This window comes from Triticum aestivum, chromosome 6A (genome assembly GCF_018294505.1).
Source record: "Triticum aestivum cultivar Chinese Spring chromosome 6A, IWGSC CS RefSeq v2.1, whole genome shotgun sequence".
Taxonomy (NCBI): Eukaryota; Viridiplantae; Streptophyta; class Magnoliopsida; order Poales; family Poaceae; genus Triticum; species Triticum aestivum.
The window spans coordinates 137,436,421-137,508,509 of NC_057809.1; positions in this window are offsets into that span (position 1 = coordinate 137,436,421).

Here is a 72,089-nt window from a genome sequence, read left to right on the forward strand (position 1 = left end):
ACACTTTTCCACCACTGCAACTTTCTGTTCCCTTGAGATCCCATCTTGGGGCCTTTTCCGGCATCCTGCCGGAGGGGGATTCGATCACGGAGGGTATCTACATCAACTCCATTGCCCTTCTGATGAAGCGTGAGTAGTTTATCTCAGACCTACGGGTCCATAGCTAGTAGCTAGATGGCTTCTTCTCTCTCTTTGATTCTCAATACCATATTCTCCTCGATGTTCTTGGAGATCTATCCGATGTAATCTTCTTTTGCGGTGTGTTTGTTGAGATCCGATGAATTGTGGATTTATGATCAGATTATCTATCAATATTATTTGAATCTTCCCTGAATTCATATATGCATGATTTGATATATTTATAATTCTCTTCGAACTATCAGTTTAGTTTGGCCAAGTAGATTGGTTTTTCTTGCAATGTAAGAAGTTCTTAGCTTTGGGTTCAATCTTGGGGTGTCCTCACCCGGTGACAGAGTAGGGTAGCGAGGCACGTATTGTATTGTTGCCATCAAGGATAAAAACATGGGGTTTACATCATATTGCTTGAGTTTATTCCTCTACATCATGTCATCTTACTTAAAGCGTTGCTTTGTTCTTCATGAACTTAATACTCTAGATGCAGGCAGGAGTCGGTCGATGTGTGGAGTAATAGTAGTAGATGCAGGCAGGAGTCGGTCTACTTGACACGGACTTGATGCCTATATTACATAATCATTGCCTTGGATATCGTCATAACTTTGTGCTTTTCTATCAATTGCTCGACAATAATTTGTTCACCCACCGTATTATTTACCTTCAAGAGAGAAGCCTCTAGTGAAACCTATGGCCCCTGGGTCTATTTTCCATCATATTAGTTTTTGATCTACTATTTTGCAATCTTTTATTTTCAGATCTATAAACCAAAAAACCCCAAAATATTTTATCTTTTGTTTAGTTTTATTTATCTATCTCTATCAGATCTCAATTTTGTAAGTGACCGTGAAGGGATTGACAACCCCTTTATCATGCTGGGTGCAAGTGTTTGTTTGTTTGTGCAGGTATTGGTGATTTGTGCATTCGTCATCTACTGGATTGATACCTTGGTTCTTAAGAGCATCTCCAGCCGCCCCCCAACAGGTCCCCCAGGTGCCTTTTTACGTGATGACGAGGAAAAAAAACCCCACTCGTGCCCCCAATGTGCCGAAATCCGCCGGCTCGACCCGTTTTTGGGTCCGGCGAACGCAGGCCGAACCTAGTGCACAGGGGGGCGCTCGGGGGCTCCAGCGCAAGGGGAAAACACGCCTGGGCACATTGTCAGGCAAAAAGTCAAGCCAATCATCTAGATTCGCCTCCCACCCCCACCGCTCGACCACCACCCTGTTCGATCCTGGCGCCGCCCACCGCCCTGCACCGCTAGATTGGTCATTCACTGCCGAAAAAGAGAGAAGGTTTCGCCGCGGCAGCCTCTCCACCACCGTCCGAGCGAGTTTTCCGGTGCTCCGGTCGCGCAGGGCGGTATACCGGTGGGGGTGCGCCCACCACGCCCGCCAGGTGTTCGGTGATTTGTATGCTCGGCGATGGACTTGGACGACAAGGAGGCGCTCATCACGCTGCTGGAGGAGGAAGCCGATGCCGACATCCAGGAAGAGGAACATCTCATGGTCCTCACCGCCCTTGCCGGTCTGCTCACGAGCAATGAAAAGCCGCGGTGATGTGGCTCGGCACTGGGGTGGGTAAAAGCAAAGAACCGACATCATCTGGAAGGTTACTACATGCTCTACTCTGACTACTTCGCCGACGCTCCACTGAACGGCGACAAAGTATTTCGGCGCCATTATCGGATGAGCTGAAAGCTTTTCATCAGGATTGTGAATTCCATTCAGGAGTTCTACAGCTACTTCAAGTGCAAGAAGGATTGCACTGGAAAACTTGGATTCACCTCAATCCAGAAGTGCATGACAGCTATGAGGATGCTTGCATGCGGAGCTCACGATGATTCACTCAACGACTATGGGCACATGGCTGAGTCCACGACCATTGAGTGTTTGTACAAGTTCTGTAGGGCAGTGGTGGCTGTGTTTGGACCGAAATACTTGCGAACACCCAATGCGGGAGACACTGCTCGGATCCTAGCATAGAGTGCAGCAAGAGGATTTTCTAGAATGCTTGGAAGCATCGACTGCTGAAAGTGCAACTATCCCTAGGTGGTTTTGGTAATTCCTAACAACATATAGCTCATTGAGCTAATGCTATTTCAAGATTAATATCTCAGGAAAGCTCACTGATTGGCATGGCATGGATGAGAAAAGTGGACCCCTAAAAATGCTAAGGACAAAAGGATTGGCTCAAGCTCAAAGCTCAAGACTCTACATTTTCTATTTTAGTGATCCAAGATCACATTATGTCTATTGGAAAAGCCAATACTATCAAGGAGGGTGAGGTGTTGCTTAATGAGGCTCTTGCTCAAAATGCTTAGTGATATGCGCCAAAACCCTCAACTACTTTCTCACATCCACATATGACCTAAACCAAAAGTCAAACTCGGCCCCACCGATTCTTTCTATCCGGCGCCACCGGGTTCAGATGTCATAGCCACTGCCACAAACCCTAGGCAAATCGGTCTCACCGATAGGGATCTCGGTCTCATCGAGATGGGATTGTAATCTCTCTGTTTCCCTTTGTAACGTTTCGGTCCCACCGAGATGAGCGACCAGTCCCACCAAGATTGCAATGTAAACTCTATGTTTCCCTTTTGTAACATTTCGGTCTCACCGAAATGAGCGAATCGGTCCCACCGAGTTTACCTGACCAACTCTCAAGTTAACTTATTACCAAAATCGGTCTCACCGAGTTTGTGTAATCAGTCTCACCGAGATTACATTATGCCCTAACCCTAACCATATCGGTCCTACCGAGTTGCATGTCGGTCCCACCGAAAATCCTAACAGTCACTAGCTTTGCTGAATCGGTCCGACCGAGTTTATCAATTTGGTCCCATCGAGATTGGCAAATGTGTGTAATAGTTAGATTTTGTGTGGAGGCTATATATACGCCTCCACCACCTCTTCATTCGTGGTGAGAGCTATCAGAACAAACCTACACTTCCAACTTACTTTTTCTGAGAAAGAACCCCCTACACTTGTGTTGAGGCCAAGATATTCCATTCTTACCATATGAATCTTGATCTCTAGCCTTCCCCAAGTTGCTTTCCAGTCAAATCCTCTTTCCACCAAATTCATATCCTGTGAGAGAGAGTTGAGTGTTGGGGAGACTATCATTTGAAGCACAAGAGCAAGGAGTTCATCATCAACACACCATTTGTTATTTCTTGGAGAGTGGTGTATCCTAGATTGGCTAGGTGTCACTTGGGAGCCTTCGACAAGATTGTGGAGTTGAACCAAGGAGTTTGTAAGGGCAAGGAGATCGCCTACTTCATGAAGATCTACCCCTAGTGAGGCAAGTCCTTCGTGGGCGACGGCCATGGTGGGATAGACAAGGTTGCTTCTTCATGGACCCTTCGTGGGTGGAGCCCTCCGTGGACTCGCGCAGCCGTTACCCTTCGTGGGTTGAAGTCTCCATCGATGTGGATGTACGGTAGCACCACCTATCGAAACCACGACAAAAACATCTGTGTCTCCTATTGCGTTTGAATCCTCCAAACCCCTCCCTTTACATTCTTGCAAGTTGCATGCTTTACTTTCCGCTGCTCATATACTCTTTGCATGCTTGCTTGAATTGTGTTAAGATTGCTTGACTTGTCCAAAGTTGCTAAAATCTGCCAAGAACTAAAATTGGGAAAATGATAAGTTTTATTTGATAAAGTAGTCTAATCACCCCCCTCTAGACATACTTTCGATCCTACAAGTGATATCAGAGCTTTGATCTCCATTTGCTTTGATTTCCATAGCTTTTGATAGTCATAGCCTTGGTTTCACAACCTAGGAGAGTATGGCGTCTAGCAAGGGAAACTACCACCGTAGAGGTCCTTACTTTGATGGTACTAATTTTGCTAGTTGGAAGCATAAGATGAAAATGCATATTCTTGGACATAACCCCGCCATATGGGCTATTGTGTGTATTGGATTGCAAGGTGAATTCTTTGATGGGAGAGTACCGAACCGTGAAGCAACCGCGCAAGAGTTGAAGATGCTGAAATACAATGCTCAAGCTTGCGATATCCTCTTCAACGGATTGTGCCCCGAAGAATTCAACAAAATCAACCGTCTTGAGAATGCAAAGGAAATTTGGGATACTTTGATTGATATGCACGAAGGTATCGACTCCATCAAGGAATCCAAGTTGGATGTGCATCAAAGTCAGCTTGACAAGTTCAAAATGAAGGATGGTGAAGGTGTCGCTGAAATGCACTCTAGGCTTGCTCTTATCACAAATGAGATCGCCGGATTAGGAAGTGAAGAGATGACCGACAAATTCATCATCAAGAAGATCCTAAGAGCTTTGCACGGAAAATATGATACCGTATGCACATTGATCCAAATGATGCCCAATTACAAAGATGTAACATCCCAAATTTTCAATTTGGAATGTTATACATAGATCATTCTTGCATAGCATATTTGATTGCATTTCGTTCACGATCCTCGAAATCCTAAGCAACTCAAGGACCCTCGGGGAGAGTTGGGGATTTCCCCGGTTTTCAAATTTGATTTTTATCAAATTTTGGAACGAGGATTTCTGGTTTTAATTATTTTTCCCTCCGAAAATATTTCATATTAAAATATATGAGAGGAGATAATATGACTTCTCCAAAATAATTGAAATATTGGAGGAAAGATATTAAAATCAAATATTTGTTCTATTGGATTTTATTTGCAATTTCGTTTGCACTAGAAAAATTGCATGTTTTCAAAATTTCATTTTAGGGCCAAGAAAATGTTCATCTCGTTCTAAATATTCTATTTAGACGGTGAACATTTGTTTTGGAATTTTTAGATTTTTTATTTTATTTTTCTAGGATTTTTTTCTGTTCGGCGGAATTGTTTAAAAGAAAGTCTTCGGGCACCGACTGGGCCGAAACCCCAACCGGGCCGGCCCACTCCCTCCCGCGCGCCGTCTCCCTCCTGGAGACCGGCCGCCGCGCCGCCGCCGCCGACTCGGACAAAGTCCGAGCCGGACTCCGCCTCCGGCCGCCCTTGCCCCCTCCCCAAGCCACCTCCCCCCTCTCTTAAATACCCAGCCCCGCCACCGCGACCACCACCCACCCCGCCGCCGCAGCCCCGCCCGCAGCCGCGCCGCGCCTCGCTGCCGCCGCTGCGCCTCTCCCCGCCACCGCTCCCGCGTCTCGCCGGACCGACGAGGTAGCCATTCGCCGCTGTTGTTTTTAAGAAAACCGATTCGTTTTTTTAGAAAACCCTAGTTCATTTTTTTAGTTCGGTTCGCCGGTTTTTTCTGGTTCTTCTCTTTAGCGGACGTTTGTCCGTACGTTCGTTTTAACGAACGGTTTTTGCTCGTTAGTTACAGACAACGAACGCTCATTCGTATGCATGTTCGTCAGTTTTCTTTTATCGGATTTTTCCGTGATTATTTTTTATCGCGATTTCTGATCCGATTTTCGTTCTAGTTTATCTTTTCGCTCGTTTGTCGGAATCAGGGAATTCAAGTGCCTAGATCTTCGTCTCGAGACCCTCTTTCTGTTTAATCAACTTGAACAAGCTTTTCCTACTGTAAAATTTAACCTAGGTCCAGATTATTAAACGGATCTTGTTTCTTTCGCCGTTGGAGTTTTGTTGCTCCGTTTGATTTGATTCTTTTTGCTAACCGGAGTTCTTAAGTTGAACTTTATGGTAGATCTTCTTATTTGAGATTTACCCATGTTTCTTTGATTGATTGCTTATGTATGCTATTGTTTGTTTGCGATAGAATTCCCGGAGTGCGAAGTGTGTTATTTGGAGTCCCTAGGTTTCGCGGATCGTCGGCAAGGCAAGTAACACTTTGATCATATTCCTTTATCACCTAGTTTTTATGCATTAGTTCCAATCCTCAAACATTGCATGGTTAGGATGTGATTAACATGTGGGTTGGGAAGTAGTTGATGAGGTAGAACCTATTGCCTTGTTATATTCAAACCTTGGGAGTTACTTATACGAATTGCTTATATTGCTATGCTATGCTCGTAGACGTGGTTTGGATGAGTGAAAGCCATGACAGATGTGAGATTGTTAATTAATGGTTTAACTTAAGGTGGCAACTTGAATACACATCTGGGTGGATTGAGGCACCTGGAGAACCCAGTGTTGCCTGTATTTTTGGAAATCCCGGGGTTCCGTGTGATTTTCCTATGGACCGCCACCCAGGCTCAAAGGGAACTGAGACGATTCATGCTAGAAACTTCAGTGTGCAGACACAAGCTATTATGGGCTCTAGCATAGTTGAGTAAGTTACGTGAAGCTCTTGAAGAGGTGGATCAGCAGGTAGTGGGTTGTAGGTTTGGTATGGTCTGCCCGGAGTAGAGAGTTAATGTTTCTGAAAGACTGTGTCTCGGTCATCCGTTTCTCAAACACCATGTAGTGCAAGAAATTCAACGGAGGCGATCGAGTCTTGTGGGGAAATGTGTGCAAACCTCTGCAGAGTGTACAAACTAATCATGGTTAGCCATGTCCCCGGTTATGGACATCTTGAGTATCTAGTACTTGGAGTATCTTAAGTATCTCATCACTTTTAACTTAATATTGTTGGGTTGTTAATTACTTTAATTGGGATTGAGTTTGAGGAACCTTCTCAATGATGTTTCAACTACCATGATAGTCAAATTAAAATCTATTCCTTTGTTGTAGGAAAAAATTGCCTTTTCGCAGAACTATAACCATACAGCTTTCCACCAGCCAAATATGCATGTAGTGATAGCATTTTTCTGTTCTTGCTCTACTGTGTCACTTTGCCAGCATATTCCATGTGCTGACCCGTTTTCGGGCTGCAACGTTTTATGTTGCAGACTTTTCAGACGAGGAGTAAGGTTCGTTAGGTCGTTGCCGTACAGCTCAGCTATGCCATTGGAGTTGATGGACTCACTTTATCTTCCAAGCCTTCCGCTGTTATCGTATTACATGGCATTAAGCCATATTGATTGTAATAAGTTCTCTTTGGAGACATTTGATGTAATAAGTGTGTGATTGCTACTCTGTTATAAATCCTCGAGTACTGTGTGTGTCAGCATTACCGATCCAGGGATGACACTGAAGCACAGAGGCTTGACCGTTTGAGGTCGGGTCGCTACCAGATGGTATCAGAGCACACGTTGAGTGTAGGACATGACCACTAAGCTAAAACCATAGATCACTATTCTCTTCTCATTTCTGACTCCTCTCCATTTTCCACTCTTTAGGATGGCGGATGCAAGGAACAAGTTTGCACAACCGGATGAAGAAGCACCTTTTGGACAACACTTGAAGGAAGTCACTAGGTACCTGAACATAGGAATACCAAGCTTCACCGGGACTTACAACACCACTTTACCAGAAGAGGAGCGATGGATGATTCAAGTTCAAGTTCCAGGAAGGACCTTCATGCCAGTCACTAAGCCCATAGAGTTTTCCTTTGATGCACCAACCTGGAGTCTAGGAAAGAGTATGGCAGCTCACATCACCATGGGACGCATTGGAGAAGTTTATCACAAGGAGCTTAAGGATACTATCTATCAGATTTGTGGGCGCCGAGACAAGCAATGGGAGATGATCAGCACCAGGAAGGATAGATCAATTGCAGCTTTCATCCAGGAACTAAACCAGGACATTCGACGCCAGGAGAATCAGATGTGCGCAGGCATGATAGATCTGAAGAAGGCAATGACTAGGATCACAGAACTGGAGGAAGAACTCAAGGCTACACGTGAAGATTATGAGGAAGAAATCATCGTACTAGTGGAGAAGAATGACGATCTGGAAAGGAAGCTAGGAGTATTCCTGGGAGACCCTGCACCAGGAGGAGAAGACAAAGAACCCAAGGAGATTCGCCCGGAGGACTACATCATCATCGACGACACCGACTCCGACCTTAGCGATGATGACTTTGAAGACGAAGCTGGATCAGACATCATGGAGTCTTCAACCGAGAAATATTTTTAGTAGACCACCACATCAGTAGTAGTATTCCACCATGTAAATACTATAGTCCGAGCACTTTTGCGATAGTTCTAGACCAATTGTATGCCTTGCTTGATTGATTGGGTGAAATGTTTGTGTTTGTCTCATGTGCATATGGGTAATGCTTTCTCATTAGACCTCATCCTATTCTAATCTCTTCCCTCTAAACCGATCAGATGCCTCCGAGACGTGACCCCGGATTTGCTTTCCCACCCGAGCTCACTTAGTTGATCCAGCAACAGAATACCCTGATGCAGTTGTTAGTCCAGAACCAAGGCAATAACAACAACAACAATCCACCACCACCACCAGTTGACAACTTAGCCCTCTTTCTGAGGTTGCAACCGCCGGTGTTTTCCAGTAGCACCAAGCCTATAGTAGAAGATGATTGGCTCCGCAGGATTGGAAGGGAGTTAACCACTATAGGATGTACCGATGCTGAGAAGGTGCGTTTTTCCGCACATCAGTTGGATGGACCAGCAGCCTCATGGTGGGAAAATTACACTGTCACCTACCCTATAGCCACGGTGACATGGGACTAGTTTCAGCAAGCCTTCCGTACAGTCCATGTTTCAACGGGAGCAATGAGTATGAAGAAGCGTGAGTTTCATAACTTACGCCAGGGGAACCGTACTATGGCTGAGTATGCGGATGAGTTTAGCAAGTAATCTCGCTATGCCCCTAATGATGTGGCCACAGATGCCGCAAAGCAGGAGAAGTTTATGGAAGGGCTGAATGATGAGATGAGCATGCAGTTGATGGTGGCAACATTCAACAACTACCAGGAGTTGGTAGATAAGGCTCTTATGATTGAAGGGAAGCAGCAACAGATTGAGAACCGTAAGAGGAAGTATGGACAAGGGAGGTATAACTCAGGAGCTCAGCAGAAGCCTCGCCTAACCCCGAACTCGGGAGGACTTGTTCATAGCCATGGAGGACACACCCATAATGGAGGAAGTAACCATAACCACACTGGCCCAAGGAATGGGAATGGGAATGGAGCAAGCAACAATCAAAACCGCTCCAATCCAGCCACACCCACCAAGAGAGACCTAAGCCACGTTACTTGTTTCAAGTGCGGGAAGACTGGACACTATGCCACAGAGTGCCCTGAAGGGAAGAATGGAAACGAAAATGGGAGCACTGGGAAGAATCCCAATCCATTCAACAAAGGACAAGTGAACCACGTTAACGTGGAGGAGGTGGAAGAGCAGCCAGACGCGGTTATAGGTAAGTTTTTGGTTAAGTCATATTATCGCTCTTGTTCTTTTTGATACTGGTGCATCGCATTCATACATATCAAGGGAATTCGTGGCTAAGTTTAAACTACCGACCCAAACCCTTAGAACCCCTCTGTTAGTTAGTTCACCTGGAGCAGAGTATATGGCTAGTCGATGGTGCGACCAGATACCCTTAACCATTGGCAACCATGTTTTTCCGTCCGACCTAATTATCTTGGAGTCACAAGGATTGGATGTGATATTAGGAATGGACTGGATGTCAAGGTACGGAGGAAGCATTGACTGTGTTAGTAGGTCAATTTGTCTCACCACCCCTGAGGGAAAAAGGATCAAGTATGTATCTAGGCATGCGCCAAGAAGTAGCTAAGTAAATACCCTCACGGGAGTTGTTCAGGAGGAAGTGCCTGTAGTAAAGGATTACCCGGATGTTTTCCCCGAGGAGTTACCAGGCATGCCACCGGATCGAGATATCGAGTTTTTGATAGAGCTATTGCCAGGCATAGGGCCCATATCCAAGAGACCCTATCGGATGCCCGCGAATGATCTGGAGGTGATTAAGAAATAGATCAACGAGTTATTGGAGAAAGGTTACATACGACGGAGTTCATCACCATGGGGAGCCCCAGTGCTTTTGGTTGGGAAGAAGGATAAGTCCCTAAGAATGGTTGTTGATTATCGGGCCTTGAATGAAGTGACGATCAAGAACAAGTACCCATTGCCGATGATCAATGATCTGTTTGATCGGCTACAAGGAGCTAAGGTGTTTTCGAAGATCGACCTGCGATCAGGATACCATCAGTTGAAGATACGAGAGAAAGATATACCAAAGACAGCATTCACCACACGGTACGGGTTATACGAATATACGGTCATGTCGTTTGGACTGACTAACGCCCCTGCCTACTTCATGAGCATGATGAACAAAGTATTCATGGAATATTTGGATAAGTTTGTTGTGGTGTTCATTGATGATATAATGGTATATTCGAAGAACGAGGAGGAGCACAAGGAGCATTTGCGTTTAGTTCTCGAGAAACTCAGGGAACATCAGTTGTATGCCAAGTTCAGCAAATGTGAGTTTTGGTTGAAGGAAGTCGGATTCCTTGGACATGTTATATCAGGAGAAGGTATAGCAATAGACCCCACCAAGATTCATTCAGTCACTGAATGGTTGGCACCCACTTCAGTTAGCGAGATCCGTAGTTTTCTTGGACTCGCAGGATACTATCGGAGATTCATTGAGAATTTTTCCAAAATTGCGAAGCCAATGACGGAGTTATTGAAGAAGGATACCAAGTTTAAATGGACGTAAGATTGCGAGGCAAGTTTCCAGGAGCTGAAGAAACGTTTGACTACAACCCCAGTGCTGACACTGCCAGATATACGTAAGGATTTCCAATTGTATTGTGACTCCTCTCGCCTAGGACTTGGAAGTGTGCTTATGCAGGACGGAATAGTTATTTTGTATGCCTCACGACAACTAAAACCACATGAGCTGAATTATGCTACGCATGATTTGGAGCTAGAATCCGTAGTGCATGCGTTGAAGACTTGGAGACATTACCTTATTGGAAACCATTGTGATGTGTACACGGATCATAAGAGTTTGAAGTACATTTTCACACAGAAGGAACTGAACCTTAGGCAGAGGAGATGGTTGGAGCTCATAAAGTATTATGACATGAAGCTTCACTATCATCTAGGAAAGGCCAATGTCGTAGCAGATGCTTTGAGCCGGAAGAGTTATGCTAATACCCTAGAGAGCACGGGATTGCCGAAGGAGTTAGCAGAGGATCTCCGGGAACTTCGATTGGAGATTGTTCCTAGAGGTTTTGTTACAACAATGGAGGTTCAGTCTACATTGTTGGGAAAGATTCGAGAAGCTCAGAAGGATGACAAAGAGATTGCCGAGATAAAAGAGAGAATGAGCGAAGGAAAGGCCAAAGGTTTTCATGAGGATGAGCACGACACCTTATGGTTTGAGGACCGTGTTTACGTGCCCAATAACACAGAGATCAGGAAATTAATACTTCAGGAGGCTCATGACTCACCATACTCGATACACCCCAGAAACACCAAGATGTATTTGGATTTGAAGGAACATTTCTGGTGGACAGGGATGAAGAAGGATATCGCCGAGTATGTAGTTGTATGTGATGTATGTCAGAGAGTGAAGGCAGAGCATCAAAAGCCAGCAGGATTGCTACAGCCTATGCCGATACCCGAATGGAAGTGGGATAAACTTGGCATGGATTTTATCACCGGATTGCCCAGGACCAAATCAGGATATGATTCTATATGGGTAGTAGTTGACCGCTTGACCAAAGTGGCACACTTTATCCCAGTAAAAACAACTTATACCGGTGCAAAGTTGGCCAAGATATATATGACCAGGATCGTATGTCTGCATGGAGTTCTGAGGACCATCGTATCAGATAGAGGAATACAGTTTACCTCAAAGTTTTGGCATCAGCTGCACCAGACTTTGGGAATGAGATTGGAGTTCAGTACAGCATTTCACCCGCAGACCGATGGACAGACCGAGAGAGTTAACTAGATTCTGGAGGATATGTTGAGAGCCTGTGCGCTAGACTATGGATCTAGTTGGGATGGCAATTTGCCTTACGCAGAGTTCTCATACAACAATAGTTACCAAGCCAATTTGAAGATGGCACCGTTCGAAGCCCTATATGGACGAAGGTGTAGAACACCGTTGATGTGCGATGAAGTTGGAGACCGACAGTTGTTTGGACCAGACTTAATCAAAGAGTCTGAGGAGAAAGTTAAACTGATTCGAGATAGACTGAAGATAGCTTAGTCCAGACGGTAGAGTTATGCAGATTCGAAGCGCAAGGAGGTAACCTATGAAATTGGAGAAAGAGCATATCTGTGAGTATCACCTTTGTGAGGAGTGAAACATTTTGGAGTTAAGGGAAAGTTAGCCCCGAGATTTATAGGACCGTATCGTGTTTTGGAACGGATGGGAGAAGTTGCCTACAAGTTGGAGTTACCTGAAAGACTGTCAGGAGTTCATGATGTGTTTCACGTTTCCCAGTTGAAGAAGTGCCATGCTGAGATGGCCAATATACCTCTAAGAGATACCGTACCCTTCGAGGCGATTCAGTTGGACAATGGTTTGACTTATGAGGAGAAGCCAGTCAAGATTTTGGAGTTTGCCAGTCGAGTCACCCGCAGCAAGGTTATTAAGTTTTGCAAAGTTCAGAGGAGCACCATGCCGAGGATGAAGCCATCTGAGAACGAGAGGATGATCTTCGCAAAGACCACCCACACCTATTTTCTAGCCAACCCGAATCTCGAGGGCGAGATTCATCTTAAGGGGGGTAGGTTTGTAACATCCCAAATTTTCAATTTGGAATGTTATACATAGATCATTCTTGCATATCATATTTTATTGCATTTCGTCTCGCGATCCTCGAAATCCTAAGCAACTCAAGGACCCTCAGGGAGAGTTGGGGATTTCCCCGGTTTTCAAATTTGATTTTTATCAAATTTTGGAACGAGGATTTTTGGTTTTAATTATTTTTCCCTCCGAAAATATTTCATATTAAAATATATGAGAGGAGATAATATGACTTCTCCAAAATAAATGAAATATTGGGAGGAAAATATTAAAATCAAATATTTGTTTTTATTTGGATTTTATTGCAATTTTGTTTGCACTAGAAAAATTGCACGTTTTCAAAATTTCATTTTAGGGCCAAGAAAATGTTCATCTCGCTCTAAATATTCTATTTAGACGGTGAAAATTTGTTTTGACATTTTTAGATTTTTTATTTTATTTTTCTAGGATTTTTTTTCTATTCGGCAGAATTGTTTAAAAAAAGTCTCGGGCACCGACTGGGCCGAAACCCCAGCCGGGCCGGCCCACTCCCTCCCGCGCGCCGTCTCCCTTCTGGAGACCTGCCGCCGCGCCGCCACCGCCGACTCGGACAGAATCTGAGCCGGACTCCGCCTCCCGCCTCCTGTCGCCCTTGCCCCCTCCCCAAGCCACCTCCCCCTCTCTTAAATACCCAGCCCCGCCACCGCCACCACCACCCACCTTGCCGTCGCAGCCCCGCCCGCAGCCACGCCCCGCCTCTGCCGCGCCTCGCCGCCGCTCCCGTGCCGCGCCTCGCCGCCGCTGCTGCGCCTCGCCCCGCCGCCACTCCCGCGTCTGGCCGGACTGACGAGGTAGCCGTTCGCCGCCGTTTTTTTAAGAAAACCGATTTGGTTTTTTTAGAAAAACCCTAGTTCATTTTTTTAGTTCGGTTCGCCGTTTTTTTCCGGTTCTTCTCTTTAGCGGACGTTCGTCCGTACGTTCGTTTTAATGAACGGTTTTCGCTCATTAGTTATAGACAACGAACGCTCGTTCGTTAGCCTGTTCGTTAATTTTCTTTTATCGGATTTTTCCGCGATTATTTGTGATCGCGATTTCTGATCCGATTTTCGTTCTAGTTTATCTTTTCGCTCGTTTGTCAGAATCAGGCGATTCAATTGCCTAGATCTTCGTCTCGAGACCCTCTTTCTGTTTAATCAACTTGAACAAGCTTTTGCTACTGTAATATTTGACCTAGGTCCCGATTAGTAAACGGATCTTGTTTCTTTCGCCGTTGGAGTTTCGTTGCTCCGTTTGATTTGATTCTTTTTGCTAACCGGAGTTCTTAAGTTTAACTTTCTGGTAGATCTTCTTATTTGAGATTTACCCGTGTTTATTTGCTTGATTGCTTATGTATGCTATTGTTTGTTTGCGATAGAATTCCCGGAGTGCGAAGCGTGTTATTTGGAGTCCCTAGGTTTCGTGGATCGTCAGCAAGGCACGTAACACTTTGATCATATCCCTTTATCACCCAGTTTTTATGCATTAGTTCCAATCCTCAAACATTGCATGGTTAGGATGTGATTAACATGTGGGTTGGGAAGTAGTTGATGAGGTAGAACCTATTGCCCTGTTATATTCAAACCTTGGGAGTTACTTATACGAATTGCTTATATTGCTATGCTATGCTCGTAGATGTGGTTTGGGTGAGTGAAATCCATGACAGATGTGAGATTGTTAATTAATGGTTTAACTTAAGGTGGCAACTTGAATACACATCTGGGTGGATTGAGGCACCTGGAGAACCCAGTGTTGCCTGTATTATTGGAAATCCCGGGGTTCCGTGTGATTTTCCTATGGACCGCCACCCAGGCTCAAAGGGAACTGAGATGATTCATGCTAGAAACTTCCGTGTGCAGCCACAAGCTATTATGGGCTCTAGCATAGTTGAGTAAGTTACGTGAAGCTCTTGAAGAGGTGGATCAGCAGGTAGTGGGTTGTAGGTTTGGTATGGTCTGCCCGGAGTAGAGAGTTAATGTTTCTGAAAGACTGTGTCTCGGTCATCCGTTTCTCAAACACCATGTAGTGTGGGAAATTCAACGGAGGTGATCGAGTCTTGTGGGGAAAAGTGCGCAAACCTCTGCAGCGTGTACAAACTAATCATGGTTAGCCGTGTCCCCGGTTATGGACATCTTGAGTATCTAGTACTTGGAGTATCTTAAGTATCTCATCACTTTTAACTTAATATTGTTGGGTTGATAATTACTTTAATTGGGATTGAGTTGGAGGAACCTTCTCAATGATGTTTCAACTACCATGATAGTTAAATTAAAATCTATTCCTTTGTTGTAGAAAAAAATTGGCTTTTCGCAAAACTGTAACCATAGAGCTTTCCACCAGCCAAATATGCATGTAGTGATAGCATTTTTCTGTTCTTTCTCTACTGTGTTACTTTGCCAGCATATTCCATGTGCTGACCCATTTTCGGGCTGCAACGTTTTATGTTGCAGACTTTTCAGACGAGGAGTAAGGTTCGTTAGGTCGTTGCCGTATAGCTCAGCTATGCCGTTGGAGTTGATGGACTCAGTTTATCTTCCAAGCCTTCCGCTGTTATCGTATTAGATGGCCTTAAGCCATATTTATTGTAATAAGTTCTCTTGGAAGACATTCGATGTAATAAGTGTGTGATTGCTACTCTGTTATAAATCCTCGAGTACTGTGTGTGTCAGCATTACCGATTCAGGGATGACACTGAAGCACAGAGACTTGACCGCTTTAGGTCGGGTCGCTACAAAAGATCTCAAGCCAATGGAAGTCATTGGAAGAATTGTTGCTCATGAGATGTCACTCAAGGATAAGGAGGAGCTACATAACAAGTCAAGTGGTGCTTATAAAGCCTCGTGTGAAGCTCCCACATCATCAAGTGAGAAACAAACCTTCAATGAAGAAATGAGCCTAATGGTGAAGAACTTCAACAAGTTCTACAAGAGTAGAAGCAAAGAGAGAAGTTCCAAGTCAAGGTCCTACAATGACAAAAGATCTTTAGTTGAGAATGAAATTGCTGAAATTGTGGAAGACCCAGACACTATTCTAATGAGTGTACGACACCCTACAAAAGAAGAGAAAAATTCTCCAAAAAGAAGAAGTAGAAGAGAAGAATCACCATCAAGAGAGAGAAGGAGTAGAGATGATCGTTATGAACGAAGAACATCCCGGGGAAGCAAAGAATCGGAAAGGAAGGACAAGTCATCAAGGAGCTACCCAAAACGAAGACATCAAGCCCTTGTTGGTGAATGGGTATCCGGCTCCGACTCCGACAATCACTCCGAGAGAAGCTATCACTCCGACTCCGAATATACTCAAGATGAAGGTGTTGCCGCTCTAGCACTTGTGTCAACCAACTCCTACGACATATTTGATTCACCAAATGAAGGACTTGGAAGATGCTTCATGGCTAAAGGGCCAAAGGAATAACACCCCGAGTATGTTGATTTCAATAGTGATGAAGATGACTTGTTAGGTGATGATGATTTACTTGTTGACAACTCTAGTGATGAATACTATGATGAAACGTCAATTAATCATGCTAATCAAGATAAAACGAATGATAAGGAGAAGGAGAAGATTGAGTTTCTAACTAAAGAACTAAACACTCTTAAGTTAGCTCATGAAACTATCTTAGGAGATCATCGAGAACTTTTAAGGACTCATGAGAAATTACGTTTTGAAAAGCTCAACCTTGAGCAAGATCCTGAGTTCTTAAAGGCAATCAATGATGATCTTCGCAAGAAAAGTTCTTCTTACATTGCCAAGCATTTACTCTTATCCACTTACATGCCTCAAGTCAAGACTAGTAACAAGAACAAGAAAGATTCTTCCTCTAGTAGTAACAATAATCATGCTAAATCTAATGTTGTTGCTTTAGTAGTTCTCTTGATTCCACTAATGATTCTCTTAGCCAAGTTACACTTGAGCGAGAAAATAGCTTATTGAAGGGAATTATAGAGAAAGGTGTTTACAAGAGCCTTGCCGGGAGTAAGCAATTCGAGGAAATTGTACGCAAGCAAGGAATGCACCGGAAGAACCAATGTGTTGGTTTTGAACGAAAGTTCAATGCCAATGGAGTTGAGTGGGAAGAAGATCAATACCCCAGGACGAAGTTTGTTCCTCAACAAGAGAAGTATGATCCTACTTCCTTCAAGGGGACACAAGATCAAGATGATCTTCCACCACAAGACCACAAGTAAAAAGGCAAGGATAAGCTTCAAGAGGAAATTGATGCATTTGAAGAAGCACCCAAGGCCTTGGTCAAGTGGGTTCCCAAGACTACATCAGGTTCTACTTCATCAAGTATGACTATAACTCCAAGGATTCCCATCAAGATGATGTGGATCCCGAAGAAGAAGAACTAGAGAGTTCTTGAGGGTGACTCCGCCAACATACTTCACTCTTATCATTTTGGCAAAAACAAGTGCAATCAACTTCCACATCTTGCACTAGTTCAAGGAGTCACAAACCCTCTTGTTGGTAAGACAAGGGACAAGGTAACCTAATGCTTTCATAGACATCATCTTGTGTGTGCATCACTCTATGTGTAGGGGATATACCCCGCGGTGTAAACCGACCGGAAGTTAACCCGGCCGAACTTGGCGGTTTATCTGAAGACCCCGCTAACACTTGGCGAGTTACTAGCGACCCGCCCTGACCTGGCGGTTTACAAGCAACCCACCTTGGTCATTATGACTCACTGGTGATCCGGCGTGCGGGATCGATGGATGACAAGGCCCAAAGCCCAGAAGGTCGGTTCACGTTTAACGGTGGGCCGGTTTAAGAGGAAAGACATGAGGAACATTATCTTACAAGGAGCTAAGACCTGGACTTGTATCCGGTTTGTATTAGAGATAGACTAGTCCTAATCCTAATAGGACTCCACATGTAAACCGCCCCTTCAACATATATAAGGAGGGGTAGGGTTCCCCAAAAGGGGACAAGATTCACAAGTTCCACAAGTCGGACAAGTTAGGTTTAGACAATAGCTCTCAAGTTAGAGCACTCTTGTAACCGTGATCATCATCATCAATATCAATGAAGCAGGATGTAGACTTTTACCTCCACCGTGAGGGGCTGAACCTGGGTAAAACATCGCGTCTCTCGTCCCCCTCAACCCCTCTCAAGTTACCACATAGATGCGTTGGCCTCGCGACTAAGTCCTGACACTAAGGACATTTGCCGTGACAATTTCACGACAGTTGGCGCCCACTGTGGGGCCTGCGCACAGTGGTGTTGAATTCTTGAAGGGATTTCTAAAGGGATTGAGAAGCTTGCAATTTTTTGGAAAAAGAATCATTGCAGAAGGATTACAATCAGATTTGATACTCATCTGAGATTCAAGAGAGATTAAAGTTATGACCCGTTTGTAGCCACAAGTCGCCGAGATCAACAGAGCCACCGCAAATCGCCAAGGAAACAATCACGGGCATGTTATCATGGTTTCCACATGAAGACTATGGTCAAATCAAACTTGACCCAGGGAAGGACTTGGACGCAGCCACAACCCGGATCTGAGCCGACTCGACGCACTGCATCCCGCCTGATCGATTTACTGCCTTGCGGTGCGCACAGTGGGAACGTGTCGAACCGCCCCGCAGTGGAGCTGGTTGTGGACATTGACCCAGATCTCTGCCTCTTGTGCTGTGGCCCGTCGCGATCGAGCCACCCGGCCTCCGTCGCCTCAGCTTTTCCTGCTGCCGTCCCAAACACGGCCTCGCCGTTTTCCTTCAGTCGTGAGCCATCTCAAAACGGCCATCGTCAGGTTAGGTTCAGAAAGGAGAAAGAATAAGAGGAAAGAACACTACTTGGAGGAAGACACGGATTTGAGTCAGCATAGCCGTCTACAACCCGGAAAAGCGAACGTGGGCACGGCCTCCACTGGTGCGCCGCCGCGGCCGCGGCCACGGCGATGGCCTCGCAGCCAGCCACCTGTCTCCGATGCCTCGCCGGTCCACCCTAGCAATCGCGGCCTCACTCCGCCTCTGCCTCGGCCGAGTCACTGTTACACCAGTGCGTCACAGCCGCCCCATAAACCGGCCACGGACCAGCTTCGCTCTCGAGTTGCCGTCACAATGCTCGCTTCTGCCGAGGCTGAGTCCCTGTCCGATCTGAATCGGTTTCCAAAACCGCTGCGGTCTTGCCTCGTTTCGCCCGCGCGGCCTTCGAGCCGCCCTCGTCTTCATCGCCAGTAAACCGCCACGGGTTCAGCCATCGCTCTGTGCTGTGGCTTCACCCCTATCGACCCGACCAGCCATGACCCGCTGCCGCACCTTTAGGCCACAACCTTGCCTTCACCGCGGCCGGTTCCACACCTTGCACCGTCTCACGCTGCCGCCACAGCGTCCCGCCGGGCCTCCTACCCGCTGCCGACTGCTTCTACTCGAGTCGCTGAGCCAATGCCTCTGGGGCTGGCCTCGCCTCCGCTGTCGCTTGCCGCCAAACCGCCCGGCCGCCTCACGCTGCTGATGATGAATCGCCACTTCTGACGCTGGGCATGCAGCATGTGCTAGTGCTACTTGGTTCAGTAAATGGCCAAGACTATCGTGACAATGGAGCTCGCACCTGTAGCGGTGATGTATGTCGCAGGGTCCGCATAGCCGGGGGAGTGTAAAGGATTTCGTCCATGGGACCTGAGTTTCGGAGTTATAACGTACCAGGACCAAAAAGGAGTTTACGATGCAAGTCAAACTTCCGTGGACCTTTGGAAAAAGTTATTAAGCACGCCATGCCAATTGCCATGTGCTACTTTGGACTTACTAAGAAAAAAGAAAAGGGGCGGATTGTTTCCCCATGTGGAGATCTCAATCATGCTGGGCAATCAAAGACAAGAGAGCTAGTACTGCTACTCATTTTCAACGGTATACATCAGATCAATTCCTTTGAGAAAAGTCAAAGCACTAAGGTGCATTATCCGGCATCAATATCCGCCTTATCCGGCAAAAAATCAGGTGCTATTTTGTCAATGTTTTTCATCACATATATTAATTTATTCGAAAAACAATTATTTTGTCCTGCAATATTTTGATGCAGGATAATTATTTATGACAAGGGTATTGTTATACCGCGGACATGAAGCGCGTGCCAGCATAATTTTGTACTAGCATTCCCCCGGGCCATACTGCTTGATGATACACGTGCGTGTACAATGCCACGGCCGACTTATCTGTCTGAGCCGCCTCTGATGCTGCGGTCGTCTTTGTCGTCCGTCTCTCGCGGCCTGGTCTACATCAACATACCGGGCCGCACTTGTCTGGACGAACTGTTTATGGACTATGAGAAAGTCACTACTTGGGAAGCCCGCCTTTCTTCCCACAAATTGGAGGCAAATTATTATCAACCGTCGTCTGCACTGGATGGTTCAATGGACATGCACACAAGTCTCCGCTACTACAGTTTGGTTAAACTTCAAGGATCCAGTTGGAAGGAACCATTGGCCGAGTTGCTGACACGGCTCATACGGGATCATTTGTAACCCGTCGCAGTCACCTCAACCTTCTGTGGGTTCACATCATGCTGTCAACACCAATGATATACAAGTTATGCCGGTTTATATCACGGTCAAATATGGAGAATCTCAAGCCAACTCCTCGAGTCACCTTGAGACTTGGGGGCTACAATGATATGACTTAGCAAACGTTGCCGGTTTTCAGTGAAGTCAAGAACCCCAATACGTTGGAGGGAAAGATAACCCGGTCCCGGATTCACATCGTGCTGTCAGAAGATTTCTGGATTAGAAAGTATATGACAGTTACAAAATCTCGGCTGAATGAAGAAGTTTTGGGTCATCAGAAAATGATTCCGGTTTACAATCCGGTATAAGGGAAATTTGTTCTCCGACAAAGCTCCGAAGCTCTCAAATCCGGTTTAAGAATTTCCGGTTCAAAAAGGAATTAACTTCTCGCAAGTTCGAGTTTAAGGGCCGTCAGAAAATTTCCGGCTGAAAATGAAGATTCCGGTTTAAAATTCGGTTCAAGGGAAAGATATCTCCCACAAAGCTTTGAAGCTCTCAATATCCGGTTCAAGATCCCGGTTCAAGAAGAATTTATCTGATGCAAAAGTAAAAAATTGCGGAAGAGGACCTGCTGCCATGATGCGCGGTTCAAACATGGGTATCCCGCCTTACTGGCCTGACATATTATTGATCACATGGGGGCTTCTGCTTCATAAAGCGGGGTCTCTGTTCTTTTACATCATGTGTGGTTACACGGAGTTGTTCTAAAGCGGCTTCCAGTTTACCCCTTGAGTTCGCTTTGCTAAAAGCATTGTGTTATATCACTTGGAGGATTGGTCGTGTCCGAACCAATACCATACCTCCTGATAGGTGAGAGCCACCAGATCACTTGGGGACTTGGTCATGTCTGAACCACTCATGCCTCTTGATCGGCCTAAGGCCACATAATCACTTGGGGGCTTGGTCGAACCCAAACCATCGCCATGCCACTTGGTCGGCATAAATGCCACGGTTTCATTTGGGGACCTGGCTGACTAAAACCATAGTTACACTTAACGGGAGCTTGGTCATGTTCGGCCATGGTAACGCCATTTGATCAGCTCAAATAAACCTTTTTTGCAAACAGTTTTCTCATTGCTTTTGCTTCGCACTTTTCTTTGCAAGATACTTTTTTCTTTTCTATTGCATTTTTTTAAACCGACAAAGTTTTCAACCAATCAATTGACGGAACACAGTTCATGTCAATCCGGAGACTATTTGCCCGGTTTGATCCTTGTTGTTAACATCCTCTTATGGAGTAAACTGGTGTTTATCACAGCCCGACACGGTTTTATCATAAACCGGCACAATATGGAAGGAGTTATCAGTACTCAAGATTTGGGTTATCACCCTTACTAAAAAAAGCTGGTAAAACCAATAATGTGATTCAATGTCACAGGTATGACATATTTCATATTTGATTATTCTTAAGTGCAGCCTTGGTTATAAACCCGGGTTATATGTTGGGCATTATGACCCGTCCGGCGGTAAACCGCCAGGACACTTTAAACTTGTTGTATGCAGAAACAGGTTTGTTAAACCGGCCTGGCTTTAAGACAATAAGTCGCCAGTGTATAATGAGAAATTATCCGGTGTTCGTTAAACCGGCCTGGCTTTTGACTAGAAGTCACCAGTATATATTTGGATTGCGTCATTGGAATCATGCGCTCATAAATCATTGGATTATATTATTCAAATCTTCAAATAGCCAAACTGGCTGGATTTTATTATGGTTATCAATAACCAGTATTATGATTAAGGTTTTCAAAGTCACTTTAGCGCAATGGCTATTATATTATCAATGGATATGGTTTATTCTACAATGAAAGGAATAATCCCGAGTCGTTGCAGGCTTACAACCCGGCACTTGGGGGCTACATTATTCAAATTGAGATTACAGGCAAGTCTCATGTCGCTGCAAGCATGCACCATGACACTTGGGGGCTAATGCAAAGTCATTTTTACTAGTCTTATTGAAGACCCGACACATCATATTATAATGAGCCGGCCCTTGGCGGCTACCAATTGCTCATGTCAACAATTCAAGGTACACAAGTTTTCGTCCATAATATTGAAGGATTCATTGTTCAGTTGGTAAAGCACAAAACTCTTAACCTTGTGGACGTGGGTTCAAGCCCTACGATGGAAGCTACATTATAAGATGTTATTTTCATTGAAGTATATATCAAGTCCCGGTTCAGTATTATCTTACTAAGCCGGCCCTTGGGGGCTACACATCACTACTCAAGTCTACATGATTATATTTATAAAGTCCCTGCTAATTATTACATAATGACCCGGCCCTTGGGGGCTACACTGATTGAAGTTTTTATAAGAAATTGCAAGTCCCAGCTTGCTGCAAGCATGACAACCCGACACTTGGGGGCTACATATATGGAATATTCAGTTTTGAGATGAACAAACCGAATTTCTTCAAGGTTGAAACACTTATCGGAGCAAGTCTTAAGTTATCACCATGTTCTCCTCTTAAGACTTGGGGGCTACAGGTATTATGCATATAAAGGAGGAACATGTTCATTTTATTAGTTTTGAGCAAATCAGGAAGATCAATTACATGACCCGGTGTCGACAACAATTATGACCCAGTGCCATCAATATTTATAAACCAGCCATTTTGGTAATATTAAACCGGCAAGTTTTACATCTTCAAACCGGCTGAATATCAGATAAGTATTTTCAGACCCATATTTCTTAAACCGGTGCTTTGGAAGCTGAGTCAAAGGAGTTATTCTTCACAATATTTCTCGGTGACAAACCAATGTCGGCAAATTGATTATGAAGCTGGTCTGTTGACCCGAATTTCTCAGAAGGAGGAAATAACAAGGACTTAAGGATGATCAGGTACCGGTTTATAAAAATTCTTAACCCGGAGCATAACCTGTCAAATTTGTTCTTGTGTTTATTTTGCAGCATAAGTTACCATGAATAAATCCAAGCTAAACTTGGGGGCTAATGTTGGGGATATACCCCGCGGTGTAAACCGGCCGGAAGTTAACCCGGCCGAACTTGGCGGTTTATTTGAAGACCCCGCTGACACTTGGCGAGTTACTAGTGACCCGCCCTGACCTGGCGGTTTACAAGCAACCCACCTTGGTCATTATGACTCACTGGTGATCCGGCGTGCGGGATCGACGGATGACAAGGCTCAAAGCCCAGAAGGTCGGTTCACGTTTAACGATGGGCCGGTTTAAGAGGATAGGCATGAGGAACATTATCTTACAAGGAGCTAAGACTTGGACTTGTATCCGGTTTGTATTAGAGATACACTAGTCCTAATCCTAATAGGACTCCACATGTAAATCGCCCCTTCAACATATATAAGGAGGGGCAGGGCTCCCCAAAAGGGGACAAGATTCACAAGTTCCACAAGTCGGACAAGGTAGGTTTAGACAATAGCTCTCAAGTTAGAGCACTCTTGTAACCGTGATCATCATCATCAATATCAATGAATCAGGATGTAGGCTTTTACCTCCACCGTGAGGGGCCGAACCTGGGTAAAACATCGCGTCTCTCGTCCCGCTCAACCCCTCTCAAGCTACCACATAGATGCGTTGGCCTCGTGACTAAGTCCTGACACTAAGGACATCTGCCGTGACAATTCCACGACACTATGTCTATGGATATCCTTGTTTGTTCCTTGTGGGACTAACCCGTGTAGGTATTGGAAGTGCAACTCACTCCAAAGGACTGCTCCAAATGATCTACATCAACATTGAGCATCCACATCTTCAACACCTACATGAAGTCATCATCGACAAAACCCAAGTTTAGTTCATCCCTCTTAGGGGGGATCTCACATCTAGGGGGAGCTTTACTCTAAGAATTGAGCTAAAGCAACTCTAATGGTGTGAACACAACAACGCTTTATGTAAAAGTGGTAACCCCACTTGTGCTTAAATGACGAGTATGACCTATGATCAAATGTTCTCATTTGACTCCTAAGTCAATATACTCATATATAGATGACCTAGTCATCGCCAATTGCTTGATAGATGCTAGGATTGGTTGTGCATGCTTTGCCACATATTGCATTTGCCATTTTATTGTGTGAGCATGTTGGTTGCATAGTTTACTCATTCGAGGACATCCACTTGTTGTTTTGATTGTTTGGTTCCTTTTTCTTTTGCCAAGTGGATGGACAAGAATGCCTAAGAACCTTCTCTAGCTATCTATGCTTTTCTTGTCTCAAACTCTATTCATGCTACATCACAAAGTTTGATCAAGTCAGATTCGAACCACTCTGTGTGAGGAGCACTCGGAGTCCCCGATTCGTCATAGACTTAAACTTCCAAAACTTCTTTGTGCGTTTCGGTCTGACCGATTCATCCATTTCGGTCATACCGAGATCACTATGTCGATCTAGCTTTTCAATCTCGGTGCAACCGATTTGAACTTTTCGGTCACACCGAGTTGCAGTAACTGCTTGCAGTTATGCATCTCGGTGCCACCGAGTTGTTCCACTCGGTCACACCGACAGGGTCAGGCTATATATATCCCCGGGGCCAAAATTTGGAAAATTGTACGAACCCCTTCGCCCGTGCTCAGCCTGCTCTGCCTCCTTGGGTCTCCAGATCATCCTCCTCATCGCCAGTTGCCTCCCGCCGCTGGTCTCCGCCTCCGTCAATGGGAATCGTCTCCACCGTTGCCGCCGTAGCAGGTCCATCGCTGCACTTAGGGTATGGACTTGATCCTTGTGCTAATCCCCCTCCGATTCCTAGTACATTGTTTTGCCATGTATCTTGTCACGATTGAGATCACTCAATCCAGCGAAATCACTCTGTAGTTTAGTCGTGGATTGAAAATTTAGTGTTAGGTTTCCGCCGAAATCATCTCAAACCAACCGAGTTGTTGAAATCGGTTCCACCAATTTGGCTAAGGCCATTGCACATGTGATTCTCGGTCTGACCGAGAATTGCAAATCGGTGTGACTGAGTTCAATACTTTGTGAAACCCTAGCAGTCTCGGTGCCACCGAACTATGACTCGGTCTGACCGAGTTCACTAGTTTAGGTTCCAAAAGCTGCTTCAGTATCACTGACTTTTCAAATCGGTAGATCCGAAATGCTTTCTATGGAAAACTAAAACTAAGTTTTTGACTCATTCTTTTGCAAAAACCTCTGTACTTTGTGATGCTCATCCAATCTACCTCATCTATAATCTATTCACAGGGTCTGCTGTCAGTGTTTGCATCATATCAGATTAGAGTGACAGTCAGAACAAGTCTGAGGAGCAAGTTAACATGAGTGAGGGCACTAGTCCCTCTAGCAGCTTTGATGAGGGAAGCGGGAGTACACCCAGCAACTTGCCTAAGGCAGCCACCAGGACCAGAAAGAAGAGAACCTCAGATTCTGAGGATGAGGACTATGTGGTTGTTGAGGAAGAGGCCACCTCAAAGAGGAAAGTCCTGAAAAAGGAATATGGCACAACTGCTGCCACTAAGCCAGGAATGAAGCAAAAGGTTCCTGCCAAGAGAGTTCCCATGTCAAAGGCCAGAACATCCACTCAAGAGACTTTGGGATCTGCACCCAAAGAACAGGTTGTGGCAGAGAAGAAAAGGAAGAAAAGGGTCAAGAAGACCACTGCCAGAGTGCTTGGCAGATCATCAACTGAAGAAGAGGAAGAGGAAGAGGATGCAGCACCAGCACCCAAAGCTCGAAAGCTTATGGGAGATGCTATAAGGGCAGGGGTTGCTCCATCTAAGCCCAAAACTGCTCCTAAGACTGCTGCTCTAGCTCCAAAGCCAAAACCCAAGAGGAGCACCAGGAACATCCCTGCTGAGGAGAAGAACAAGGCCCTAGTGCCTCAAGCTGCTGAAGAAGAAGATGATTCTGCTGTTCTGAGAAAGTTGAAGCCCAAAATTCCAGATCAGAATGATGCACACCCAGTTGTAGAGAATATGAAAATCAGGAAGGATTCAGGATTAAGGCTATGGAGAGAGTCTGATCCGTATGCCACCAGGAGAAGGACTGCTGTGGACTACAGGTTCCATACAAAGGAACAACAGGACTTCTATGAGACTATTTTACTTGAAAAGAAGCCCATAGTGTGTGACATGAGATGGGTTGATTGGAAATTCATTAAGGAAAATGAGGATCACTTCCCTGGTGTATATGACAACTTCAAGGCATGTGGAGTTGATGAGTTTGTGGCTCAGAAGCTCACAAAGTGGAATGATGAGTTTATTATGCAGTTCTACTCCACAGCTCATTTCTACCCAGATGGAAGGATTGTCTGGATGTCTGAAGGTACTAGCTACCAGTCAACGGTTGAAGAATGGGCAAAATTGATCAATACTCCCGAGGAGAATGAAGATGACTTGGATGTCTATGCCAAGAAGAAGAAGGATCACAACACCATGGCACATATGTACAAAGAGATCCCAGATGCTGCTCTTGAGACACACAAGTTTGGATTAGTACATTACCTTCTGTCAGGTTTGCCAACAATCAACTGGATCCTCAGGCACACTCTCTTGCCAAAGTCAGGTGATCACAAGATGATCAGAGGCCATGCAATTAACCTGCTTCACATATTTGATGTGACTCAAAAGTTCAAAGTCGTGAGCCTAATTGTGGAAACCATAAAGAGAACGGCTGCAGATCAGAATAGAAGTTGTGGGTATGCCCCACAGATCCAGGAGCTAATCAACTCCAAGATGGGCACTGGCACATATCTCTTGGACAAGGAACACATGCCCATCTACCCAGACTTTGAGGACAACACTATGGTGATGGATGAGAATTAACCATCTTCTGTGCAAGCACAAGCAAAGAGGGAGAAGGCAAGGACTGAAAAGGCTGCAAAGATGCCAACCATTGATGAGGCATCTCAGTATCTTCTGAAGAGCAAGCAAGATCATCTTGGATACTTGATTGCCTTCGCTCTGAGGATTGAGAAGGGATTGGTCACCCTGACTCAAAACCAGGAGAGCTTGGACAGGATCATGGAGCAAAAGTTCTATGATTTAGATGTGAAGGTCACTGAGATCCAGTTAGTCGTTGAGCAACTTCAGGATGAAGTGCAGGAGAAGAAGGGCAAGTCTACCACTAATGCTTTTGCTAGAGTGCCCAGAGGACAGAGATCTGCTGCAGTGTCTCTTACAGACACCAGAGCAACTTCATCTGCACCAGCTACAGCTTCAGTGCCACCAGCTCCAGCACCCACTCCACCAGCTCCATCTACATCAACTGATGTGTTCGTCCTTGGAGTTTTATCTGCACCACCACCTGAAGATCAAGCCTGAGAGTTGATCTAGCACTATGCATTTTTATGAACTTTTTGGTAACTTGTTGCCAAAGGGGGAGAAAATGTATAGATCATAGGCTTCGAGAGAGAGTGTTGCTCTTTGTTCTCTCTTATTGTTTGGTGGTTGAACTTTGTTATTTTCTTGTTTGAGATACTTTATGCTTTTGCGTGATACTTGGATGATCATGTGTTTGATCATATGTTACCTTAATGCTTGTTGGATGACATTATCTTTTTATATCCCCATATGATCATTCACTTTGCTTGGTGATGAGTGCATGTATTTAATTATTATCATTTTGAGCGCTCCACCAAGATGTATGTGACATGGAAGAGTAACCCATGATCCTAACTCATTGTGCATTTGCAGTTCAAAGCAAATCTTAAACTATGCACAAATTTAGGGGGAGCTCTTGCTTTTCACATACTTCTCAAAGCGACAGTGTTTTCACTCTTATTATCATTTGTCGAAGCTTTGATCTATATGTTTTCATCAATTACCAAAAAGGGGGAGATTGAAAGTGCAACTATCCATAGGTGGTTTTGGTAATTCCTAACAACATATAGCTCATTGAGCTAATGCTATTTCAAGATTAATATCTCAGGAAAGCTCAATGATTGGCATGGCATGGATGAGAAAAGTGGACCCCTCAAAATGCTAAGGACAAAAGGATTGGCTCAAGCTCAAAGATCAAGACTCTATGTCGGTGTCAAAACTGGCAGATCTCGGGTAGGGGTCCCGAACTGTGCATCTAGGCGGATGGTAACAGGAGACAAGGGACATGATGTTTTTACCCAGGTTCGGGCCCTCTCGATGGAGGTAAAACCCTACTCCTGCTTGATTAATATTGATGATATGGGTAGTACAAGAGTAGATCTACCACAAGATCAAGGAGGCTAAACCCTAGAAGCTAGCCTATGGTATGATTGTTGTTCGTCCTACGGACTAAAACCCTCCGGTTTATATAGACACCGGAGAGGGCTAGGGTTACACAGAGTCGGTTACAATGGTAGGAGATCTACATATCCGTATCGCCAAGCTTGCCTTCCACGCCAAGGAAAGTCCCTTCCGGACACGGGACGAAGTCTTCAATCTTGTATCTTCATAGTCCAGGAGTCCGGCCGAAGGTATAGTCCGGCTATCCGGACACCCCCTAATCCAGGACTCCCTCAGTAGCCCCTGAACCAGCCTTCAATGACGACGAGTCCGGCGCGCAGATTGTCTTTGACATTGTAAGGCGGGTTCCTCCTCCAAGTACTTCATAGAAGATTTTGAACACAAAGGTAGTGTCCGACTCTGCAAAATAAGTTTCCACATATTGCCATAGAGAGAATAATATTTACACAAATCTAATCTGCTGACGTATTCCGTAGAATGACATCACACCACGGCCAAGTCTTTATTCGAATTGTTTTACTATCCCACCTCAGCGCATTTAGCGAGGCGGTTTCCTTGGCACGTCTTGTCAAAGCAGAGATCGTGTCCCCTTATTCCGGGATTCTCATCAATATGGGCGTGGGTAACCCAACCGCGCCATTGATTACAGCGCTTGGGAGATAAGCGAGTTTTACCAGGCTGGTGGGGACGTATAGTCGCGTCCGCCCATATAAGGGGATAAGGATCCACCTTTTCATCCACGCCTTCTTCCTCCTTTACCTATCCATTTCTGCGCACTCGAGCTCTAGCGCCCAATTCTGCACACCCCACCTCAACCTTCTCCAGCCATGTCCGGAGCGGGAGGCAAGTGGATGGTCTCCTTCGTCATGGAGGGACACATCAAAAAACTAAGGAAGGCCGGATACTTGTCTAACAACATTGCGCACCGGCTTCCCGAAGAGGGGCAGCTCATCCCCACCCCTAGGCCCCATGAGAGGGTGGTGTTCCTCCTCCATTTCCTCCGCGGACTGGGCTTCCCTCTCCACCCATTTGTCCGGGGGCTCATATTCGACTATGGCCTGGATTTCCACGATCTGGCCCCGAACTTTGTCCTCAACATCTTGGCTTTTATCGTCGTGTGCGAGGCTTTCCTCTGCATCTGTCCCCATTTCGGCCTATGGCTCAAGACTTTCAATGTCAAGCCAAAGGTGGTGCGTGGCAACTAGGCGGAATGCGGAGGCGCCATGGTGGGTAAGATGCCCAACCTCCTATGGTTCGAGGGCTCCTTCGTGGAGACCCTAAAGGGGTGGCAATCGGGGTGGTTTTACATCACCGAGCCGCGCGACCCTGAATGGGTCACAGCCCCCGAGTTCCGATCTGGACCCCCTACGCGGCTCGCCTCCTGGAAAGAGACGAGCCTGTCATGGGGTAAAAAAGGAGAGCTGACCGGACTCCAAACATGTGTCCAAACCCTGGTGGACAAGAAGCTCAAACTTGTCAACGTAGTCCAGGTTATGCTCATCCGCTGGATCCTCCCGTGTCAACAATGGGCTTTCAACCTGTGGGAGTTTGACCCGGCGTAGCACCGTACTCTGAGCAGGCTCTTCGACACGACGTACGAAGATGCCTGGAAGGTGCTTTTCAAGGGCGCCGAGGCCCCCGCATCCGCTACCGAGGATCGCGGATTCAGCACGCAGCGTCACGCTAGTGCGGTAAGCTGTTTTTACCTTTTACAGGGTATTAGTTTTTCATAGTTTGACTCCATGCAGGATCTAAGCTCCCTTACCTTTAACAGGATTGGCAGGAGACGTCCGGACAGATCAACTATCCGTCTCCTTTGCCCAAAGGCCCAGCGGACGCTCGCTTGGCGAAGCTGCTGGTTCCGGCACCCTATGTGGTGCCGGAGAAGAAGGCCAAGAAGACGGCCACGGGGACTCGAAAGAGTGTCCGGCGCCTGGAGGTGTCGGATTCATCATCCGACGACTCCAAGACGCACTCCTCCCGTGAAGACGAGGAGGAGGAAGAAGAGACCTCTCCCCCTCCAGCAGGGGGAGGGAAGAAAAGGAAGTCCGCCCCAACTGGGGAGGCCGAAGGGTCCAAGAAGGGGAAGACCCTTCCTCCGGACTACTCCACCAACGCTGACGACGGCGAAGAGGAGTGGCTGCACAGGGCCAAGCCCCTGGCGAGATCGTAAGTATTCGGACACCAGAGCAACTCATAGTGTTCCTTTCTTGCACAACTCCTTACGCCGAATATGACTATGCAGTCCGCCCAAGGCCGGGCTCGACGAGTCATCGAGCGGCTCCCTGGATTCTTCGGACGTGAATTCACTTCCGCCCGCTACCTCCCCCCACCCTATGGACGACGCCGAGGTGCTGTCCCAACAGGTTCCAAGCCAGGAGGAGGTGGTCCTGGAGGCACCGCAAGGCGACCTCCCAGACTCCAGGCGCAAAGGGGATAAAACCCCAAGGGCTCCGAGTCCGGCCTTGAGCCGGACACCGCGCCGGAACCTTCAACGGTTCCAGACTCCGGTAGGCAGGCTCCTTCCAAGAGGAGCAAGCCTACCGAGCCGGTGACCTCCGTCCAACCGGAGGCACCGGACAATTTGCTGGAGGTGCTTAACGGCGCCTCCATCGACGAGGAGCACCGCACTATTATGAGTGCGGTGATCCAGAAGGTTCAGTCCGCCAAGAGCGGACTGACTAAAGCCTATGCCAGCCTTCTAACAGGCTTTGAGGTAAGTAAAGAATATGTAAAAATATTACCACATAGACAGTAGCCCCTGATGCTCTGTTCGGCATTCGGAAAGAAAAGCCGAATAGAGGATCTAATAACATTCGCAGGAGTCTAACATAATCAAGTCAATATGTGTATGCAGGCTTCGCTGCTGGCCTCCGCCGCACTGACTGCGGAGGTGGATACGCTGAAGCAAAACCTCGCGCGGTCCGAGAATGAGCTTGGCCATACCAAGAGGCAACTCGAGGAGAAGGAAGGTAAGTAATACCTTGCGCAAGTATATAGAGAAGATGTGGTTGCAAAAAATGACAGGATCAACGTGCTATTATAGGGGCCACGACCGAGGTGGCAACCCTTAAGAAAGCGCTGTCCGAGGCCGAAAACAGAGCGGCCATAGAGCGCACAGAGAGAGGGAAGCAGGAGGCGCGGGTGGAGGAGGTGCAGAAAGAGCTCCAGGCTCTCGTGAAAAAACACGAGAGTTTGGAGCTTGACTCAAAGACGCAAGCGTCCGAGCTTGCGGCAGCCCTCGAAAGCATGAAGTCTGCCGAGGCCGAAGCCCAGAAAGCCCTCCAAGAAATTGAAGCGATGAAGAAGATAGCGGCGGGTAAGGCATTCATTATGCAAAGCAAGCACATGAAAGTGAATTACTTGTTACTTACCCGAGTCCAGAGCTCTCCAGGAGCATTCGCAGATTTGCCCCGCAGTGCGTCTGATGCCGCCGCCTACTACCGAGCCGAGGAGGGGAGCTCGACGGAGAAGGTGTTCTGGTCTCAGTATGCTGAGGCCAGACACCTAGTGCCTTTGAGCGACCAGCTGAAGCAAATGGTCGAGCTCCACAAGGTGGCCGAACAGGCCATAAAGGGCCTCATAGTTCGGCTTTGGCCTGGAGAGGCTCTTCCTGGGAGCTACTTCGGGCTGGTGAGGCGGCTGGTTTATGCCTGTCCACGGCTTGAAGTAATCAAGCACTCCGTCTGCATCGAAGGTGCCCGTAGGGCGCTTGCCCGTGCTAAAGTGCACTGGGGCAAGATGGATGCGGAGAAGCTGGTGAAGGACGGGCCGCCGCCGGGCAAGGAGCATCGCGTCCTGGAAGCATATTTTGAGGGCGTCCTGAAGGGTTCCCGCCTTATAGCGTATGAATGCTCCAAAGATGTAATTTTTGAGTAAACTCGCATTTGTGATCCTGTACGCTGAAAACTTGTTCATATTCGCTAAGCAACGCTTTTGAATTTAAAATATTACCTTCTGTGCGGCCGTTTATCAAATTTGAGATATGGCGAGTCGTCGGCTTCTGCCCCCATGCCACTAGTGCTGGGGTGTTCGGGATAAACATGAGCGCTCTTTTTCCCATTCTTGGGTCCTTCGAGGGAGGCGCTCAACACAACGAACAAGGCAATCGGACTATAATGCTTGAACACTCTCACTTAGCCATAGAATTCTATAATTTTAAATTTCGGCGAAGCCCCTAGTGTTCGGAAGACCGAGTTCGGGGCGCTATCCACGCCTAGGCCGGACAAAGCCGACTCCTCGCTCTAAGCGGCATAAGTCTTTAGGGACTCGAAAACCTCTCGAATAGCGACCAGCTCTCGCCTCATCATGACGGTCAGTTTTAGCTCTCTCTACTGAGGTGCTTAGCCCAGCTCAACTGGGGCACAATCGCAGTAGTTCTCCATAGTGCTACCTTAGCCGATATAACGGAACATAAGGTACCAAAACATAGGAGCCGGGCAAACCCAACTATTGACCCAAGACATGATTCAGAGCCGATGCATATAATGCTATAAGTTCGGGGTGCCGCACTTGTGAAAGTGTTTGGACTTCTCACACCGTATTGTGGGGTACTTAAGCCCCTGGCGTATTGGCCGTACCAAAGTGTACGGGTGCAACATGTCATTAATGAACATATATTCGTAAAAAAGAGTAATGCAACAATAGACGGAAGCTATGCATTGTTTATTTAAAAAAACTGCGATCAAAGCAGAACGATACAAATAGTGCAATAAGCAAAAGATGGCACTATTTAACATGTCCTTTCTAGGGGCGAGCTGCGGAATGGTATGTGAAACAGGTATACTGCTCGTTATAGAGACCACCTTAGAGTTCCATAGTGCGGCGTAGCTTTCTGCTTCCCTGGTTGTATCATTTGTGCGGCAATTGTACTGCCGGACAAGCCTTCCAAAGAATGGAGTCCTGAAAATAAGAGAAAATGAAGAAGTCGGCAGCCCCTAGTGCGGTTTAAGCCATGTTTCGGGCGTGCCGTGATGGTGCCCCTCCCCCTTTGCCCATGGTATTTGCAAAGCGTAGTTATGTACGCGCAACACTGGTTTCGCAAGTTCGCGAGGGCTGGGGTTGGGGCCGCATTGCTACGCTTGCTCGGAACGTGCCAGGTGGTCTTGTTGTAGGTTACTCCAGGCGCGCTTGACGGTGTCCAGACGTTTAATGGCCGGACTGGAGAATTGCCTTGAGAGGCTGTTTTGTACTTCCGCTGCGATAGCCACCGTATGCTCCTCCGTTCAGAGAGAGATTTCGGTGTTTCCATTGACCGTGATGACTCCTCGAGGGCCTGGCATCTTGAGCTTGAGGTATGCGTAGTGTGGTACCGCATTGAACTGGGCAAATGCGGTTCGCCCGAGCAGTGCGTGATAGCCACTGCGGAACGAGACTATGTCGAAGATTAACTCCTCGCTTCGGAAATTATCCGGAGATCCGAAGACCACTTCAAGTGTAACTGAGCCTGTACAGTTGGCCTCTACACCTGGTATGACGCCTTTAAAGGTGATTTTAGTGGGTTTAATCCTCGAGGGATCGATGCCCATTTTCCGCACTGTATCCTGGTAAAGCAGGTTCAGGCTGCTGCCGCCGTCCATAAGGACTCTAGTGAGGTGAAATCCGTCAATAATTGGGTCTAGAACCAATGCGGCGAATCCGCCATGACGGATTCTAGTGGGGTGGTCCCTTCGATCAAAAGTGACCGGGCAGGAAGACCATGGGTTGAACTTTGGGGCGACTGGCTCCATCGCGTATACGTCCCTTAGCGCACGCTTCCGCTCCCTCTTGGGGACGTGGGTTGCGTATATCATGTTCACCATCCGCACTTGTGAGGGAAAACCTTTCTGTACACTGTTGTTTGGCGGCCGTGGCTCCTCCTCGTCATCGCTATGCAGCCCCTTGTCTCTGCTTTCGGCATTTAACTTGCCTGCCTGCTTGAACACCCAACAATCCCTGTTGGTGTGATTGGCTTGTTTTTCGGGGGTGCCATGTATCTGGCATGAGCGGTCGAGTATTCGGTCCAAACTGGACGGGCCTGGAGTATTTCTTTTGAATGGCTTTTTCCGCTGACCGGGTTTAGAGCCTCTGAATCCGGCATTAACTGTCGTATCCTCAGCATTGTCGCTGTTAATGTGGCGCTTTTGCTTGTTGCGACGTGACCTGCCACTGCTGTCCTTGGTATCCGAATTACCAGGGCTCTTGGTCATGTTATTGCTGCAAGCTAGCCAGCTGTCTTCTCCCGCGCAAAAGTGGGTCATAAGTGTCATGAGGGCTGCCATAGATTTCGGCTTTTCTTGTCCTAGGTGCCGTGCAAGCCACTCGTCACGGATGTTATGCTTGAAGGCTGCTAGGGCCTCTACGTCTGGACAGTCGACGATTTGATTTTTCTTGGTTAGGAACCGTGTCCAGAATTGTCTGGACGATTCCTGTGGCTGCTGAATTATGTGGCTAAGGTCGTCGGCGTCTGGTGGTCGCACATAAGTGCCCTGGAAATTGTCGAGGAATGCGGTTTCTAGGTCCTCCCAACAACCAATTGATTCTGCTGGCAAGCTGTTAAGCCAATGCCGAGCTGGTCCTTTAAGCTTGAGTGGGAGGTATTTGATGGCGTGTAGGTCATCACCGCATGCCATGTGGATATGAAGGAGATAGTCCTCGATCCATACCGCAGGATCTGTTGTGCCATCGTATGATTCGATGTTCACGGGTTTGAAACCCTTGGGGATTTGATGATCCATTACTTCATCTGTGAAGCATAGTGGGTGTGCGGCGCCTCTATATTGGGCTATATCACGACGCAACTCAAACGAGCTTTGTCTACTGTGTTCGGCCCGGCCGGATTTACTGTATCCGGAGTGACGATTACCGTCTCGTGCCGTGGGGTGCCCACGTGATCCGTAGATCGATCTTGTTTGCCTTGCCCTGTCCTCCAATATATCTCGCAGGTCTGGCGCATTTTCCCGTGCCTTGGTATTTTTTGAGCAGCGCCGGGGTGCGGCTTGAGCGGAGGGCCGAGAGGCCTCTCTATCGCGGCCACGGGGTGGCCGGTCGGCCGCATCATGCGCTGGTGATCTAGGTTTAGGTGCTTCCTCCTCTAACTGGGGTATAAACCAGCGCTTTGGGTAGCTCTTGGAGGGGCGTTCGAGTTCATACTCTTCGGCCGCAAGGACTTCAGTCCATCTGTCAGCTAGCAAATCTTGATCAGCTCTAAGTTGTTGCTGTTTTTTCTTAAGGCTGCTCGCCGTGGCCATAAGCCTGCGTTTGAAACGCTCTTGTTCGATGGGATCCTCCGGCACGACAAATTCGTCATCGTCGAGGCTTGCCTCGTCTTCGGAGGGAGGCATATAATTATCGTCCTCGACCTCTTTGTCTGCCGCTCTCTCATGAGGGCTGGCTTCTCCATCCTCCTGTGCTGAATCTTGCTGGAGGTGGTTGTCTTCGGCACTGTCCGAGGTGTTATTATCTCCCGTGCCAGAATCACCGTTTTTGCTTTGGCGGGATTTAGAGCGGCGCCGCTGACGCTGGCGCTTAGGCTGCTTCTTGGAGGGGTCATCCTCCGCTGTTCCATCGCCATTGCCTTTTTTTGGGGTGTCTACCATGTATATATCATACGACGAGGTGGCTTTCTAGTGCCCTATAGGCGCTGGTTCTTGATCGTCTCCTGCATCGGCGCCCATACCGTCGACGTCTTCGGAGTCGAAGTCGAGCATGTCGGTTAAATCATCGACAGTGGCTACGAAGTGGGTGGTGGGTGGGCTTTGAATTTCTTCATCATCCGCATCCCAACCTTGCTGACCATAGTCCGGCCAGGGCTCTCCTGATAAAGAGAGAGACTTTAGTAAATTTAGAATATCGCCAAAGGGCGAGTGCTGAAAGATGTCTGCGGTGGTGAACTCCATGATTGGCGCCCAATTGGGTTCGATCAGTAGGGGCGCGGAGGGCTCGGAGTCTGGAGAGGAGTCCGGCTCCTTGGAGTCACGGGCTTCGCAGAGAATAGGGCTGGTGTTCGGCTTGATCGCCATAGAGATTGCAGCCCCTGAGGCAGTGTCCAACCACCCATCCTCGATTGGCGCAGTTGGCTCCGAATTAAGGGTCGGAGCTGATGCGGGTGCGGCCTCCAGGGCATTGTTCGGCGGCAGAGCTAGATCATGCCCATCGTGACAGTGCGGCACGCTCGGCTGTGGCTCGAATCCGTCGAAGATCAAGTCTCCGTGGAGGTCGACCGTGTAGCTCAAACTTCCAAATCTGACCTGATGGCCAGGAGCGTAGCTTTCGATCTGCTCCAGATGACCAAGCGAATTGGCCCATAGTGCAAAGCTGCCGAATACGAAGATCTGTCCGGGGAGAAAGGTCTCACCCTGGATTGCATCGCTGTAGATGATCGGAGAAGCCATCGGGCCTAAAAGTGACAACATAGAGGAACTCTCAATGAAAGCACCAATGTCGGTGTCAAAACCGGCGGATCTCGGGTAGGGGGTCCCGAACTGTGCGTCTAGGCGGATGGTAACAGGAGACAAGGGACACGATGTTTTTACCCAGGTTCGGGCCCTCTCGATGGAGGTAAAACCCTACTCCTGCTTGATTAATATTGATGATATGGGTAGTACAAGAGTACATCTACCACGAGATCAAGGAGGCTAAACCCTAGAAGCTAGCCTATGGTATGATTGTTGTTCGTCCTACAGACTAAAACCCTCCGGTTTATATAGACACCGAAGAGGGCTAGGGTTACACAGAGTCGGTTACAATGGTAGGAGATCTACATATCCGTATCGCCAAGCTTGCCTTCCACGCCAAGGAAAGTCCCTTCCGGACACGGGACGAAGTCTTCAATCTTGTATCTTCATAGTCCAGGAGTCCGATCGAAGGTATAGTCCAGCTATCCGGACACCCCCTAATCCAGGACTCCCTCACTCTACATTTTCTATTTTAGTGATCCAAGATCACATTGAGTCTATAGGAAAATCCAATACTATCAAGGAGGGATGAGGTGTTGCTTAATGAGGCTCTTGCTCGAAATGCTTAGTGATATGCTCCAAAACCCTCAACTACTTTCTCACATCCACATATGACCTAAACCAAAAGTCAAACTCGTCCCCACCAATTCTTTCTATCCGGCGCCACCGAGTTCAGATGTTATAGCCAATGCCACAAACCCTAGGCAAATCGGTCTCACCGATAGGGATCTCGGTCTCACCGAGATGGGATTGTAATCTCTCTGTTTCCCTTAGTAACGTTTCGGTCCCACCGATATGAGCGATCGGTCCCACCAAGATTGCAATGTAAACTCTCTGTTTCCCTTTTGTAACATTTTTGTCTCACTGAAATGAGCGAATCGGTCCCACCAAGTTTACCTGACCAACTCTCTGGTTAACTTATTACCAAAATCGGTCTCACCGAGTTTGTGTAATCGGTCTCACCGAGATTACGTTATGCCCTGACCCTAACCAACTCGGTCCTACCGAGTTGCATGTCGGTCCCACCGAAAATCCTAACAGTCACTAGCTTTGCTGAATCGGTCCGACCGAGTTTATCAATTCAGTCCCACCGAGATTGGAAAGTTGTGTGTAACGGTTAGATTTTGTGTGGAGGCTATATATACCCCTCCGCCACCTCTTCATTCGTGGTGAGATCTATCAAAACAAACCTACACTTCCAACTTACTTTTTCTGAGAAAGAACCAAGAACCACCTACACTTGTGTTGAGGCCAAGATATTCCATTCTTACCATATGAAACTTGATCTCTAGCCTTCCCCAAGTTGCTTTCCACTCAAATCCTCTTTCCACCAAATTCATATCCTGTGAGAGAGAGTTGAGTGTTGGGGAGACTATCATTTGAAGCACAAGAGCAAGGAGTTCATCATCAACACACCATTTGTTACTTCTTGGAGAGTGGTGTCTCCTAGATTGGCTAGGTGTCACTTGGGAGCCTCCGACAAGATTGTGGAGTTGAACCAAGGAGTTTGTAAGGGCAAGGAGATTGCCTACTTCATGAAGATCTACCGCTAGTGAGGCAAGTCCTTCGTGGGTGATGGCCATGGTGGGATAGACAAGGTTGCTTCTTCGTGGACCCTTCGTGGGTGGAGCCCTCCGTGGACTCGCGCAGTCGTTACCCTTCGTGGGTTGAAGTCTCCATCAACGTGGATGTACGATAGCACCACCTATCGAAACCACGACAAAAACATCCATGTCTCCTATTGCGTTTGAATCCTCCAAACCCCTCCCTTTACATTCTTGCAAGTTGCATGCTTTACTTTCCGCTGCTCATATACTCTTTGCATGCTTGCTTGAATTATGTTAAGATTGCTTGACTTGTCCAAAGTTGCTAAAATCTTCCAAGAACTAAAGTTGGGAAAAGGATAAGTTTTATTTGGTCAAGTAGTCTAATCACCCCCCCTCTAGACATACTTTCGATCCTACAACTACATGCATTGGAAATGGAAGAACTGCCCATTTGCTTGGCAGGGGATGTACAAAGGCGCCAAAGGCGGTTGCAGTGTGGTATGATACATCTCCAACGTATCTATAATTTATGAAGTCATGCCATGTTTACAACAATTTTACATGGTTTTGGTATGATTTGCATGGAACTAACCCGGACTGATGATGTTTTCAGCAGAACTACCGTGGTGTTGTTTTTTGTGGAGAATTGAAAGTTCTCCAAATGAGCTGAAACTTTTTGACGACTTTTTTTGAAACAAAAGAGAACCCCAAAGCTTCGTGGGAGGGCCAGGAGAGCAACGAGGAGGGCACAACCCACCAGGACGCGCCTGGTGGGCCTGGATTGCCTCGGTGGGTTGTGCTCACCTCGAGGCCCATCTTTGCGTGAAACCGGCACCAAAAAATCCTATAAATATAGAAACCATCAGAAATAACCCTAGATCAAAAGTTGCGCCGCCGCAGGCCTCTGTAGCCATCAAAAACCAATCTAGACCCCGTTCCGACACCCTGCTGGAGGGGGGAATCATCTCCGATGGCCATCTTCATCATCCCGGCAGCCACCACGATGAGGAGGGAGTAGTCCACCCTCGGGGCTGAGGGTTTGTACCAGTAGCTATGTGTTTAATCTCTCTCCCCCCCCTCTCTCTCTTGTTCTTGAGATGTCACGATCTTGATGTATAGCGGGCTTTGTTAATATAGTCGGATCATATGGTGTTTTCCCCTCTCTATCTTGTTGTGATGAATTGAGTTTTTCCCTGTGAGATTTTGTTGTTATCAGATTGAATACTTTTATGGATTTGAGAGCACTTGATATATGTCTTGCATATGAATACTCGTGGTGACAATGGGGTATCATATTGATTCACTTGATATGTGTTTTGGCATTCAACTCGCGGATTCCCGCGGTGCATTGGGGTAATCTATGCATAGGGGTTGATGCACGTTCTCTTCTTTTGTTTCTCTGGTAGAAATCTTGGGACACTCTTTGAGGTTCTTTGTGTTGGATTGAATATTATGAATCTGAAATTATTTGGTGTTATTTTAGGACGATCTCTTGGATAGATCGATCAGAATGAATAGCTTCGAGGTGGTTTCGTACCCTAGAAAAAATTTCTTCTTATGTTCTCCGCTAGATAGGAACTTTGGAGTGATTCTTCATCAAACTTTGAGGGGTGGTTATATGATCCAATTATATTAGCACTGTTGAGAGATTGCACTAGCGAAAGTATGGACCCTAGGCCTCATTTTCAAGCATTGCAATACCGTTTTTATGCCCATTTACTATTTGCTACCTTGCTATTTTTAATTATTTAGATTATAAAAATATATTTCTACCATCCATATTACACTTGTATCACCATATCTTCGCCAAACTAGTGCACCTATAGAAATTACCATTGTATTTGGTGTGTTGAGGGCACAAGAGACTTTTTATTATTTGGTTGCAGGGTTGTTTGAGAGAGACCATCTTCATCCTACGCCTCCCACGGATTGATAAACCTTAGGTCATCCACTTGAGGGAAAATTTCTACTGTCCTACAAAACTCTGCGCTTGGAGGCCCAACACGTGTCTACAAGAATAAAGTTGAGTAGTAGACATCATGGTACTTGAGGCGGTGGCCACACATGACCTATGGATTTGGCACTCCTTCTCTGGTATGTTAGGAACTCACAATGACATCAACGTGCTGCAGTGCTCCCCTGTGTTTGCCAAGCTTGTTGAAGGTCATTCTCCTCTGGTGAACTTCGAGGTCAATGGGCGGCACTACAATGAGGGGTACTACCTAGATGATGGCATCTATCCGAGATGGTCTACATTTATGAAGACTATCTCAAACGATGTGCTAGGAGGCAAGAAGTCCCACTTTGCGAAGGTTCAGGAGGATTGCAGGACGGATGCCAATCGGGTATTTGGTGTGCTCCAATCTCGATTTGCTGTTGTCCGGTACCCTGCTCAGACCTGGTCGAAAGATCAAATGTGGGAGATCGTGACTTACTGTGTCATCTTGCACAATATGATCATTGAGAGCGAGCAGGAAGAGCTAGTGTTTGACATTGAACCATACTACAGGCAGGGTCCTCTTGTCCAAGTTGATCACCAGCTACCGGCAACCTAGACTGCCTACCTCAATATGCATCAAGAGACCCGAGACCCACAGGTGCATCAACAACTGCAGCAGGATCTGGTGGAGCACCTATGGAGGCTCGAGGGCAACGCCTAGCTCGATGTGTGATGAAATATGAGTTTTTATTTGTTGAACTATATAATTTGTATTGAACTATTTGTTGTTGAACTATTTGATTTCTATTGATTACCTGTGATGAACTATGTGATAAAAAATACTTCTGCTGAATTCACACCGAACCACGGCAAATATGGGCTGCTTGGCACCGATATCGAGCCATTTTTCACCAAAAGTGAGCCAAAAAGCGGGCACATTTGCGCCAAAAATGGGCCGATATCGGCGCCTGGGGGCGACCTAGGGGCGACGGCTGGGTGCCCAACCGCCCCCAGAGCCGGTTATACCGCCGGCTCGCCCCCAGGCGGCGATTTTTGTGCCTCCTGGGGGGGCCAACGGCTGAAGATGCTCTAACTAAGGGAAATACTTATCTCTACTTTGCTGCATCACCCTTTCTCTTCAAGGGAAAAACCAATGCAAGGTCAAGAAGTAGCAGGAAGAATTTCTGGCGCCATTGCTGGGGAGATCTAGCCAAGTCAAGCCCGCCAAGTACCCATCATAAACTCTCATCTCTTGCATTACATTATTCTCCATTTGCCTCTCATTTTCCTCTCCCCCACTTATAAAATGATTTTCAAAAAGATTTTCCCTTTTCTTCGCCCTTCTTCCGTTCGTCTTTTTGCTTATTTTTCGTTCGCTCATTCGCTAGATTGGTTTGTTGCCACCATGTCTGAATCTGGGGAGATTATTGTTGAAAAGGATAGTAGTAATAATGAGGGGAACCTGGATAATTTTTCTAATTTTGATCCTCATGAAGAATCTACTATCTTGCACACTAAAAAACTTCGCATAGATAGCGATAATATTATTGGAAAAGGAGTTATTCAAGATTTCTTTACTTGTTTCGGTGCGCTACCCACGTTAGGTGGATTTATTCTCCATAAAACTAATAATCTCGCGGATGTAATAACTTTGCTTGTAATTAAACTTGAAAGACAATTTGTTCATATGCACCCTAGCATACAAAGGATTTTCCTAGAGTTCTCTAATATTGAGCATTCTTCCGTTAAACCGCCGCTACCATATTTCTAGCTCATGAGTTTATCATTATGAAAGAGGCTAGTGAAATTTTTGTGCATCATAAAATATATGATGGTCGTCCTTCCATAGAGGGGATTCTCTTTTATCAAGAAGAAATAATGCGTTTACGATCTCTCGATCATGTTGCTTATAACGAAAATTTAAGAAAAAGGTCCCTACCGATGTTTTAGTTGAGAGAATTTATGAACTTAATAACAATTTTGCTATATAAAACAATGGATGAAGTTTCTCTCTAGAAAATAAGCTCATGACTTTTTGCCAAAAGAACACTTACAATGATGAATTGATCATACCATACGAGGGGCCGAATGAGGAGCCAATTCCTCCTGAACTTGATCTTAGGGATCCTTACCCTATTAAATTTACCCCTTTTGATTACTTTTTCTTACCAGAAAGAAAACTTGCTGCTGAACGAAGGGAGTATGTTATGAGCATACGTGATATGCCTTATTTTTATTACGACAATACCTAGATCTATGTTTTTATGCCTAGCTAAGGGCGTTAAACAATAGCGCTTGTTGGGAGGCAACCCAATTTTATTTTTGTTCTTGCTTTTTTGGTCCTGTTTAGCAATAAATAATTCATCTAGCCTCTGGTTAGATGTGTTTTTGTGTTTTAATTAGTGTTTTTGCCACGTAAGACCTTTGGGACACCTTACGGTGATACTTGATTTGATCTTGATGAAAAATAGAAACTTTTACGCTCAGGAAAACAATTCTCATTTTCAGCAGAAGCGTGATAAAATACTGATTCCTTTTGCATAAGATTAACATACAAATTTCCCAGGTTTTCCTAATTTTTCAGAATTTTTGGGTTACAGAAGTATTCGAGAGTTACAGATTTCTACAGACTATTCTGTTTTTGACAGATTCTATTTTCTTTGTGTTGTTAGCTTATTTTGATGAATCTATGGGTAGTATCGGGGAGTATGAACCATGGAGAAGTTCAAATAAAATAGATATTACACCAATATAAATAAAGAATGAGTTCACAACAATACCATAAGTGGTGATTTATTTTCTTATACTAACGGATCTCATGAGTTTTCTGTTGAGTTTTGTGTTGTGAAGTTTTCATGTTTTGGGTAAGGATTTGATGGACTATGGAATAAGGAGTGGTAAGAGCCTAAGCTTGGGGATGTCCAAGGCACCCCAAGGTAATATTCAAGGACAACCAAGAGCCTAAGCTTGGGGATGCCCCGGAAGGCATCCCCCTTTCGTCTTTGTCTATCGGTAAATTTACTTGAGGCTATATTTTTATTCACCACATGATATGTGTTTTTCTTGCAGCGTCTTGTATGATATGAGTCTTTACTTTTTAGTTTGCCACAATCATCCTTGCTGTACACACCTTTTGAGAGGGACACTCATGAATCGTGATTTATTAGAATACTCTATTGTAGGATCAAAAGTATGTCTAGAGGGGGGTGATTAAACTACTTGACCAAATAAAAATCTAGCCTTTTCCCAATTTTAAGTCTTGGCAGATTTTAGCAACTACGCACTAGTGAAGCAATCAACCTACACATGCAAGTCTAAGAGTATAGCAGCGGAATGTAAAACATTGCACATGAAGGTAAAGGGAGGAGTTTGGAGGGAGCAAACGCAATGTAGACATGAAGATTTTTGGCGTGGTTCCGATAGGTGGTGCTATTGTACATCCACGTTGGTGGAGACTTCAACCCACGAAGGGTAACAGTTGCGCGAGTCCATGGAGGGCTCCACCCATGAAGGGTCCATGAAGAAGCAACCTTGTATATCCCACCATGGCCATCGCCCACGAAGGACTTGCCTCATTAGGGCAGATCTTCATGAAGTAGGTGATCTCCTTGCCCGTACAAACTCTTGGTTCAACTCCACAATCTTGACGGAGGCTCCCAAGTGACACCTAACAAATCTAGGAGACACCACTCTCCAAAAGGTAATAGACGGTGTGTTGATGATGAAATCCTTGCTCTTGTGCTTCAAATGATAGTCTCCCCAACACTCAACTCTCTCTCACTGATTTGGATTTGGTGGAAAGAGGATTTGAGTGGAAAGCAACTTGGAGAAGGCTAGAGATCAAGATTCATATGGTTGGAATGGAATATCTTGGTCTCAACACATGAGTAGGTGGTTCTTTCTCAGAAAATGAATGTTGGGAGTGTAGGAATGTTCTGATGGCTCTCTCCTCGAAAGAAGAGTGGGTGGAGGGGTATATATAGCCTCCACACAAAATCTAACTGTCGGTGTCAAAACCGGCGGATCTCGGGTAGGGGGTCCCGAACTGTGCGTCTAGGCCGGATGGTAACAGGAGGCAGGGGACACGATGTTTTACCCAGGTTCGGGCCCTCTTGATGGAGGTAAAACCCTACGTCCTGCTTGATTAATATTGATGATATGGGTAGTACAAGAGTAGATCTTCCACGAGATCAGGGAGGCTAAACCCTAGAAGCTAGCCTATGGTATGATTGTATGTTGTGATTGTTGTCCTATGGACAAAAACCCTTCGGTTTATATAGACACTGGAGAGGTTTAGGGTTACACAAGGTCGGTTACAAAGGACGAGATATCCATATCCATATTTCCTAGCTTGCCTTCCACGCTAAGTAGAGTCCCATCCGGACACGAGACGAAGTCTTCAATCTTGTATCTTCTTAGTCTAACATTCTGGCCAATGGAGATAGTCCGGCTGTCCGGAGACCCCCTAATCCAGGACTCCCTCAGTAGCCCTAGAACCAGGCTTCAATGACGATGAGTCCAGCATGCAGTATTGTCTTCGGCATTGCAAGGCGGGTTCCTTCTCCGAATACATCACAGAAGAATTTGAATACGAGGATAGTGTCTGACCCTGCAAAATAAGTTCCACATACCGCCGTAGAGAGAATAATATTTTCGCAAATCCAATTTGCTGACTTGTTTTGGCAGCATGACGTTATGTCATGGCCCGGTGATTATTCGAACTGTTTTTCTTCAACCAGCTCCACACATAACGCAAGGCGGTTTCTTGACACGTCTTGTCAAAGCAGAGATCGTGTTCCCCCAATTACGGGATTCTCATTAATGCGGTCGTGGGTAACCCAACCGTGTCTAGGACTCCTAGATTATAGGCAAGTCCTAAACGGCTACAGAGAGGATGCTTGATATTCACCCTCTTTATAAAGGGGCAAGGTTTTCGCTTTTTCCCTCTCGTGCTCAATCGAACCCTTCCCCCGCCTCGAGTTCCAACACCCAAAGCCCAGGTTAGGTGCTCCGGATCTTCAATCATGTCCGGATCCAGCCTTCAAGGCCGATGGATGCCCTCCTCCGTGACGGAAGAGGACATCAAGAAGTTGAGGGAGGCCAGATACCTGACCGCCGAGGTTTCGCATCGGCTTCCTGCTCGAGGGCAGGTCGTCCCTACTCCCGAACCCAACGAGAATGTCGTGTTCGTCTCCCACTTCCTCTGAGGCCTAGGCCTCACTCTGGATCCCTTCGTCAGGGGTTTGATGTTCTATTACGGGCTAGATTTCCACGATCTAGCTCCGGACTCCTTTCTCCACATCTCGACATTTATTGTCGTGTGTGAGGCCTTCCTCCGCATTACCCCTCACTTTGGCCTATGGCTCAAGACCTTTGAAGTGAAGCCGAAGATGATCGAGGGGCAACATGCAGCGTGCGGAGGTGCATCAATAGGCAAGATGGCAGGAGCTCCATGGCTGAAAGGTTCCTTTCCAGAGGTGTCCGAATTATGGCAACGGGAGTGGTTTTACGTCACAGCTCCCAGAAGTGCCAAGTGGGCGGCTGCCCCCGCTTTCCGCTCGGGCCCCCCACCATGACTAATGTCATGGATTAGCAGAGGTCTGAGCTGGGGTCCAGCCAAGGACGTGCCTATACTGCAAAGCCGCATTCAAGATCCCTTCGAGGGAGATTTTAATTTGGTCGTGGTAATACAAGTTATGCTGGTTCGTCAAGTCTAGCCTTGCAAATGCTGAACCCTTCGCTTGTGGGAGTTCAACCCAGAAGGACTGCGTGCCATTCAAAGTTTCCTCGGCCTGACGCATGAGGAGATGTACAAGTCATTCTTCGGACCTCAAATAGAGTGCCCGGATGCTACTGAGGACGTGGGCCTGAGCAGTAACCGCGCCGCCAAACAAGTAAGAAATCCTCTAGCCGAACACACTGTCCTTTATTCATCATGAAGTTATTTCTGAGAGTTTGCTCTTTGACCAGGACTGGCTAACAAAGGCGAAGATGATTTGGTGTTTGGCCCCCCTCCCTGAGGGTTTGGAAAATCTGGTATTGGAAAAGATGCTTGAGCTCGCACCTTGCCCAGAGCCCTCGAAGGAAGATACGGGGGGATAATACGGGCGGATGCGGGCCCCCATCGCTGCCAGTTCCCACCGAGGGAATGAGTGTCTCCATGAAGGAGGATAACCGGGGGAGGAAAAGGACTGCTTCCGAGGATCCGGAAGTCGAGGCCTCCAAACGGGAGAAGAAGTCTCCCGCAGAGGGTCTCGCCTCGGGGGGTGCTTTTGCCGCACAAAGTCCGCGGGGGGATCAGCCCTCCAACGAGTCGTAAGTGATCCAAAAAATACTTTAATAGTGAAGGTATACTATCTTTCTTCTGAGAAAATAACCGCCGCATATATCTTGCAGTTCGGGCCTTAGCCCCTCTCAGCTGAGCTCGTCTTCGGGGGATCTTCTTCCAGAGATGATGGAGAGCGCAACGCCTCCCCCAGACTCCTCTGCTCAAGAAGCGAGCGACCCCAAAGTGTCGTCCCGGAGGGCCTCTCCAGATATGGTGAGGCCAGAAGATAATCCCATAGACCCCCGAAGTCCCCAGCGTCCGGCTCCCGAAGAGGGCAAACAAAAGAGTCCGACACCGTTTGGTATGCGGTCGGACGTTCTGAGGGAGCTGGTGGGGCAAGAGGCCATCTTAGAAGAAGACCGTACGCTGATGGGTACGGTGATGGAGAGAATTTCGTCCGCCGTAAGCGGATTACATGAAGCCTTTATAAGTCTACTGACAGGCTTTGAGGTACGTGAGATAATATGTGATAGTACCGCACATGTTAGGTGTGCTCTGTGTAGATAGTAGCCCCTGAGACTCTGGTTGTCGTCGGGAACGGCAGTGAACAGAGGATCATAGTCCCAGGCAATAACCAGACTGCCCTTATGTGCAGGTGGTGGAAGCTCCGATGGCTGGCCGGACTAGTGAGTTTGCCAAATTAAAACGGCAACTAGATGCGGCAGATGCTGACATCGAGCTTCTTAACAAGAGGCTTGACGAGGCACAAGGTAAGTGTTATCATCTGGTGAACGCCACATAGTAAGAGCAGCGTGATGCCGGCATCTTTAATATGTTGTGACTGCAGATGGAGCTGCCACCATGGAAACCTTGCGGGCAAAACTTGCCCGAGCCAAGGAACAAGCGAGGATTAGTAATGCGGCTGCTTTGAAGGCGGCCTAAGAGTTGAAAGCCGAGAAGGCCGCACATTGCGGGAGTCAAGAGAAGATGGCCAAGATGGCCGTAGAATTAAAAGACACTGCCGACCGTTGCCGGCTCCTTGAAAAAGAAAACCGAGCGAAGGCAACGGACCTTGATAAGGCCACGATGGCGGACAAAGACACCCGCTCTGCTATGAGAGCGAAGAAGGAGGAGCTGTGGGAAGCCGGGGATATTGTGGCTGGGAATCCCTTCATGCTAAGGAGGAAGTTCGGAGATCCACGGTATGCCCCTCTGGATCGGCTGGGAGTTCAGCAGATGCGTATATGGACTTGGCGGCGAGCACTGCCGATGCGGCAAAATACTTCCAAGGTCAAACGGATCGTGAAGTGGACAAGCTGTTCTGGTCGCAATTCAACGTTCCAGAGCGCCCGCTTCCATTGACTGACCAGCTAGCCGAATGGGCCGAACTAAATAGGTTGTCCGGACTCGCCATGAGGTCTGCCATGGATCAGCTATGGCCGGAAAAGCCAAAGCCGAACAGCTATTTCAGTTTAGTGCAGCGGTTCCTTGGTGCGGTGCCGCGCATTAATGCGATGAAGAGGTCGGCATGCATAGAAGGCTCGCGGATAGCCCTTGCCCGTGTTAAAGCATACTGGGTGGAGATGGACGCTACCACTGTTGCGGCGCAGGGTTCGGCCATAGGCCGAGTGGCTGCCGAGCACTATTTCGAGGAGGTTCTCGAGGGTGCTCGTTTGATAGAGGCCCAGTGCTCGAAGAATATTATGTTTGAGTGATATGTATTCTCATTGTAAACACAATGCTTTTATGAAATTTATAAGGCTATGTTTATACTTTTGCCTGAAAGTAGTATGATGCCTCCTGTGCGGCCGTTTATGTATACATGTGTATAACCTGAAAGATTGCAGCCGTCGGCTTCAACCCCCACGCATATAATGCGGAGGTGCTCGCGAAAAACGCGTGTTCACACTTAACCCAACGTCTTGGTCCTATTAAGGAGGTGATAGCGTAGCGAACGAGGCAACCGGACTATAATGCTTTAACACTTTCACTTAGCCATAGGAGTTTGACAGTGGGGCTACTAGATAGCCCCTGGTGGCTCCGCACTCTCCCGATCTCGGGGTGCGTACATGCCTGGCCGGAAAACGGCCCTTCGTTAAGGCGGAGGAATTCTAACATTCCGATAGGTCATCGAGTGGTTGACCAGTCTCACGCTATATCATGACAGTCAGTTTTCGGCTTTCTCTACTGAGGTGCTCGTCCGGATGAACCAGGGCACAATCGCAGTAGTTCTCCTGGTGCTGCCTTAGCCGATAAAGCGGAACGTAAGGCACCAAAACACAGGAGCCGGGCAAACCCAACATTTGACCAAAGACAATGATTCGGAGCTGATGCATATAAGGCCAAACTCGCGACGCCGAACACTCCCTAAGGTATTCGGTCTTTATGGTATAAACCGGGCCTAAATAGTGCCCTTTGTAAGAAGCCCCTTGTGTCCAGGTACGTGCATTATTCTGACGTGGCCACATGCCAAGACGTCAGCATCCTTCCCAATTGTGCTGAGAATTCGGTGGATGTGTATCAACAAGAGACAGTAAAAAAGGTTTACGCAGGGTCTTAATCTAAAAAGAATCCTTGGAACGGGTCCCTGCTGCACGTCTGCGCCTGTGTCTCCGTTGTGCCGTATCCTGGACGGGTGTAGCACGATGGTCATCTATAAAAGAGAGGAATTTAGGTGAAAAAGTTGTCGTGCAGAGAGATAGTTTTTAAAGAAACCATGTATAACTAGAAACGAGTATAAATTGCTACTTGTGTGCGCGCGTTGGGCCCCTTGTATTTGTAATAGGGGTGTGGCCATCAATCCAGTATGAATTACATATAGCAGCACCGGACTCGTCTAACCGCGTCCGTGGTCTTGACGACCTATCAAATACTTTAGTTGGCGAGGCCGTTTTTAGTGTGCGGCTGCCAAGGCAGTCGCATTCTCTTCGGCGCGCAAGGATCGCTTAATACTTCCGTTCACTGTAATGATGTCGCGTGGACCGGGCATCTTGAGCGTCAGGGAAGCGTAATGTGCTATTGCATTAAAGCGAGCAAAAGCTTTGCGTCCAAGTAGTGCTTGATAGCCACTTTGGAACGGAGCGAAGTGGAAGGTTAAATGTTTGCTACGGAAGTTATCGGGGAAGCTGAATATAACCTTTAGTAGCAGGGAGCCCATGCAATGAGCCCCTGGGCCTGGCGTTACTCCTTTAAAGGTAGTATTGCTATGGCAAATTTTCGTTGGGTCTATCCCCATTTCGCGGATTGTATCCTGGTATATCAGGTTGAGACTGCTGCCACCGTCCATCAGGACTCATGTGAAGTGGTATCCGTCGATTATTGGGTCTAATACCAGGGCAGCCCATCCTACACGCCGGATACTTTCTGAGTAATCACGATGGTCGAAAGTGATCGGTTGAGACGACCAGTGGCAGGACTCCGCGGTGATAGGCCCTTGGGCATATTTTTCTGGGAGTGCCGTTTTGTTTCTCCCCTTGATCACGTGTAACACGTTTACTGTTTTGACTTCTGGTGGAAATTTCTTTTGTTCCCCAGTGTCTTGCTTGAGAGGCTCATCCTCGTCTTCGCTTGGTGTATCCTCCCCCTTGTGTACGGCGTTGAGCTTGCCGGACTACTTGAAGACCCAACATTCTCTGTGGGTATGATTACCGGGTTTACCAGGGGTGCTATGGATCTGACATATTTGGTCCAGAATTTTGTTTAGGCTGGACAGTTCGTCTCTGGCGCCTTTAGAGGGCGGCTTTTGCTGACCTGGCCGAGAGCTTTTGAATCCAGCGTTTACTGCCGTGCTCTTCGTGCTGTCTTCTTTATTCCGGCGTTTGTTATTGCTGTTGTGCCATGATTTCCTGTTTCCATCTCTAACTTCGGATGTACTGGGGTTGCTGGTGCTGCATCTGGCTAGGCAGCTGTCCTCACCCGCGCAAAAGCGGGTCATGAGGCTTGTTAATGCTGCCATTGTTCTCGGCTTTTCTTGGCCGATGTGTCTGGCAAGCCATTCGTCACGGACGCTATGCTTAAAAGCTACCAAGGCTTCAGCGTCCGGACAGTCGACAATTTGGTTCTTTTTAGTAAGAAACCTGTTCCAAAGCTTTCGGGCTGACTCTCCGGTCTGTTGAGTTATATGACTCAAATCCTCTATGTCCGGAGGTCGGACATAAGTCCCTTGAAAATTTGCCCGAAAGACATCTTCGAGCTCTTCCCAACTTCCAATGGAGCTTTCGGCGAGGCTCTTAAGCCAGTGCCGAGCTGGCCCTTTGAGTTTGAGGGGTAAATACTTAATGGCGTGGAGATCATCTCCCCGAGCCATGTGGATATGGAGGATATAGTCCTCAATCCAGACCCCAGGGTCTGTTGTTCCATCGTATGCCTCTATGTTTACGGGTTTGAATCCCTCTGGAAATTCATGGTCCAGCACCTCATCGGTGAAACATAGGGGGTGTGTGGCACCCCTATATCTGGGTGTACCGCGTTGTTCGGATGTTTGTTGTGTTGCATCGTATGCTGGAGCACGCTTGCGTGGTCCATAGATGGATCTGGTTTCGCCCTCCTTTTGATGCGAGCCCTCGCGTAGACCGCGTATTGGCTTATGTGCGGCGTTGCTTGCCGCTTTATGTTGGCCGTGAGGTCGTCTATCCGGCCAGATGGCTGTTTTAATTTTTGGTTGTGGGGGGTCTAAGGCCTCCTCATCGAATTCAGGTAGCAACTTCCGCTTTGGGTAGCTCTTGGTGGGGCGATTGCCGCCGTACTTCGCTGCTGTGTTGAGTACTTTACTCCATCTGATTTGGAGTGTGTCCTGCGCAGCCTTCAGCCTTTGCTTCTGCTTTTTCAGACTCCTCGCAGTGGCAACAAGCCTTTGACGGGCATTCTGCTGCTCCGGGTGCCTGTCCGGCGTTATGTCGTCCGGACTATTATCTTTGACAGAATTGGTTTGTTCGGTTTGATTCTCCGTATTGCCGTGGTCCGGCGGTGGTTCGCCCTGCTCCAACGCTGGGTCTGTATGATCGTTATTTCTGCCGAGGCGGGATTTGGGGCGGCGCTTGCGCCGCCGCTTTGACTGCTTCTCGAGGGAACAAGCCTTCGTGCGTCCTTCCATTCCTCGTCGTCGTCTTCTTTTGGTGTGTCCACCATGTATACGTCATATGATGAGGTGGACGTCCAGCGCCCTGTGGGCGGTGGTTCCTCTTCGCCTCCCGCATCGTCGTCCATACCGTCGATGTCTTCGGAGTCGAAGTCGAGCATGTCGGTTGAGTCATCGACAGTGGCTATTAAGTGGGTGGTGGGTGGGCGTCGAATTTCTTCGTCGTCCGCATCCCAATCCTATTGGCCATAATCCAGCCAGGGCTCTCTTGACAAAGAGAGAGACCTTAGTGAATTCAGAATTTCGCCGAAGGGCGAGTGCTGAAAGATATCCGCGGCGGTGAATTCCATGATCGGCGCCCAATCGGATTCGATTGGCAGGGGCGCGGGCGGTTCGGAGTCAGAAAAAGAGTCCGGCACCTTGGGGTCACGGGCTGCGCAGAGGATTAGGCTGGTGTTCGGCTCGATCGCCGTTGAGACTGCAGCCCCTGAGGCGGTGTCTAACCACCCGTCCTCGATTGGCGCAGTTGGCTCCGAGCTAAGGGTCGGAGCTGATGCGGGCGCGGCCTCTGGGGTACTGTTCGGCGGCAGAGCTAGGTCATACCCATCGTGACAGTGCGGCGCGCCCGGCTGTGGCTCGAATCCGTCGAAGATCAAGTCTCCGCGGATGTCGGCCGTGTAGTTCAAACTTCCAAATCTGACCTGACGGCCAGGGGCGTAGCTTTCAATCTGCTCCAGATGGCCAAGCGAATTAGCCCGCAGTGCAAAGCCGCCGAATACGAAGATCTGTCCGGGGAGAAAAGTCTCACCCTGGACCGCATCGCTATCGATGATAGTAGGAGCCATCAAGCCTAACGGCGACGACACAGAGGAACTCTCAATGAAAGCACCAATGTCGGTGTCAAAACCGGCGGATCTCGGGTAGGGGGTCCCGAACTGTGCGTCTAGGCCGGATGGTAACAGGAGGCAGGGGACACAATGTTTTACCCAGGTTCGGGCCCTCTTGATGGAGGTAAAACCCTACGTCCTGCTTGATTAATATTGATGATATGGGTAGTACAAGAGTAGATCTACCACGAGATCAGAGAGGCTAAACCCTAGAAGCTAGCCTATGGTATGATTGTATGTTGTGATTGTTGTCCTATGGACTAAAACCCTTCGGTTTATATAGACACCGGAGAGGGTTAGAGTTACACAAGGTCGGTTACAAAGGAGGAGATATCAATATCCGTATTGCCTAGCTTGCCTTCCACACTAAGTAGAGTCCCATCCGGACACGAGACGAAGTCTTCAATCTTGTATCTTCATAGTCTAACAGTCCGGCCAATGGAGATAGTCCGGCTGTCCGGAGACCCCCTAATCCAGGACTCCCTCACTAACCATTACACACAAATCACCAAACTCGGTGGGACCGAATTAGAAAACTCGGTCAGACCGGTTTAGTTCAAAATGTGAACGTTAGGATTTTCGGTGGGACCGACTTGTCAACTCGGTGGGACCGATTTCATTAGGGTTAGGGCATAACGTAATCTCGGTGAGACCGATTACACAAACTCGGTGGGACCGATTTTGGTAATAAGCTAACCAGAGGGTTGGTCAGGCAAACTCGATGGGACCGATTCGCTCATCTCAGTGACACTGAAACGTTATGAAGGGGAAACAAAGAGTTTGCATTGCGAACTCGGTGGGACCGATCGCTCATCTCGGTTGGAATGAAACGTTACGAAGGGAAACCGAGAGTTTGCAATCCCATCTCGGTGAGACCGAGATCCCTATCGGTGAGACCGAAGTGACTAGGGTTTGTGGCAGTGGTTATGTCAAGAAAACTCGGTGGCGCCGGATGGAATGTTTTGGTGGGGCCGAGTTTGACTTTTGATTTGGGACATATCTGGATATGAAAAAGTGGTTGAGGGTTTTTGGAGCATATCACTAAGCATTTTGAGCAAGCAACCCATTAAGCAACACCTCATCACCTTTTAATAGTATTGGCTTTTCCTATGGACTCAATGTGATCTTGGGTCACTAAAAGTAAAATGTAGAGTCTTGAGCTTTAGAGCTTGAGCCAATCTTTTGTCCTTAGCATTTTGAGGGGTCCACATTTGTAATCCATGCCATGCCAATCATTGAGCTTTCGTGAAATATTTATCTTGAAATAGCATTAGCTCAATGAGCTATATGTTGTTAATAATTACCAAAACCACCCAGGGATAGTTGCACTTGCAATCTCCCCCTTTTTGGTAATTGATGACAACATATAGATCAAAGCTTCGACAAATGATCATAAGATTGAAATACATCGTCTCTTTGAGAAGTATGTGATAAGCAAGAGCTCCCCCTAAATTTGTGCATTATTTAAAAATTGCTTTTGAATGCAAATGCACAATCAATTAGGATCATGGGTTACTCTTGCATGTCACATACATCTTGGTGGAGCGCTCAAAATGATAGAAATTAAAAGTATGCACTCATCACCAAGAAAAGGTGAATGATCATATATGGGATATAAGAGATAATATCATCCAAGGAAGCATTAAAGTAGCATATCATCAAACACATGATCAAACAAGTATCTCACACAAACATAAAGTGTCAACCAAGCACAAAATAAAGTTCAACCAAAAGCAAGAGAGAAAAAGAAGCAAAACACTCTCTCTCGAAGCCTATGATCTATACATTTCTCCCCCTTTGGCAACAAGTTACCAAAAAGATTGAAAATGCATAGTGCTATGCGTCTCTCAGGCTCGGTCTTCGGTAGGTGGTGTAGAGAGAACTCCAAGGACGAAGGCATCTGTTGATGTAGTTGGAGCTAGTGGAGTGGGTGCTGGAGGTGGCACTGAAGCTGTAGCTGCTGGTGCTGACAATGTAGCTCTAGAATATGTTACTGGCACTGCAGCAGACCTCTAACCTCGTGGCACACGCTGAAAAACATCTATAGTTGCCTTCCCTCTCCTCTCTTCTGCTTCCCCCTGGAGCTGCTCAACAGCTGTCTATATCTCAGTAACCTTCAGATCAAGATCATAGAATTTTGTCTCAACAATCCTCTCCAAGCTCTCCTAATTCTGAGTCAGGGTGACCAAGCCCTTCTCAATCCTCAAAGTAGACTGGATCAGATATGCTAGCTGATCTTGCTTGCTCTTCAGGAACACCTGAGACACTTCCTCTACACTTGGCATCCTTGCGGCTTTCTCTGCCTTAGCCTTAACTCTTTTCTCCTGTGCTTGAGCTGATGAAGGTTCATTCTCATTCATCACAACTGTGTTGTCTTCAAATTCAGGGTACAGTGGTAGATGCTCCTTGTCCAACAAGTAGGTGTATGTGCCCATCTTTGAGTTGATGAGATCATGAATGTGTGGAGCATACCCACATGATCTCTTCTGGTCAGCAACTGTCCTCTTGATTGTCTCTACAATCAGACTCATGACCTTGAACTTTTGAGGTACATCAAATATTTGCAGCAAGTTGATGGAATGTGCTCTAATCATCTTTTGATCTCTAGAGTTGGGTAGCAAAGTATGCCTTAAGATGGTGTTAATGGTAGGCAGACCAGACAACAAATAGTGTACAGATCCAAGCTTGTGTGTCTCCAAATCTTTATCAGGGATCTCTTTGTACATGTTTGCCATAGAGTTGTGGTCTTTCTTCTTCTTGGCATACACATCCAAGTCATCCTCATGCTCTTCTGGGGCATTAATCAGCTTGGCCCATTCTTCAATTGTTGATTGGTACCTTGTACCTTCAGACATCCATACTATCCTTCCATCTGGATAGAAGTGAGCAGTAGAGTAAAACTACATGATAAGCTCATCATTCCATTTTGTGAGCTTCTGTTCAACAAACTTGTCAACTCCACAAGCTTTGAAGCTCTATTGTACACCTGGGAAGTGATCTTCATTCTCTTTGATGTATTCCCAATCAACCCATCTCATGTCACAAACAATTGGCTTCTTGTCAAGCAGAATAGTCTCATAGAAGTCTTGTTGTTCCTTAGTGTGAAACATGTAATCAACTGCAGTCCTCCTCCTCACAGCATAGGGATCACACTGTCTCCACAATCTCAGTCATGCATCTTTCCTAATATGCACGTCCTCAGCCACAGGATGAGCATCATTGTGGTCTGGAATCTTGGGTTTTAGTTTCCTCAATACAAGGGATTCATCATCCTCTGCTTCAGCTTCAGGCACTGGGGCCTTGTTCTTCTCTTCAGCTGGGATATTTCTGGTGCTTCTCTTGGGTTTAGACTTCTGAGCTTGAGTTGTTGCTTTGGGAGTAGTTTTGGGATTTGATGTGATAGCCCCTGACTTGATAGCATCTCCCATAAGCTTTTGTGACTTTGGTGCTGGTGCAGCATCCTCTTCCTCTTCTTCTGCTGGATCTTTAAACATCAAGTATCTCCCAAGGACTCTGGCAGTGGTCTTCTTGACCCTCTCCTTCCTCTTCTTGCCATCTCTAGCTTCTTTCGGTTCAAGAGTGAACTCAATAGTTTCTTGAGTGGAGGCTCTAGCCTTAGACATAGGGATCCTTTTTGCTGGTGCCTTCTTGTTCAACCCTGGCTTTGTTGTAGCAGCTGAGCCATACTCCTTCTTCAAGACTTTCTTCTTTGAGCTGACTTCTTCTTCTATAGCCACATAATCCTCATCCTAAGAATATGAGGTTCTCTTCTTCCTTGACCTGGTGGCTGCCTTGGGCAAGTTACTATGTGTGCTCCTGCTGCCATCATCTGAGGTACTTGAGGGACTAGTGTCCTCACTTAATTGCACTTGCTCCTCTGACCTGTTTTGGCTGTCACTCTGGTCAGACATCTTGGCAAACACACTGACAACAAACCCCGTGAATAGATATATATATGAGGTAGAATGGACGAGCATCACAAAGTGCAGAGTTTTTGCAAAACAAATGACTCAAAAACTTAGTTTTAGTTCTCCACATAAAGCATTTCAGAGCTACCGATTTGTTAGAATTGGTGATACCGAAGCAATTTTGGAACCTAAACTAGTGAACTCGGTCAGACTGAGTCATAGTTTGGTGGCACCAAGACTGCTAAGGTTCCATAGAGAATCGATCTCGGTCACACCGATTTGCAATTTTTGGTCAGACTGAAAACGCATGTGCAATGGCCTAAGCCAAATCAATGAGACCGATTTCTACAATTTGGTCGGTCCGAAATGAGTTCGGCGGAAACCTAACCCTAAATTTTTGAATCAAATCTAACCTAAAGGATGTTTTCTCTGGATAGAGTGTTCTCATATGTGGTAAAGATCATGGCAAAGCAATGTGCTATGAATCAAAGTAAGGAAATAACACAAAGAGCCGAACCCATACCCTAGTTCAGTGGGAGTTCGCTACGGCGGCAACGGCGGAGCAGATTTCCGTTGACGGCGATGGAAACCAGTGGCAGGAGCTCGCTGGTGGTGAGGAGACGATTCGGAGACCCGAGAAGGCAGAGCAGGACATGCGCGGGCTGAGAGGTTTTGAAGAAATTTCCAAAATCTCACCCGTGGGTTTATATCTCCCGACCCTGTCGGTGTGACTGAGTGGAACTACTCGGTGGCACCGAGATGCAGAATCGCAAGCGGTTACTGCAACTCGGTGTGATCGAAAAGTTCAAATCAGTTGCACCGAGATTGAAAACCTAGATCAACTTAGTGAACTCGGTGTGACCGAACTGGATGAATCGGTCATACCGAAATGCACAAAGAGGTTTTGGAAGTTTAAGTCTATGACGAATCAGGGACTCCGAGTGCTCCTCACATAGAGTGGTTTGAATTTGACTTGATCAAACTTTGTGATGTAGCATGAATAGAGTTTGAGACGAGAAAAGCATAGATAGCTAGAGGAGGTACTTAGGCATTCTTGTCCATCCACTTGGCAAAGGAGAAAACGCCAAACAATCAAAAGAACAAGTGGATGTCCTCGAATGAGTGAAATACACAATCAACATGCTCACTCAATGAAATGGCAAATAAAATAAGTGGCAAAGCATGCACAAACACTCTAGCATCTATCAAGCAATTGGTGATGACTAGGTCATCTATATATGAGTATATTGACTAAGGAGTCAAATGAAAACGTTTGATCGTAGGTCATACTCATCGTTTAAGCACAAGTGGGGTTACCACTTTTACATAATGCATTGTTGTGTTCACACCATTACAGTTGCTTTAGCTCAATTGGTTAGAGTAAAGCTCCCCCTAGATGTGATATCCCCCTAAGGGGGATGAAATAACCTTGGGTTATGTCGATGATGACTTCATGTAGGTGTTGAAGATGTAGATGCTCAATGTTGATGTAGATCATTCGGAGCAATCCATTGGAGTGAGTTGCACTTTCAATACCTACACGGGTTAGTCCCACAATTAACAAACAAGGATATCCATAGACATAGAGTGATGTGCACATAAGATGATGTCCATGAAAGCATTAGGTTACCTTGTCCCTTGTCTTACCAACAAGAGAGTTTGTGACTCCTAGAACTAGTGCAAGATGTGGAAGTTGTTTGCACATGTCCTTGCCAAAAGATATGAGTGAAGTATGTTGGCGGAGTCACCCTCAAGAACTCTCTAGTTCTTCTTCTTAGGGATCCACATCATCTTGATGGGAATCCTTGGAGTTGTAGTCGTACTTGATGTATTAGAACTTGATGTAGTCTTGGGAACCCACTCGAACAAGGCCTTGGGAGCTTCTTCAAATGCATTAATCTCCTATTGAAGCTTGTCCTTGCCTTTTAGCTTGTGGTCTTCTGGTGGAAGATCATCTTGAGCTTGTTTCCCTTGAAAAGAAGCAGGATCATACTTTTGTTGTTGAGGAACAAACTTCGTCTTGGGGTATTGATCTTCTTCCCACTCAACTCCATTGGCATTGAACTTCGTTCAAAACCAATTCCTTGATTCTTCCGGTGTCTTCCTTGCTTTCGTACAATTTCCTCAAATTTCTTACTCCCGACAAGACTCTTGTAAACACCTTTCTCTATAATTCCCTTCAATAAGCTATTTTCTTGCTCAAGTGTAACTTGGCTAAGAGAATCATTAGTGGAATCAACAGAACTACTAGAAGCAACAACATTGGATTTAGCATGATTATTGTTACTACTAGAAGAAGAATCTTTCTTACTCTTGTTGCTAGACTTAACTTGTGGCATGTAAGTAGATAAGAGTAAACACTTGGCAATGTAAGAAGAACTTTTCTTGCGAAGATCATCATTGAGTGCTTTTAAGAACCCATGCTCTTGCTCAAGGTTGAGCTTTTCAAAGCGTAACTTTTCATGAGTCTTTAAAAGCTCTCGATGATTTTCCAAGGTAGTTTCATGAGCTAACTTAAGAGTGTTTAGTTCTTTAGTTAGACTCTCAATCTCCTTATCATCATCATCATTTATTTTATCTTGATTAGCATGATTAATAGCAAGTTCATCATAGTTTTCATCACTATAATTGTCAACAAGTAAATCATCATCACCTAGCAAATCATCTTCATCACTATTGAAATCAACATACTCAGGGTGTGATACCTTTGGGTATTTAGCCATGAAGCATCTTCCAATTCCTTCATTTGGTGACTCAAATATGTCATAGGAGTTGGTTCACACAAGTGCTAGACCGGCAACACCTTCATCTTGAGTATACTCGGAGTCGGAGTGATAACTTCTCTCGGAGTGATTGTCGGAGTCGGAGCCGGATACCCATTCACCAACATGACCTTGATGTATTCGTTTTTTGTAGCTCCTTGATGATTTGTCCTTCCTCTCCAAATCCTTGCTTCTCTGTGATGTTCTTCATTCATAACGGTCATCTCTACTCCTTCTCTCTCTTGGTGGTGATTTTTCTCTTCTACTTCTCCTTTTGGGTGAATCTTCTCTTCTTTTGTAGGGAGCCGTGCACTCATTTGAGTAGTGTCCGGGTCTTCCACAATTGTAGCAATTACGTTCACGACTCGAAGATCTTTTGTCATTGTAGGACCTTGACTTGGAACTTCTTTCATTGCTTCTACTCTTGTAGAACTTGTTGAAGTTCTTCACCATTAGGCTCAGTTCTTCATTGAAGGCTTGTTTCTCACTTGATGATGTAGGAGCATCACATGAGGCTTTGTAAGCACCACTTGACTTGTTGTGAAGCTCTTCCTTATCCTTGAGTGACATCTCATGAGCAACAATTCTTCTAATGACTTCCGTTGGCTTGAGATCTTTGTAATTGGGCATCATTTGGATCAATGTGCACACGGTATCATATTTTCCATCCAAGGCTCTTAGGACCTTTTTGATAATGAATATATCGGTCATCTCTTCACTTCCTAAGCCGGCAATCTCATTTATGATGAGAGCAAGCCTAGAGTACATTTCAACAACACCTTCACCATCCTTCATTTTGAGCTTGTCAAGTTGACTTTGAAGCACATCCAATTTGGATTCCTTGATGGAGTCGGTACCCTCGTGCATATCAATCAAAGTATCCCAAATTTCCTTTGCATTCTCAAGACAGCTGATTTTGTTGAATTCTTCGGGGCACAATCCGTTGAAGAGGATATCGCAAGCTTGAGCGTTGTATTGCAGCATCTTCAACTCTTCCGCGGTAGCTTCACGATTTGGTTCTCTCCCATCAAAGAATTCACCTTGCAAGCCAATACACACAATAGCCCAAACGGCGGGGTTATGTCCAAGAATATGCATTTTCATCTTATGCTTCCAACTAGCAAAATTAGTACCATCAAAGTAAGGACCTCTACGGTGGTAATTTCCCTCGCTAGACACCATACTCTCCTAGGTTGTGAAACCAAGGCTATGATCACCAAAGCTATGGAAATCAAGGAAAATGGAGACCAAAGCTCTGATACCACTTGTAGGATCGAAAGTATGTCTAGAGGGGGGTGATTAAACTACCTGACCAAATAAAAATCTAGCCTTTTCCCAATTTTAAGTCTTGGCAGATTTTAGCAACTTAGCACTAGTCAAGCAATCAGCCTACACATGCAAGTCTAAGAGTATAGCAGCAGAATGTAAAACATTGCACATGAAGGTAAAGGGAGGAGTTTGGAGGGAGCAAACGCAATGTAGACACAGATATTTTTGGCGTGGTTCCGATAGGTGGTTCTATCGTTCATCCACATTGGTAGAGACTTCAACCCACGAAGGGTAACAGTTGCGCGAGTCAACGGCGGGATCCACCCACGAAGGGTCCACGAAGAAGCAACCTTGTCTATCCCACCATGGCCATCGCTCACAAAGGACTTGCCTCACTAGGGTAGATCTTCATGAAGTAGGCGATCTCCTTGCCCGTGCAAACTCCTTGGTTCAACTCCACAATCTTGACGGAGGCTCCCAAGTGACACCTAACCAATCTAGGAGACACCACTCTCCAAAAGGTAATAGACAGTGTGTTGATGATGAACTCCTTGCTCTTGTGCTTCAAATGGTAGTCTCCCCAACACTCAACTCTCTCTCACTGATTTGGATTTGATGGAAAGAAGATTTGAGTGGAAAGCAACTTGGAGAAGGCTAGAGATCAAGATTCATATGGTTGGAATGGAATATCTTGGTCTCAACACATGAGTAGGTGGTTCTTTCTTAGAAAATGAATGTTGGAAGAGTAGGCATGTTATGATGGCTCTCTCCTCGAATGAAGAGTGGGTGGAGGGGTATATATAGCCTCCACACAAAATCTAACTGTTACACACAGATCACCAAACTTGGTGGGACCGAATCAGAAAACTCGGTCAGACTGATTTAGTTCAGAATGTGAACATTAGGATTTTTGGTGGCACTGACATGTCAACTTGGTGGGACCGATTTCATTAGGGTTAGGGCATAACGTAACCTCGGTGAGACCGATTACACAAACTCGGTGGGACCAATTTTGCTAATAAGCTAACTAGAGAGTTGGTTAGGCAAACTCGGTGGGACCTATTCGCTCATCTCGGTGAGACTGAAACGTTACGAAGGGGAAACAGAGAGTTTGCATTGCAAACTCGGTGGAGGCGGTCACTCATCTCGGTTGGACCGAAACGTTACGAAGGGAAACAGAGAGTTTGCAGTCCCATCTCAGTGAGACCGAGATCCCTATCGGTGAGACCGAAGTGACTAGGGTTTGTGGCAGTGGCTATGTTAAGAAAACTCGGTGGCGCCGGATGGAATGTTTCGGTGGGGCCGAGTTTGACTTTTGGTTTGGGACATATGTGGATATGAGAAAGTGGTTGAGGGTTTTTGGAGCATATCACTAAGCGTTTTGAGCAAGCAAACCATTAAGCAACACCTCATCCCCCTTTAATAGTATTGGCTTTTCCTATGGACTCAATGTGATCATGGATCACTAAAAGGAAAATGTAGAGTCTTGAGCTTTAGAGCTTGAGCCAATCTTTTGTCCTTAGCAGTTTGAGGGGTCTACATTTCTAATCCATGCCATGCCAATCATTGAGCTTTCCTGAAATATTTATCTTGAAATAGCATTAGCTCAATGAGCTATATGTTGTTAATAATTACCAAAACCATCCAGGTATATTTGCACTTTCATCTATGAGCTTCACTTATATCTTTTGAGCTAGGCAATTTTGCTCTAGTGCTTCACTTATATCTTTTTAGAGCACGGCGGTGGCTTTATTTTGTAGAAATTATTGAACTATCATGCTTGATGTCGCTTGAAGCCACGTCGGTATTTCCCCAAAGAGGAAGGGGTGATGCAGTACAGCGCCGGTAGGTATTTCCCTCAGATATGAAACCAAGGTTATCGAACCAGTAAGAGAACCAAGCAACACAATATAAAAAATACTTGCACATAAATAAAAACTACTCGCAACCCGATGTATAAAAGGGGTTGTCAATCCCTTTCGGGTAGCGGCGCCCCAAGATGGGCAAACGGACGTGAATAAAATTGTAGTAGATTGATAGATCAAAGGACAAATAAAATAAATAGGAATAAATTGCAGCAAGGTATTTTTGTATTTTTTGTTTAATAGATCTGAAAATAAATGCAAAGTAAAAGTAGATCGCAGAGGCAAATATATGAGAAAGAGAAGTAGGGGTCGTAGGTTTCACTAGTGGCTTCTCTCAAGAAAAATAGCAAACGGTGGGTAAACGAATTACTGTTGGGCAATTGATAGAACTTCAAATACTCATGACGATATCCAAGCAATGATCATTACATAGGCATCACGTCCAAGATAAGTAGACCGACTCCTGCATGCATCTACTACTATTACTCCACAAATCGACTGCTATCCAGCATGCATATAGTGTATTAAGTTCATGGAGAAACGGAGTAATGCAATAAGAACGATGACATGATGTAGACAAGATCTATCTATGTAGAGATAGACCCCGTCGTTTTATCCTTAGTAGCAACGATACATACGTGTCGGTTCCCCTTCTGTCACTGGGATCAAGCACCGTAAGATCGAACCCACTACAAAGCACCTTGTCGGTGTCAAAACCGGTGGATCTCGGGTAGTGGGTCCCGAACTGTGCGTCTAGGCCGGATGGTAACAGGAGGCAGGGAACACTATGTTTTACCCAGGTTCGGGCCCTCTTGATGGAGGTAAAACCCTACGTCCTGCTTGATTAATATTGATGATATGGGTAGTACAAGAGTAGATCTACCACGAGATCAAGGAGGCTAAACCCTAGAAGCTAGCCTATGGTATGATTGTTGTATATGGAGTTGATTGCCTACGGACTACAATCCTCCGGTTTATATAGACACCGGATAGGGTTAGGGTTACATAGAGTCGGTTACAATGGTAGGAGATCTTGAATATCCGCATCGCCAAGCTTGCCTTCCACACCAAGGAAAGTCCCATCCGGACACGGGACGAAGTCTTCAATCTTGTATCTTCATAGTCCAGGAGTCCGGCTGAAGGTATAGTCCGGCTACCTGAACACCCCCTAATCCAGGACTCCCTCGGTAGCCCCTGAACCAGGCTTCAATGACGACGAGTCCGGCGCGCAAATTGTCTTCGGCATTGCAAGGCGGATTCCTCCTCCAAGTCCTTCATAGAAGATTGTAAACACCAAGAGTAGTGTCCGGCTCTGCAAAATAAGCTTCCACATATTGCCATAGAGAGAATAATATTAACACAAATCAAATCTGCTGACGTATTCTGCAGTGCATCATCACACTACAGCCAAGTCCTTCACTCGAATCATTTTCACTTTTCCACCTCAGCATGTTTTGCGAGGCGGTTTCCTTGGCACGTCTTGTCAAAGCAGAGATCGTGTACAATACGGACGTGGGTAACCCAACCACACCACTTATCACGGCGCTTGGGAGGCAAGCGAGTTTTACTAGGCAGGTGGGGACGCACAACCGCATTCGCCCATATAAGGGGACAAGGATCCACCTTTTTACCTACGCCTTCTTCCTCCTTTGCCTATCCATCTCCTGCGCACCCGAGCTCCAGCGCCCAAGCCCGCACTTCCCACCTCAACCTTCTCCAGCAATGTCCGGAGCGGGAGGCAAGTGGATGGTCTCCTTCGCCACGGAGGGCAAAGTCAAGAAGCTAAGGAAGGCCGGATACCTGTCCAAGGACATCGCGCACCGGCTTCCCGAAGAGGGGCAGCTTCTCCCCACCCCAAGGCCCCATGAGAGGGTAGTATTTCTCCCCCACTTCCTCTGCGGACTGGGTTTTCCACTCCACCCATTTGTCCGAGGGCTCATGTTCTACTACGGCCTGGATTTCCATGATCTGGCTCCAAACTTCATCCTCAACATCTCGGCGTTTATCGTCGTGTGCGAGGCTTTTCTCCGCGCCCGCCCTCATTTCGGCCTCTGGCTCAAGACCTTCAACGTCAAGCCCAAGGTGGTGCGCGGCAGCCAGGCGGAGTGCGGAGGCGCCATGGCGGGAAAGATGGCCAACGTCCTATGGTTCGAGGGCTCTTTCGTGGAGACCCTAAAGGGATGGCAATCCGGGTGGTTTTATATCACTGAGCCGTGCGATCCGAAATGGACCGCAGCCCCCGAGTTCCGATCCGGACCCCCCATGCGGCTTATGTCCTGGAAAGAGATGGGCCTGTCGTGGGGTGACGAAAAAGAGGTGACCGGATTGCAAACATGCATCCAGTCCCTGGTGAACAAGCCAGTCTGGCTTGTTAATGTAGTCCAGGTTATGCTCGTCCGCCGGATCCTCCCGTGCCAACAACGGGATTTTAATCTGTGGGAGTTCGACCAGGCGCAGCATCAAACCCTCAGCAGGCTCTTCGACACGATGTACGAAGACGCCTGGAAGATGCTATTCAAGGGCGCCGAGGCTCCTGCATCCGCTTCCGAGGACCGTGGATACAGCTCGCAGCGTCACGCTAGCGAGGTATGCCATCTACACCTTTTACAGGATGTTAAGCTTTTTCATAGTTTGACTCTATGCGGGATCTAAACTCCCTTACCTTTGACAGGCTTGGCGGGCGATATCTGGACCGATTAACTGTCCAGCTCCGCTGCCCAAAGACCCAGCCCCGGCTCTACTAGCGAAGCTGCTGGTTCCGGCACCTTATGTGGTGCCGGAGAAGAAGGCCAAGAAGAAGAAGACCACGGGGACTCGAAAGAGTGCCCGCAACATGGTGGTGTCAGACTCGTCATCTGACGAGTCCGAGACGCCCTCCTCCCGCGAAAACGAGGAGGAGGAAGAAGAAAACTCCCCCCCCCCCAGCGGAGGGAGGAGAGAAGAGGAAGGCCGCCCCAACAGGGGAGGCCGAGGGGTCTAGGAAAAGGAAGACCCCTCCGCCGGACTACGCCCCCAACGCCGAAGAGGGCAAAGAGGAGTGGCCAAACAGGGCCAAGCGTCCGGCGAAATCGTAAGTTTGGATATCAGAATAACTCATGATGTTCCTATGTTGCACAACTTTCCCTAATGTCGAATGTAATTATGCAGTCCGCCCCGGGGCGAATTCGACGAATCGTCGGGCGGCTCCCTGGACTCATCGGACGTGAACTCAGTTCCGCCCGCTGTCTCCCCCCGCATTGCAGACGACACCGAAGTGGCGTCGTGACATGATCTGGGGCAGGAGGAGGTGGTCCCGGAGGAGCCGCAAGGCAACCTCCCGGACTCCAGGGGTGAAGGGGATAAGGCTCCCCGGGGTCAGTCCGGCTTTGTGCCGGATACCACGTCGGAATCTTCCACACTTCCGGACCGCGGTAGGCGAACTCCTTCCAAGAGGAGCAAGCCTTCTGAGCCGGCGGACAATCTGCTGGAGGTGCTTGACGATGCCTCCATTGACGAGGGGCACCGTACTATTATGAGTACGGTGATCCAGAAGGTTCAGTCCGCAAAGAGCGGACTGACTGAAGCTTGCGCTAGCCTTCTAACAGGCTTCGAGGTAAGTAAAAATATGTAAAAATATTACCGCATAGACAGTAGCCCCTGATGCTCTGTTTGGCGTTCGGAAAGAAAAGCCGAATAGAGGATCTATTAAATATCGCAGGAGTCTAACAAAAAAAGAGTCAATATGTGTATGCAGGCTTCGCTGCTATCCACCGCCGCACTGACTACGGAGGTGGGTGTCCTGAAGTAGGACCTCGAGCGGACCGAGCAAGAGCTTGGCCTTGCCAAGCGGTGGCTCGAGGAGGAAGAAGGTAAGACATACATTACAGAAAAAGTGCCTATAAAAAGGCTTGATTGCAAAAGGAGTAACATGATTGTACTGCTTATTGTAGGGGCCACGACTGAGGTGGCGACCCTTAAGCAGGCGCTGTCTGAGGCCGAAAAGAAAACGGCCGCGGAGCGCACCGAGCGAGACAGACTTGGGGCTCAGGTCGGCGAGGTGCAGTGAGAGCTTCAGGCTCTCATGAAAAAACATGAGACTTTGGAGCTGGAGTCGAAGGCGCAAGCATCCGAGCTTGCAACGGCCCTAGAGGCTGCCAAGTCTGCCAAGGCCGAAGCCCAAAAGGCCCTCCAAAGAGTTGGAGGAGATGAGGAAGATAGCAGCAGGTAAGGCATTCTTTATGCAAAGCAGAAATATAAAAGTGAACTACCTGTTATTTACCCGAATCCGGAGCTCTCCAGGGGCATTCGCAGATCTTCCCCGCGGCGTATCCGCCGCCGCCGCATTCTACCGAGCTGAAGAGGGTAGCTCGACGGAGAAGGTGTTCTGGTCTCAGTATTCTAAGGCCGGACACCCTGTGCCCTTGAGTGACCAGCTAAAACAGCTGGTCGAGCTCCACAAGGCGGCCGAGCAGGCCATGAAGGGCTTCATAGTTTGGCTGTGGTCCAGAGAGGCCCTACCTGGGAGCTATTTCGGGCTGGTGCGGAGGCTGGTGGAGGCCTGTCCGAGGCTTGAGGTCATCAAGCGCTCCGTCTGCATCGAAGGTGCCCGTCGGGCCCTTGCCCGTGCAAAGGTGCACTGGGGTAAGCTGGACGGTGAGAAGCTTGTGAAGGACGGGCCGCCGCCGGGGAAGGAGCATCGCAAGCCCGAGAACTACTACAAGGATGTTCTTGCAGGTGCCCGCCTTGTGGCGGATGAATGTACCACGGATGTGATATTTGAATGAACTCGCACGTGTTTATCCTGTGCGCTGAAAACTTGTTCATATGCGCTAAGCAATGCTTATTGAATTTAAAATATTACTTTCTATGCGGCCGTTTATCAAAAATTGAGAGATGGCCAGTCGTCGGCTTCTGCCCCCATGCCACTAGTGCTGGGGTGTTCGGGATAAAACTGAGCGCTCTTTTTCCCATAGTTGGGTCCTTCGAGGGAGGCGCTCAGCACAAGGAACCAGGCAATCGGACTATAATGCTTGAACACTCTCACTTAGCCATAGAACTCTATAATTTTATATTTCGACGAAGCCCCTAGTTCGGAAGACCGAGTTCGGGGCGCTATCCACGCCTTGGCCGGACAAAGCCAGCTCCTCGCTCGAAGCGGCATAAGCCTTTAGGGACTCGAAAAACCTCTCGAACAGCGACCGGTCTCTCGCCACATCATGACAGTCAGTTTTAGCTTTCTCCATTGAGGTGCTTAACCCAGCTGAACCGGGGCACAATCGTAGTGGTTCTCCTAGTGCTACCTTAGCCGATAGAGCGGAATGTAAGGCACCAAAACATAGGAGCCGGGCAAACCCAACTATTGACCCAAATCATGATTCAGAGCCGATGCATATAGTGTTATAAGTTCGGGGTGCCGCACTTGTGAAAGTGTACGGACTTCTCACACCATTATGAGGGGTACTGAAGCCCCTGGCGTGTTTGCCGTACCATGGTGTACGGGTGCAATCATGTCATTTAATAAACATAAATGTGAAAAGAAGATAATGCAAAAAATAGACAAGAAGCTAAGCATTGTTTATAGAGAGGCTATTTATCAAAGCCGAACGATACAAATAGTGCGGTAAGCAAAAGATATTGGACTATTTAGTATGTCCTAACCAGGGGCAGGCCACGGAATTGTATTTAAAACAGGTATACCACTCGTAATAGAGACCACCTGGGAGTTCCATAATGCGGCATGGCTTGTCTGCCTCCTTGGATCTTGCATTGTTTGTGCGGCAGTCGAATTGCCGAACAGGTCGTCCGAAGTATGGAGTCCTGAAAGTAAGAAAAAATTAAAAAAAGAATCCGGCAGCCCCTAGTACGTTTTAAGCCGTATTTCGGGCGTGCCGTTATTGTGCCCCTTCCCCTGTGCCCATGGTATTTCAAGGGCGTAGTTATGTACGCGAGGTACTGGTTTTGCTATGTCGCGAAAGCTGGGGTCGGGGCCGCATTGCTACGCTTGCTCAGAGTGCGCCAGGCGGTCCTGCTGTGGGTTACTCCGGACGCGCTTGGCAGTGTTTGGCTTTTTAATGGCCGGACTGGAGAATTGCCTGAGAAGGCTACTTTTTACCTCCGCTGCGAGAGCCGCCGTATGCTCCTCCGTATGGAGGGAGCGTTCGGTGTTTCCGTTGACCGTAATTACTCCTCGAGGGCCTGGCATCTTGAGCTTGAGATATGCGTAGTGCGGCACTGCATTGAACTTTGCGAATGCGGTTCGTCCGAGCAGGGCGTGATAGCCACTGCGAAACGGGACTATATCAAAGATTAACTCTTCGCTTCGGAAATTGTCCGGGGATCCGAAGACCACGTCAAGTGTTACTGAGTCTGTACAGTTGGCCTCTACACCTGGTATAACGCCTTTAAAGGTCGTTCTTGTGGGCTTAATCCTTGAGGGATCTATGCCCATTTTCCGCACTATATCCTGATAAAGCAAGTTCAGGCTACTGCCGCCGTCCATGAGGACTCTTGTGAGATGAAATCCGTCGATGATTGGGTCGAGAACCAATGCGGCGAAGCCGCCATGACGGATGCTAGTGGGATGGTCCCTTCGATCAAAGTGATCGGGCAGGAGGACAATGGGTTAAACTTTGGGGCGACTGGCTCCATCGCGTATACGTCCCGTAGCGCACGCTTCCGCTCCCGCTTGGGAATGTGGGTTGCGTATATCATGTTCACCGTCCGCACTTGTGGGGGAAAGCCCTTCTGTCCATTGTTGTTCGGCGGCTTGGGCTCCTCGTCGTCTCTGTGCCGCCCCTTGTCTCTGTTTTCGGCCCTTAACTTGCCTGCCTGCTTGAACACCCAACAATCCCTGTTAGTGTGATTGGCTGGCCTTTCGGGGGTGCCATGTATTTGGCACAAGCGATCGAGTATTCGGTCCAAACTGGACGGGCCCTGAGTATTCTTTTTGAATGGCTTTTTCTGCTGACCGGATTTAAAGCCTTTGAATCCGGCATTGACTGTCGTGTCTTCATTGCTGTCGCTGTTAACGCGGTGTTTTTGCTTATTCCGACGTGTCCTGCCACTTTTGTCCTTGGTATCCGAATTACCAGGGTTCTTTGATAAGTTGTTACTGCGAGCTAGCCAGCTGTCTTCTCCCGCGCAAAAGCGGGTCATGAGTGTCGTGAGGGCTGCCATGGATTTCGGCTTTTCCTGTCCCAGGTGCCGGGCAAGCCACTCGTCGCGGGTGTTATGCTTGAATGCTGCTAGGGCCTCTGCGTCCAGACAGTCGACTATCTGGTTTTTCTTTGTTAGGAACCGTGTCCAGAATTGTCTGGCCGATTCCTTTGGCTGCTGAATTATGTGGCTTAAGTCGTCGGAATCCGGCGGTCGCACATAAGTGCCCTGGAAGTTGTCGAGGAATGCGGCTTCCAGGTCCTCCCAAGAACCGATTGAGTCTGCTGGCAAGCTGTTAAGCCAATGCCGGGCCAGTCCTTTAAGTTTGAGCGGGAGGTATTTGATGGCGTGTAGATCATCGCCGCGTGCCATGTGGATGTGAAGGAGATAATCCTCGATCCATACCGCCGGATCTGTTGTGCCATCGTATGATTCGATGTTTACGGGTTTGAAACCCTCTGGGATTTTATGATCCATTACTTCATTCGTGAAGCATAGTGGGTGTGCGGCGCCTCTGTACTAGGCTATATCACGACGCAACTCGGAAGAGCTATGTCTGTTGTGTTCGGCCTGGCCGGATTTGTTGTATCCGGAGTGAAGATCATTGTCACATGCCGTAGGGCGCCTGCGTGATCCATAGATCGATCTTGTTTGTCTTGCCTTATCCTCCAGTATGTCTCGCAGGTCGGGCGCATTTTCCCGTGCCTTAGTTGAGCGGCGTCGGGGCATGGCTTGGTTGGAGGGCCGAGAGGCCTCTCTGTCGCGGCCGCGAGGTGGCCGGTCTGCCATGTCATGCGCTGGTGATGTAGGTGCTTCCTCCTTTGATCGGGGTAGTGGTCTGCGCTTCGGGTAACTCTTGGAGGGGCGTTCGAGTTCATACTCTTCGGCCGCAAGGACTTCAGTCCATCTGTCAGCTAGCAAATCTTGGGCAGCTCTAAGCTGTTGCTGCTTTTTCTTGAGGCTGCTTGCCATGGCTAAAAGCCTGCGTTTAAAATGCTCTTGTTCGGCGGGGTCTGATGGTATGACGAATTCGTCATCATTGAGGCTTGCCTCGTCTTCGGAGGGAGGCGTATAGTTATCATCCTCGACCTCTCGGTCTGCCGCTCTCTCATGAGGGTTGGCTTCTCCATCTTCCTGTGCCGAATCTTGCTGAGGTGGGTGTTCTTCGGCGCTATCCGGGGTAGTATTATCTCCCGTGCCGGAATCACCGTTTTTGCTTTGGCGGGATTTAGAGCGGCGCCGCTGATGCCGGCGCTTTGGCTGTTTCTTGGGGGCGTCATCCCCCACTGTTCCATCGCCATCTCCATCTTTTGGAGTATCCACCATATATATGTCATATGACGAGGTGGCCTTCCAGCGCCCTACAGGTGCTGGTTCCTGTTCGTCTCCTACATCGTCGTCCATGTCGTTGATGTCTTCGGAGCTGAAGTCAAGCATGTCGGTTAGATCGTCGACAGTGGCTACAAAGTGGGTGGTGGGTGGGCTTTGAATTTCCTCATCATCCGTATCCCACCCTCACTGACCGTAGTCCGGCCAGGGCTCTCCTGATAAAGAGAGAGACTTAAGAGAATTCAGGATGTCGCCAAAAGGCGAATGCTGAAAGATGTCTGCGGTGGTGAACTCCATTATCGGCGCCCAATTGGATTCGATTGGCAGGGGCACGGGGGGTTCGGAGTCCGGGGAGGAGTCCGGATCCTCGGAGTCACCGGTCGTGCAGAGTGCGGGGCTAGCGTTCGGCTCGATCGCTTTCGGGATCGCAGCCCCCGAGGTGACATCCAACCGCTCATCCTCGATTGGCGCAATAGGCTCCGAGTTAGGGGTCGTAACCGATGCGTGTGCGGCCTCCAGGACACTGTCCGGGGGCAGAGCTAGATCATGCCCCTCGAGATAGTGCGGCACGCTTGGCCGTGGCTCGAGCCCGTCGAAGATCAAGTCTCCGCGGATGTCAGCCGTGTAGTTTAAGCTTCCAAACCTAACTTGATGGCTAGGGGCGTAGCTTTCGATCTGCTCCAGGTGGCCGAGCGAATTGGCCCGCAGAGCAAAGATCTGTCTGGGGAGCAAAGTCTCACCCTGGACCGCATCGTTGTTGATGATCAAAGGAGCCATCGGGCCTAAAGGCGACAACACGGAGGAACTCTCAATGAAAGCACCAATGTCGGTGTCAAAACCGGCAGATCTCGGGTAGTGGGTCCCGAACTGTGCGTCTAGGCCGGATGGTAACAGGAGGCAGGGAACATGATGTTTTACCCAAGTTCGGGCCCTCTTGATGGAGGTAAAACCCTATGTCCTGCTTGATTAATATTGATGATATGGGCAGTACAAGAGTAGATCTACCACGAGATCAAGGAGGCTAAACCCTAGAAGCTAGCCTATGGTATGATTGTTGTATATGGAGTTGATTGCCTACGGACTACAACCCTCCGGTTTATATAGACACCGGATAGGGTTAGGATTACATAGAGTTGGTTACAATGGTAGGAGATCTTGAATATCCGCATCGCCAAGCTTGCCTTCCACGCCAAGGAAAGTCCCATCCAGACACGGGACGAAGTCTTCAATCTTGTATCTTCATAGTCCAGGAGTCCGGCTGAAGGTATAGTCCGGCTACCCGAACACCCCCTAATCCAGGACTCCCTCACACCTTTTCCCATTGCAAGATA